The sequence below is a fragment of the Euleptes europaea genome, chromosome 9, assembly GCF_029931775.1.
Source record: "Euleptes europaea isolate rEulEur1 chromosome 9, rEulEur1.hap1, whole genome shotgun sequence".
In the NCBI taxonomy this organism is placed as follows: domain Eukaryota; kingdom Metazoa; phylum Chordata; class Lepidosauria; order Squamata; family Sphaerodactylidae; genus Euleptes; species Euleptes europaea.
The window spans coordinates 58,439,892-58,511,980 of record NC_079320.1 but is presented as its reverse complement, the minus strand read 5'-3'; the positions used below and the strand labels follow the sequence as shown (position 1 = coordinate 58,511,980).

The 72,089-nt window shown below is 42.0% G+C and overlaps 1 pseudogene; it reads right to left on the bottom strand.

Moving 5' to 3' along the window:
- Positions 1-32,751: 32,751 nt before the first annotated feature.
- Positions 32,752-34,275, bottom strand: LOC130482357 (adaptin ear-binding coat-associated protein 1-like; annotated as a pseudogene).
- Positions 34,276-72,089: the final 37,814 nt, after the last annotated feature.

Genomic DNA, 72,089 nt, shown 5'->3' with positions numbered 1-72,089 from the left:
TTATCAGATATAACCAATTTTGATCCCCTCCCACAAATCCTTTCTTTGGAAGCTATTCAATGAAGTCTCTTAACTGATAAAAAGCACCTCAAATCCATTATTGCTGACAAGCTCAAATAGGTACAAGCTACAAAGGTACAATTAAGCTTACGAACTTTTCTTCTTTAATCAGGTCCAATCAAGCAACAGAATAAATGTAGCCCCAGGTGAACACTCAATGTCCTTGGCTATCATTAATATCATCAAGATTATCAAGATCTTAATGCTTTCTAAAATATACAAGTTTTCAAAACTGAGCTCTCATAATCATTACTGAAATAACACCTCTATTGTACTTTTCTATTAACAGTGGCTAAGAAAATCTAATTACGTATTTTTGCAAATTAATTAACTATACAGTTGCTTTTGTAGAATACAAATTTACAACACATTCTACTGCTGGACCCTGCGATCTTTCTTCCCGTTTCCTGATTAATACATGCTAAATCAAAGTCAAAATAAACTGCACGGTTAGGTCTTAGTCAATTGTACTATTGAAAGGTTCGGATTGCCTCAAATTTTTGATTTTTTAACCAATTACGAATGGAAGAAAATCAAAACCGAAGCCTCACCTGACCTGTTACCAGCTTCATTCTTCAGCATGCCATAACAAGAAGTGCTCTTAACAGTGGAAGCAGTCTTTTACAATGGCCCCACTTTTCTAAACTAGTGGGGTTACTTACTTGCTTTATCAACCAAGAAACAAACAGCAGGATGCTCGCAATGTGGTTGGCTGGTCACCGAACAATGGGGCTGCAATACCATTTTCTCCTCCTCCCCTCCCCCTCCCATTATTCCTTGTTCATTTGCTGCACTAGTTCTACTACAAAGCATGACTAGATAACTAATACTGATAATTCTTTACCAGTTCCACTTCAAGTGATACTACTGAGCATGAAAAGCAATCTACAAGAGACTAACAGCATTCAATGGTATGAAGAAATTTCGTATTATATACATACACTGATATAACAAAATTGAATTTGTCAAATTTTGTTTCAAGAGCTATACAAACTTTTGTTTGTGAAGGCACACCCACATAAAACAAAATGTAGGCAATGTCTTTATCAACTGAGGAATGTATGAAGGCAATTTTGCCCTTTTCATATGTTAAAGAGGCAAGCAAGGCTTTATTAAAAGCAAGAATTGTCTCATTTACACCACTTCCGGGTATATATTAATTTTGGATGGCACCGAGAATGTCAAATTATACTGAATTGTTCCTGAAGTTAAATGTTACTCATTGGCCTCAGTAATTACTCAAACACTGTTCAAAAAACATCACAGATATCTCGTTGGACCTGCAAACTGAATTTTTGGCAAGTTATAATACCCCGAGAAAGAACTCTAGCAATAGAATCTGCATTGCAAAATGCATTGTGTCAACATTTTCAGACTTGTAATAATTTTTAAGCCTCAAAACCATTAGTGATATAATTCATATGTGAAAATGTTTCAGTGTATACCATGTGTGATGGTAAATGCATCTATTTGGAGAATTAGTGACACAGGCTCTTGTTTTGTTTTTCCAGTGTTTAAACCTACTCTCATTAGTTAATATACTCAAGGAAAAACAGTTACTGCTGAAGTCTGTGTCATTAGTTTTGTCAGTTACTTCAGATTAACTAGAATATACTAACATCTGTAGATAAAGTCCAGTCAATTTCATTGAAAAAGCAAAATACAGTTTTCCATGGTGCATAACACAAAGACAATTATTGTATTGATTTTAAAAAGCAAGTATTAGACCTCAACCCAAAACATTTTTGGTTCAAAAATTTGAATAAAAGCGGTTACTTATGGTGAAGTTATCTTACACTCTTTTAAGCACTAGTCAGGACACTTCATACGTATTCCCCTCAATCAGGACCTGCACACAGCCCTTTGGCTTCGGAGGCAGAAAATCCAAACAATACCCTCCCCAACAAAACACAGCTAACTTGCTGTCGCCCTGACCTGGATGGCCCAGGCTAGCTCAAACTCAGCTGATCTTAACTAAGCAGGGTTGACCCTTGCTAGTATTTAGATGGGAGACCACCAAGGAAGTTAAGAGCAAGGCAGAGTCGCTATGCAGAGACCTCTGAATGTCTCTTGCCTTGAAAACCCTACAGGGTTGTCATAAGTCAACTGCGATTTGACGGCACTTCCCACCACCAACTTGCTGGCTTTTTCCATTTATTCCAATGCCCCTTTTACGCCCGCTTTGACTACTGAAGGCAAATAGATTTTCTAATGCTAAAGGGCAACAACAACAATACACTGGGATCAAAACAGGTTTTGGAAAACCTAGATTAATGTTTTGTTAACATTGGAGGACAGCATTTTATCCTTAAGGTGTATGAAACTTCAAGAAGTCAAAGTATGTTTTACCGTCTGGATATATGAAACCATACAAAAAATCTGTTTGCCTTCAGAAACCAAACCAGGTTAAAGAACTCATATGAAAGTCTGAGGGGACCACCCTGCCGGCGTTAGTAGGCTCTGCTAGAAAGTACTGGCTTCCCAGTGCCAATGCACCATTCCTGTAGTACAGTAACTGGCTAAGCTCAGTGTTGAACCAAGAACTTGATAACCCACCACTCATTGTTAACCACCATGTTACACTAACTTTCAGTTTTAGGCCCCCAAATAATTCCCATCTGAATTATTTTACAAAATTTTGATCAGAAGAATTTTTACTTTTTACTATCAGAAGATAACCAACTTGTAAAAACTATTGACAGGTACAGGCCATGGCAGTTTTCTCAAGGGGAAAGGACATGTCAAACCTGGAATGAAATGCAATGCTCCTTTCTTTAAAAGAATTTGTGATTGTCAGACACAACTTTATTGTACAAAGCAAAACAATGATTTGTTACATTCCAGCTGTGCCATAACAGTCTATTTCTAGTCACATGTGGCTACGGTCCTACACAGTTTACCATTCTCAATTCCCGTTTTTAAAAAATCAATGGGAATTTAAACACTTTATTGCATTCACTATGTGGGAATTCCATCAATTGTGATTGAACTTACTTGCAAAATCCCAAACAACAACACTCATTAAATTCAGTGGGGCTTATTTTCTATAAAGCTTGTTTACGCTATCGGCCCTAAAAACAACAATGGTTATCTCACCCCCAATAATTTTTGGGGAAATATACCTGTGAGTACTGTATATTCATATTTTAGTATGGCTATTTGTTAATCTACAATAAAACAGAAAACGGTAGTAGTTTACACACACAGCTTTGAGTACGTGTGCACAAAACACTTTCACCCCAATGAACTAACATGGGCATCTTAGAGTAATTTTAATTGAACACTGAGTTACTGTATGGTATCCTGTTCTTTTTTTTTTTGGTAGCCTTAAAATATTCAGAAATGTTATAGCACAATCAACCACTGTTATGTCACTAGCCTAGACCTATTGCATCCAATGGGAACTATGCCAGTGCAACTCTTCCCTCCATCTGTGCTAACAGAATATGATTCATATAACTTTCCCCATAAAATATCAGAATAATGCATGTTTGCTTCCAGGAGTTAAAATTTTCTCTTCAGATTCAAGCATAGAAGGATGGAAGTGGGGGGGATACTGTACAGACTGCAAATTGTGCAAGAATAGGTATGTCATAGCTAAGAAAGAGCACTCTGTTGCTTTACAAAATAGCATTGTTAAAGGGAACCTTTTAAAACTGATGTTTTTGCCTTGGGTCTATCACAGAAGGGAACGGTTTTGACTTGGAACGTGAACTTTCTATATAGTGCTTTCTTTCTCATTTATGGAAGCAAGTTTAGCGTGCCACATTATATCGATCAAAATATGCTACAACATGTAGTAATATTTTCAAATATATACACTGTAATCCAAAGAAATTCAAAAATTTATTATATCTGGTCCTTCGATGATCAAGGCGGCTGGATAGGAAGTTCATAGTATTTAGTCCAAGCTCTTCCAATCACTTGCCTTTTTTTTATTTCAAGCTCAGCTTGAAAATTAATACCTACAAATTCTTCAAACTAAAAGTATATTAGCACTGATGAACTGTATTACATGAAAGTAGTTCACAATATTTTAAACTAAGCCATCAACCTGCCTTGTCTGCAGAGTTCATAACAAATATACATAATAGTAATAAATATTCCTTACTCCTTTACCTTAGCATGAACTCACTCAGCAACTAAGCACTATCATAATTCTGTTCTGAATCAATTTAAATTTACATGAGAGAAAGAGAGATTAAAAGATAAAGGTTTTCTACTAATATTAATGTTTTGTGTAAAGAAAATCATTCTCATACTGAGAGTTTTGTTTACAGAAAGACTAAATATTTTCATGCACATTTAAAGAAAGAACCATAAGGGATTCAAGTGCACCCACTCCAGTAACAATGTACAGTATAAACACAGACAGAAACAAAGCAATGCTACAGATCTATAGAACACACTCCTCTTTTATAAAGTTGGACAGAATGCTACGTTCTTCAGCAAGAATTGTACAACTTAGGAATTTTCATGATTGAGTCAAACGACACTTCTGAAAATATCTGTACTCAGTTGACATTACCAAATTAAAGCGCAGTTTTATGCCCCTTGTTCTACTTGGAAGTGAAATATTTTACTTAAAAAATACTTATGAGTTTCAGTTCTTCTTGCAAAAATAGTACTTTTAATTAAGTGTGTTTATGTATTACACCCACGGTAAAATATGAACATTTACTTTTTGTCTAGAAAAAAATACTGACAGAGCTAAGACAGGGAAAGACAGAAGACAGTATGCAAATTTCACAGCAGGAGTTTAGCACATCCACTATCCGTACTGTGTTTAGAAAATTAAAAAAAATACCTGCATCTAAGTTAACCTTCCATTTTCAAAGTAATTTGTAATACCATGCAATGAAGTGCTACTGCAATTATCAACTTACGTATGGAAATCAAGGTAATTAAACTCTTAAGATAGCTTTTTATAAAAAAAAATAATTATTGGAAATGCAAACCGGAAATTTTTGAAAATGCAAACTGGAAAAATATGTTCAGAAATTTCTCCTAAGTCTATTATTTCTGGGTTCAAATAAAGGAACAACTCTCTCTTATTCTGTAGGTTAAATACAAATGTTAAACATATACATGTGTTAACTTTTTCAAAGAGAGTCTTGTTTCCTCTCTAGCTCTTCCAGCAAGCTTCATTCAGGCCACAGGGAGGTCGGGGTTGTGTGACCCAGCTCTCTGAAAAAACTTAGAACCCCTAACACTTGTTTTGAAACAAATGACTTCTCAAGAAGCAGCACTGCTGCTATCAATCATCAACAAGTTAATTCTACATAATAAGGCAGGTTTGGATGCAGACTGATACATTGTGAAATGCTGTATCTAAAATTGATTAGAACAGCACTCAAAATGAATGCAGACCTCCAAACCACTACTTTGCTCAGAAACATTAATCTCAATTATCAGAAAAGCTTCATAGTGGTAACGTCTGCTATGAAGAAAGTATGAAATAAATCAAGTTTTATAAGACATAATCAAGTAACAAAAACAAAAACAAAAAAGGTTGCAGGCTTCTATTGTGTAGTGATTTTTTTAATGTAACTTTCAAAAACCATTTGCTTAAATACTGATAACTGACAATACCAAGTTCATACGAACAGGTAACTGGAGAAAATAACATAAAATGATAATTTTTACACCAAAATGGTGTAGCTTTATATTGATAAAGCTAAAATTCTGGCACTGTAAGTATGTCACTTGCCACTTTCAAGCTAAAAGAATGAGAAATATAACTGCAGCCTCCCATTTACAGCAGTTATTTGGAAAAGAGAGAGCATGTCTCTTTCAGTATATCAAACACATGACATGGTAGAGCTCTCTTCAAACAAACAGCTTCAACACAATCAAGTAGCAGAAGGTCTGTGTTCTGCATAACAAATGTTAAGATCCTCAATATAGCTATACCTGTTAAAACAACAACCCACATACATAAACACATAACCATTTAAAAAAAAAACCACCTTTAAACACAGTTCTATGAAAATTATTCATTTTCCATCTCATTTAAATTAAGTCTTAACATATAGCTACCAATCTACCTACTTCCAAAAACAGATGTAATGGTTGGTTGCAGAAAGACCTTAAAAAAGATCTTGATATTATTCCGCCATAATATGAAAAGGACCTATTCCATTACAGTTCTGCTTAAATCAATGGGATTACTTGATATTAAGAGATTTAAAGACAGCATCTTCACTCAGTTTTTTTGAAGTGTAATTTTATACCTTAGTGATGGATGCAAGAAACATAACTTTGGTACAAACCACCGCCATAATTTTCCTCCGTGAACTACCTACTCCTCTTATATAAGGCCTGATGCTTCCAGGAATGGTGAGCTCTCTACATTTATCATATTTAATCCAAAGGTCATTTAAACCACTATAAGTAGTTCATTGACACTACTGGGATTTTGGTTTGGGCTAAGAGCAGGAAAAATAATGCGATGCATAAGGGTGCTAAATTTTGACGCATTTATTTCCCAATATTTTTTCAAGGATATGAAACTTCACTATACATCAATTCTGTCAGAGATGGTACTACATCTAGTGTCCAGAAATCCAGTTGATACTTGTACTATTTCTTTTAATGTGTATATTGTTAAAAAATACATAGTGGTTTCATGCTTTAGTTTCATTTTGTTCAAAGTGGTACTATGTTATTGGTCTTTGAGCTACAAGTAACTGTTATTTGCATAAAAGAGCTTAGATGAAGTAATAGTGTGAAACTAGTAACTGAATTAGACTGTGATTGCAGCATTCTCCCTGGCGCATAGAAGACTTTCTTCAGGACATTCACATCCAACTTCTTCTATCACTAGCTCCAGAGTACCCCACTTATTCCATTCCTTCAGATGCAAGGAAATATTTATTCCCTTCCCAAGGAAATTTAACATAGCACCTAGAAGACACTTTCATTTTGATAATTTATGAAAGCTACAACTTAATCTACCCCGTAATTAAGCCTATTTAAGCCAACTGCCATTCCATTGGGTCTCCATTGTCGTAGATCCAGTAGCCACAGTCTCCCGAAGGAGTGGATGTGGACTATCAAATATATCACCTAGGATGTCTGCTATAACAGAAATAGCAGTGTTCGTAACAGTATTCATAAAATTACCTAGGTAATTACATAGGCTCTGAGCATGTGGTCAAGAGTTCCTATGGTAACCTAACACTATTTTTGTGCTTACTATGGGGTGTAAATACAGTGATGTACCTCAAGAACACAATAATGTAAGAATCTATAAGTCTTTAAATAAATAAATAATATAGTGTCAACAATTATAAAAATATTTCAGGGAAACAAGTTCCATATAAATCAATAGGATATGCTTCCAGTAAGATGCCTAGTATCTCAGCAGATACAAACACACAAAAATTCTATGTCTCAAAAAAAAAATGCCTCATCACAGTGTGACCACAGCATTGGCATTATGTCTACACTGGTAACACAAAACCTTGATTCTTTTGTTTTGTATTAATTTTAAAGTTATTATAACACTGTTTAGATTGCATAATGCAAAAAAAGGAATAACTTTCTGCACACAATGTATGCATTTTTGCTGAGAAATAAAAAAATCCACTAACATCTAGTCTTTCAGTCAACATGCATTTGTTTTCTACAGTTTTTAGCATAAATCAAAAACAGTGGTTCAGATGTGTTCTTTCCTTTCTTTTGCAGAGTAACAGAAAAACTAGGCAAAGTCTGGAGGTCTACTTCCACAGTGAACAGACCACCCAGTGGATTCTCTCACTGCCTACAAAGGTTTGTGAAATACACTGTCAGAAGTACAGAAAAGAAAGGGCCTTAACATATCACAGCACACTTAACACAAACCGTACAGAAGTCTACCAGGTTATGCCGGGACAGACTTTTACAGTCCTTCAGCTTCCATTAAACTTACAAATTAGGGTCCTATGTCTTCAAAAGAAGAAGAAGAAATAAATTTCTGTTATTGCAATTAGCCCCCCCCCCCCAAAAAAAAATGTTTAACCAGAGGGAAGGACTGGACATTTGCTATAGGAGGCAAATCTTTCGGTGAAGCAATGCCTCCGTACACTTTGCGTGGCCGCAAAAGGTCGATAAATCAGCCAAGCGCAACCTGCTGAATCTGAAGAGGCCAGCCCAGCGAACGGAAGGGATGCCGGCACAAGCAAACGACACCGCGCCTGCCAACCTGCGAGGCTCTGCGGTCGCGCCGCACTCCAAGAGTTGGGGATCTCAAGTTGGAGAACTACGCACAAACACGCACCTGCCCCCCGCGCCCCCCTCGCTCGCCCTCCTCTCCTTTCCTCGGCTCAGGCTATCCTTAGCAGCGGAGACAGCATCGTTTCCACAGGACACGCTTGGTACCATCACCGGGGAGGGAGGGAGGGAGGAAGGGAGGCATCCCCCCCTCCCCCGGCTCCCCCAACCCGCCCCTGCTTCTCTCCCCTCTCCCCTCTGGGAGCCAGGCACCAGCGGCTGCCGGCACAAAGAGCGAGAGAGGGCGAAAGCGGAGAAGAGCACGCACGCACGCCCCGAAAAGTTTCCAATCGACTGAAAGGACAGAAAGAGCGGAGGAAGGTCGGGGTTTGAAGCCAAAGACTTTTCTCAGCAGACAGTCGGGGGAAAGGGGGGGGGGAGAGAAACATGAACCACCCCCGTCCAGGTTCAACCCCCCCCCCCAAAAAAGAAACAGCAACCCTCCGCCACTTTCAGTCTCAGCCGCAGGCGCTAGGACCGGCCACAGAGCGCGAAACGAAGCCACTTACCCTGGGCGCCTCAGCTTCGGACTCTCTTCCTCCTCCTCCTCCTCCTCAGTTAGCCCAGCAGCGCCGAGAAGAGCAGCAGCAGCTCCGGGCGCCGCGCACTTGGCCGACAACAACAACAACCAAAATCGCTGGGGGGGGGGGTGGGACAGGAGGAGGAGAGGGGGGGGAAGTGTTACAAGCTCCTTTCCTGGTCGAGGGGGGGGGGGGGAGAGAGAAGAGAGAGGAGGCGGCCAGCCCCGAGGAGTTCACTTTCTTGGCTGCTGCGCTCTCTCCTTGGCGAGGAGCGCGCGCGGGGAGTTTATTATTAATTTTCGGGCACCCTTTCTGCAGCAGAGCAAAGCGGGAGAGAGGACCCCACCATAAAATGCCAAGGGATGGGGGGGGGGAGAGGAGGAGGGGCAAAGGCAGCCGGGAGGGTCTAATTGTAGAAAGTGGGGGGGGAGAACCCCAAAGGACGAGTCGGCTCGGCGGCGGCGAGCAGAAGCCGCTTTAGCTCCTGCCTCCTCTTGCCAGGGATGGGAGGGGAGACGAGAGAGAGGCGCCTACCATAAAGCGCGGGGAGAACCACCCGGCCGGCACCGGGGGACGGGTCTGGCCATTTATAATCCCCGGCTCCTTTGCTCCGGCATCGGGCGAGCTGGCGGCCGCTCTCCTCCGCCGCGCTCTCGCCACCCAGGCGTCCCTTTCGCCGCCTTCCGTTGTCAGATGGACTGAACCACCTTCGCCTCGCCCCCCTTTTCCCCCCTCTCTCTCCCTCTTCCTCACCGCCTCTGTTGGTTAATGCAACGTGCCGAGGCTCCCATGCTGCGTCCAATCAGTGCATCTACCACTAGTGCCATGATTTAGGGGTCAGCCGTGAAACAACACTTCACTGCTGATGAATGGCTCTTCGCGGCTTTCTGCCCTGATGAGGGTTGTCTGCGCGCCGCTGATTGCAAACACTAATGAACTTGCACGGGGCTCATTATGCATGCGCCCAGAGGCGCCGGCGAGCGAGGGAAAGGAGCGGGGCCCCGGCGCACCGCACCGCTCGCCGCCGGGACACACCGGACGGCTCGGTTTCGATCCGTATTCCTCCAGGGGCGGAGAGATGATCAATACATTCAATGCGGGCGCGTGACTCTTAGGGGCGCCTTAGCAATACGACGGGGGAGGGGGGCAGCCCAGCTAGGGAAGGACGTCGTGTTTTTCAGGTCCGGGGTGCTTTTTTTTCTTTTTAAGGATTTATTTGGCTCCTCGTCGTCGTTGGCGCGTTAGGTCAGCTGAGTCACTTGAAGCGAGGGGGTGGGCTGCGGGAGAGAGTGACGACGAAGCTGAGCCGAGGGCTGTAATTAAACCCGCCTAATAATCGGGATTACGTGAGAGTAAACCCTCGCCAGCTCGGCGGAAGTCCCTGCCCAGTTTAGGATCTGGATGGGTAGCGTCGTAAACCTGGCAGTCACCCACCCACTTACTCACCCCCTCTTTCCCCGAGTAACTCGAGGGTTTGGGGGCCAATCCGAAACTTCGGCGAGAGGCCGCTTGGGCGCCGCGGACGCTCTTCCATTGGACCATTGATGCACGGAGGTTTCGCCTTGGACTGGCCGCTCTCTTGGTGCACGTTTCCCCCATCCGAAATCTCAAAACTCAACCATAAGCCCCCCCCCCCAATCCCATGCAGAGTTTAGAGAATTCGGATGGGGGAAATGTGCGCCTAGAGAGCGGCCGATCCAAGGCGAAACCTCCCGTGCATCAATGCACGCCCCCGCGCCAGGTGTTTTGGCCCCGGGCAAACAGCCCGCTCCAAACTAAGCAAGGGGGGCAGCCCTTGGCGGAGCACAGATCATGGAAGGTTTGGCATTGGATTTACCACTCTGGATGCACATTTCCCCCATCCGAATTCTCAGGACTCTGCAGGGGGGGCTTATTGTTGAGTTTTGAGAATATAGAGAGGGGGGAGTGCATCTAAAGAGTGGCAAACCCAAGGCAAAACCTCCCATGTGTATCAATAGCAGGAGACGCCCTTCGCGGCGAGCAGGAAACCTCGTGTAAACATGCCACCTGTACTCCAATGGTGCGCGCACTTCTCTGTTTTCTCTCTTCCGTCCCAGTAGTTGCAATGCTTAGACTTTGGTCTCCTTTTCTCTCTAGCCTTTACTAGGGAGTATCAGTGCAAGCCCAAGCACACTTTCCTGAGAGTAAGCCCCATTGCGTGGCACTGAATGTGGAACTTACTGCGGCGTGAGCCTGCCAAAAGTTGCCTCCCGTGCCACACAGGGCGGGATTTTCTCCCTGACGTCCTTCTACCTTTCCTGCTTTTCTTTCCCAATTTAATAACGCAGAAAGTCGACCCTGGCCTTGGCTTTCTTCGGACTTCCCAGACTTGAAAACCAACTTGGGAAGAGCCCGCGACTCAAGCGCTAAGGAGAACAGAGTCTCCATCTACCTTGTTAGGACCAGGCGAGAATTACGAGGCACTGCAACGGGCTTTCGAGTTCCACAGAACTCTTCGTCTGGCCGGACGTTGCCGAGAAAAGTAGGAGGCGGCGGGAAACTGTGCCGATGAAGAAGCCCCCCCCCCCCCCAATGCAAAACGTTAGAGCTCATCGTTGGTGGCTTAGCGAACCGATCTTCTCAGAATCCGACTCAGGGCTATTGAGTGGGGGCTTACTTCCAGGAAAGTGTTCTTGGGATTTTCCTGCCTGGCTCGGTTAGTTCTTACCAGAAGAATGGCTGTTCCTTCCAGTCGCTCTGCTACCCCTCCGGTTCCAGAAGCCTTGTTCAAACCATGTAAACACCCTCTGTCTTAAAGGAAAGGCGCCCCCCCCCCAAGCCTCCACAGTAGCCCTACTCGAGAAGCCCAAACAGCCACGGCCCGGGTGTAGCTGCAGGGTTGCCTGTTGGTTGGGTGGGTATGGCTCTCCAAGCTAGGACTGGGCAAGAGCGGCGCAACTTGCAGGGGAAGAAACTTGGCGAGAGCTCCTGGCGGCACCCTCGCTGCCTTCCTGGGTCTCTCCTTCCCAGCTTCGGCAGCAGCCGGGGCGCAAAGGGCTGGCCCGCAAGCCAGAAGCCCACCCCCCTTCCCACACACACACACACACACACACACAAACGCCTGCCCTTTGGTGGAGCCAAACCCTGGCCCCTGGCCTAAGGAAAGCTGGGTCCCAACGTGGGAAAGGGGGGGGGGACTGCCACGCAAGCACACGGGGCAGGGAAAGGTTCCCTTTAGATGGGAGGGGGAGAGACTACGGCCATTTATGCAGGGGAGGTTTTGCCTTGGGTTTGCCACTCTTTAGATGTACATTTTACCTATCCAAATTCTCAAAGCTCTGCATGGGGGCTTATTGTTGAGTTCTGAGAATTTGGATGGGGAAAATGTGCATCTAAAGAGTGGCAAACCCAAGGCAAAACCTCCCCTGCATAAAGGGCCAACGTTTGAACACATGGAGCTGCCATATACTGAATCAGACCCTTGGCCCATCAAAGTCAGTATTGTCGATTCAGACCGGCATGGTCTCAGGCAGGGGTCTTTCACATCACCTACCTGCCTAGTCCCTTAAGTGGAGATGATGGGTATTGAACCTGGGACCTTCTGCATGCCAAGCAAATGCTCACTGAGCCAAAGCCCCTCCCCAAATAACTGGAGGAGCAAGAAGACCAGAGGTCTTTTTATCACTTGTATGAAGAAGAACAGTTGGTTTAATCAAACCGGCTTACAATCTCCTTCCCCTCCCCACAACAGACACCCTGTGAGGTAGGTGGGACTGAGAGAGTGTGACTAGCCCAAGGTCACCCAGCTGGCTTCATGTGTAGGAGTGGGGAAACAAACCCAGTTCACCAGATTAGCCTCTGCCGCTTATGTGGAGGAGTGGGGAATCAAACCCAGTTCTCCAGATCAGAGTCTACTGCTCCAAACCACCGCTCTTAACCACTACACCATGCTGGCTCTCCACACCATGCTGGAGGTGGAAAAGACACAAAGGGCCAGACTTGCGGGGGAAGGGGGGGACGACGGACAGACAGGATGCAGCAACACTCAGGTGTGAAGGAACACTGTCCCTTCCAAGAGATCTGCCCTCTCCAGCCTCGTTGCTTCAAGTCCACAGGCTACATTTACGTCTTTAAAAAATACAGATTGAAACCCTAGATTGAAACCCTGCGGGGGCATCCCACCCGCCGACCTGCGGAAGCCTTCTTGGAACCAAAGGGGCTTGCTTTCAAGTAATGCCTTTAGGATCATAGGGGTAAGCTGAATCCTGGAGGATGAAGCTTACCGCAGTTTAATTACGCTTTAGCCTTTAAGCTAATTTGAAGTGCGTTAAGTCACGTCCCTTTCAAATCTGAGCTGGCTAATGTCCTCGTAGCTTTCCAAAGGCTGCCACAGGACGTGACTAAACTTAAAATAATAGTAATAGTAATAATAAAGAAGCCGTGCAGTCCAGCTTATACATTAAGACCCTCTTTTGCACTAATAAACTTTTATTTTGTAGTTCCAGATTGGTGTGTGTGGAGGGAGTTGCACATGTTAGAGTGCTCCAATGGCCATAAGCCTCCCAGCCCCCCCCCCCCATCCAAGGGGATAATGGAAAGCAAACGGCAGGATTGCGCCTTCGACAACAAGACATTCTGGCTCCTGCCTGCTGGCCGCGACTCATGAAATGGGGAGGTGAGGAAAATCCCCTGCACCGGCCTGCACTCGCCAGACTTGTAAAATTGCCCTAATGTGTCCTTTTTGATGTGCCTGTTAATGTTCCTTCCTCTGAGCGCACTTGAAAGTGGTGCAGCGCTGGGCTGGCTGCTGTGTGTGTGTTTCTAAAGGTACTGGAGTGCCTGCAACGAATCCCCATCGCTTGTCAAATGGCATTGAAATACAACTCTGGGTCGGAGGAAATTGTTTCTAACCACTAAGTTTGCTTTGGGGGTATGCGTCAAGATTGCGGTTGAGAACAGTTAGATAAGAGATGGCCTGGGTGGGGACGAGAAAGCAGGCGATGTGCATTACTGTGGATAAGGATAAAGCACAGCAAAAAAGGAGAAAGAGAGGGAGAGAAGGGGGAGCGAAAGCTTGTTTCAGTTGCTCCATCAATCTTATTGGCTAACCATAATGTGACAGTTACAATTCCCATTTGTTCTTGGTACAATTAGCTTCATGGTTTTCATCCCGAGCTGGATCAGAGTTAACAGCTATTTAGGACTTCCTTTGGAAAATATAGCAGAGTTGAGTCCCCCCCCCCAACTCGCCTTTTACCCTCTCCGTCTCTGGGCATGTTTGCCAGTCCTGTCTGAGAGCATTCCTGCAGATCAGCCTGGTATCAGGTTTCTCAAAGCCTCTCCAAACATAACCCCCCCCCAAACACACGCACACTTTCTAATTGTACTTTAGTGTTACTTTTTAAAAAAACGTGAGACAGTGTGGGTATCCGTTGATACCTAACGACAGGAAAGTTCCCAACAGCTGAAAAGTCAGGCTGCCAGAAGATCTTACAACGAGCAAAATAGGTGCTGTTGACGGGCCTCCCCCTCCTTTGCTTGGAGCTCAAATTCTAGGAAAACAATCAGAAAAGAAACCTAGATCCCTCTATCCGCTACTCAGAGGGTGTGTGTGTGTGTGGAGAGAGAGAATGGGGGGCCACTTGAATGTTCAACATTGAATGGGAAAGAATGTTTACAACCCCAGTCACAGCTGATAAGAGAAGAACCAACAAAGTGGACTAATCCATAAACTCCTGAAACCTAAGTACTTAGATTTAAGCTAGTTCAATTGGGGGAAAATTGCTTTAAATACAAACACTTCACTTAAAATGAATTCTAAAATGTGAGAAACTCATTAGTGAGCTAGACACATAGTTTGTAACCCTGCTCCAGTAAAATAGCAGAAGATTTTGCTGTTGACTTCAAGCAGAGCAGAATTGCCTTGGTAAATCTCAGGGTGCTGAGATGTTCCGCTTACTACAAACTGAACTTGATAAGCCAAACCATCATCAAAGTTAAAAAGTAACCAGCCAACCAGACATGAAAATATGTCTACACTCTGAAGAATTCAAGTTGTAATCCTAGGCATACTTGCTAGAGAATAAACCCATAAAGGAGGACTTACTTCTGATTAAATATGTTGAGAATTGGGCGGTTTGCTTGGCAGCTGAATTATGGTAAAACTGTACAACAAATATTCTGATCATTGACACAGCCATAAAATTCAATAGCTGTCTGCAGTGGGAAATATGTCTTAATTACCTTCATTAAGGCAAGCTAGGGTCCTACATATATCTATTCTGGAACCACTGAATGTACTGATGATCATACAAATCAACCTTTAAATGGGGGTCATGTATTTCTGCTACATTAGTTTGTGTTCCACAGCATAAACCAATGCTGTATAAGAGGTTAACCTCTGGTGGAAGTGAGGTACTTTAGTTTCACCCAGTCACTGACCCTCTTTACTATTGGCTCATAAAAGAGCCAACTTGACAGAGTCTTCACAGAGCTGGGAAGCGGGAAAGATCCCAAATGCTCCTCTTCGTCTCAGCCTGGCTGCTGTCAACCCAAACAACTTGCTAGATTTTGTACCACATAATCATTTATTGAGCAGGCTGCAGTAATTAGCAGTGATCACAGTGCGCTTTGAAAAAAGATTTAATTACCTCACATATGACATATCCCCCCTATAGGTTTGCACATTAATATGTGTATATGTGTGGGAAGATGCTGGCATTTCCGTGTTAGATGCTTCAAAGGTTGTATTGTTTTGTAATCTGGTAACACTTCATTCTTATACAATTGCTAACTTCAAAATAATAATTTCAAAATTAAAAATCACTAGTCAAATAAGGTTCCCAAGGACAGCAAGCAGGGTTTCAGACTGAGTAAAATAAAGTTGGGTGTTTCAATCTTACACAATGTCGATCTTTGAACCTGTCACCCTCCTCCTTTCATTCCTATTAACTGAAAATCTGAGCTCTCCTCAGAGGTTACTTTTGAAAACAAATTCAGAATGACACATTTCCACATCTACATTACTGTCATTACTCCGGCTGTTTAGAAGCATCTCAGTCACCTAACACTCCTCTACATGAAACGTTATTCGTGCTGATAATGAGGTAGTGGTTTAATGTCTGTGAAGTGCAAAAAATGTTTTGTCAGATAATGCAGCACTGGATAGATACAACCTGTCTGTTTTGGATGGACAAGAGCCACGCTCGACTCCATATGCCTAGAGGAGCACTTGAGTATCTGGCCCTTAAAATCCAAGTTACTTTAAATTAATAAAGTGACTTTAGAAATAATAGACATATTTGCACTACTGTTCTTTTTGAAACATTTCCCTCCCTAGAATATCTATACCTTTCCTTCATCATTAAATGTATGCATTCATAGGATGCCATGAATGGCAGCAGCTTCCAAATATATGAACCCATTGTAAAACAAGCATAGTACAGTGTCCTCAAAAAAGACGCATATAGCTACACACTTTTGGTTCGATCCAACCAACTCTTCTAGTGTTGAAAAAGGAAAGACCGCCAAAAAAGCTAACCTGGGAATCATGGGGCTTGCATGGACAAAAGAATATGGAATGTGGGCTGTAGTAAATAGGAGAATTAGGTAAGATTGAGTGAAAAAGCTGGCTGGCTCCACCCCTTCTAAAAATACTTGAGTTGAATACATATATTAAGGCAAAACCATACTAATAAATAATAAATTGGGTGCTTCAGTAGTCACATATACATTGGATCTGCGGAAGGTTTCCACTGATGGGGGAGGATTTTTTGGAGATTGCCAGTAGACCTCCAGTTTCCCCTTCATATTGTTCAATGGGGGGGGGGCTCCTATATCCCCAGGAGCAGCATTTAAAAGGGCATTCTGGGTTGTGGCAAGAAAAGGGAGGCAAGAAGGCTACACTCCATCAGTGGATCTTTTCAGTAGAATTTAAGACACAATTTAACTTAAATAGAATGGCATCTTCAAGCTGATCCACTTGTTGTCAGATCTTGTAAAGTTAGATAATTACTTGTAATCCCTATTATACGAAGATGGATAAACAAAGTTTGTAAAAATAAGTGAGGGAACCTAAGCACGTGTGGGGGGCCATCTATTTCCCCCTCCCCCATAATTTCCTCTTTCCTTTCTCTGAAAGCCCCCATAGCATCTCCCCTTTGCCTGCTTCCTTCTCTCATCTCCCCCACCAGCCAACCCACCTTTATCTGCCCCCCTGCCTTTAGAGCTTTCCTTCCCCTCAGCCTCTCCCTAGAATAATCTGTGCAGTCCTTGCTGTTTTATGATGCCCACCACAGGGCTGGACCCAGTTGCATGGTGCCAGCCAGTGGATTGGGCCCATATATGTGGTGGGGAACCTACAAGACATGCGGAGGGCACCTTACTTCCCCTTGCATCCCCTTCCCCACACTGTTTTTTTCTCCTTCCCACTCACCAACTCACCTTTTATCTACTCCCTGTCTTCAGCTATGCTTATTATTTGCTTAATTGATACTCTACCTTACTGCACAATCAGGACCCAAAACAGCTTACAGCATTCTTCTCTCGTCCATTTTATTTTCACAACAGCCTTGTGAGGTAGATAGGCTGAAAATGCGTAACTGGCCCAAGGTCACCCAGTGAATTTCCATGGCAGTACAGGGAATGGGAGCCGTGATGGAGAGTATCGTGTCTGGAGACAATGCTGAGGCAACCTAAGTTGGATCAACCCCCTTAGTCCAGAACTCTTAACTACTGCACAACACTGGATTTTTAAGGGCAGTAGCTGCCCTTGAACAGTAGGAAGCAGCTAGCCTTGTGCAAGTCAGATGGTAGCAAGCTTCCCAGTGGTTGTTGCGGCCCCTGGCCCCAATGAGTCCTCCATCAAAAGCTAAAACAACCCTGGAAAGGGTCCTCCTGCTGTCTTTTACTGATAGAAACTAAGGATGGCAGGCTGGCAATATTGTTGTGGTTGCCTATCAATGGCCACTGAGAGCATTTGTTTCTAAAAAGCTACAGGTGCTGCTTCTATTTGGGGGAGTTAACCCCAATTTTAAAAATATTTCATTTTTTCCTGCAAACCTTTGGCTTTTCTCAGGTTTGCAGAAAGATCCGTCTTGTCTATCTATGGCTCCAATGTTCAGATTTAAATATCTACAGATGGGACAGTGTTTAGAATTAGATATATTGATTCATATCCCCCTACTGTGGTTCAGTGGTTGTTGTAAACCCTATGACAGTGGGATGAAAAAATACAAGTTGTATCTGGGATGCATTCACTACCTCCAAAATCAAATCCAACATATGCAAAAAATGTCCCCACCACAACAAAATCTGTTTTTGGTGGCTAAAGCCAGGATGCTTTACAAATTTCAGAACCTTTGAACATCCAAAGCCTTTATACTTTTTTTGTTTAGATTCCTGCTCCCCCCCCATCCTTTTATACTGTATATTTCTGTATACTGAAGGAGAGACTATATATCTCTAGAGCGCTTAACAATGTTTCTCTGGATAAGTCTCCTCAGGAAAAATTAATGAGGAATTTTTAAATACCGGTATCCCTAATATACTCTCATTGTCTGGAGTTTAAAAACAAACTATCACAATTGCAAAAATCAGTTGATTTTTTTCTGTGTTTTTTTTAATCTACAGGGGAAAAACACAAAATCCTATACATTGTAAGAGATTGTACTTCAGAGAGATTTTTCACTAAGGTAGACATGACCATGACCTAAAAGGAAACATTGTATAGCCACTTCTCAATGCATTGTGCTTTTAAAAAGGTGTATCTGGGGTGGAATTTAATTTCAGAAAATTAACAGCAGTTTTCATACAACAATTATGAAAACATTTTCCAAGTTATGATGTAATATTAATGACAATTAATAACATACGTATTAGTATTGAATCAGTTTGGTATACATCTAATTAAAATACGTGTTATGATCTTTTAATTTTTACCTGATTTGTATTACAATTTAATTTTTACCTTGTTTATATTTTAAAAAATAGGGTTGAAGTTGTAGCCAGGAGATGCTTATAGAGCTGCTTAAAACTTCTTTTCTAAGGATGCTTTTTTTGGGGCGGGGGGAGGAATCTAATATTCATATCAACCCTTTATTCAGGCACCAGCACAATGCCTGAGGAACTACCAGAGCAATCTTATGCAGAGTTACACCATTCTAAGTAAACTGAAGTCAGTGGGCTTAGACAGGCATAACTCTATTTAGGATTGCTCTAGCAAGCATGTATAAAAACTGTGAAACACACCAGTTTCAACTTGCTGATTCCTACACAAAACATACCATTCTGACTAAACTTTTCTGATTATATAGCAGTTGGCTAAGTGCAAGATTAATACATATTTGTATTCCTAATTTCTTTGCAGATTTTATTGTAAAATAGGTAGGATGGTTAGTCTTGTTGCTTTCATGTCTATACTCTGTCAGTATAGTGGCAACACATACTGTTTCTGTCTGTCCAGGAGAACTGTTTCTAATTGATCTGACATGGAATTTAGTTGGAAATGTATATGTTGCAACCTAAGCACCATCCCTGTGTGCTTTGTAAAATGATCACCATATGGATGTTATTTGAAATATCTGAGGTTTCCAGCTATTAACCTTGGTTAAATTGAGCTGCAAATTCATTTCAAATTATATTTCCTGATGTTGCATAATTTTTCATGTGTTTGTTATGTCTGTACACTTTTAATAAGCAGAATTTTTCCTTAAAAGTTTGCATGAAGGAGAAAAATATTCAGAACAGTTGTCACTTATTTATACAATTAAAATATTCTGCTTGTATTATGGAGATTTAATAAAGGAACCTTAGCTAAATGGGATGTACCATATCTGAAGCTGCTAGCTGCAGACAAAAAATTCATTCAGTCCTCCTTATTTGGGTAAGGAGCAATTATGAATCCTAAAATTCTACAGATTGGCTCCTATTTTAAAATTTAAAAGGTATGGCAACTCTTTGTTATAGTTAATGGTACTAAGTTATGAATGCTGATGGCCTTCCACTGCAGCCTTAAATTGCCTTGAAAAAGATACAGTTTCTTTAATTAAAAAAGCTGCACTGAACTAATCCCTCTAGCTGAAAAAAGAAAAGTTTTAAGCAATCTCTTTCTGCTCTGGGAGAGAAAAGCAGACAATACCATAACAGATCAGAAACATAAGCTATAGTGTGCAGCCAGGAGCACAGCAGGGAACTGAATACTGCTCCGACTGTGTCATTTTTTAATCCCCCATCCCAGTTTTCCCCGTCTGACCTCATGCTGAGATGAAGTTATCACAGAAGACAGCTTTACTCTTACCAATGAATCCAACCCTGGATCTGTATTATCCTTAGCAGATCAAAACACCGCTTTCATCAAATAGCATTATCTGCATAAAAGGCATGCAATTGCCTGATAATTTCACCCAAACTATGCTATTCATTTAAAGGACAAGAAGAAAAATGTAATTCATTCCTTTTCTTTTTCCTGAAAAAAGCTAACTTATGCTACACCCATGGGAACTTTTCATTTTTTTTAACACAGGATCTCAGAAAGGGGTCCATTAAAAATGTCTCCCCACCCCGTTTACTATTAATTGTTGCAGTGTCTCAATGGAGCTTGAGTGACAAAAAATATAAGACATACAGAAAACTGGCAGTGACAAGTTACAAGACGTTCTATAGTCAGATGTTCTACAGTTTCCTTTAACTAGGGCTTCCATTAGGCAACAAATAATGAAATCATATGTGGCATATGACACAAACCTAATGTCACAAGAGCCAATGATATTATTCTCTCTACAACTCCAAATTGGATTTTTAAAATAATTTTGCATAGCTTGGCTAGGTTTTCTATAGAAATCAAAATACTAGTTGCAAAAACATAGTTTTTATTAATCTGTGTGGGTAAGAAAGTCAGGTTTTCTTGCATTTTAATGTGACACATAAGGTTGCATGTTAAGAAAACAAAATGAGCGTGATGCTGAGTATATGCTTCAATGGGTGGATTTCATTACAAGATCAAGATGGTCAATCAATGGATTAGAGCTGCAATCTTAAGCATTCTTAAATCCCTGTGAACACACAGTGACGAGAATCCAAAATGCTACTTTAGGCATGTCCAAGGCCTTGTGCATGCCCAGGAAAATGTTCTACTTCTTTTGCCTTTATGTGGCAGGCTTCCATCCATGCCCTCTTCTAAACTGTTTCAATGTTTCCCTCTTTCAAAATAAGTTCGCCCTGGGCCATGAGGGGTCCTCCTCCAAAAGACAAAACCAGAGCTCCCCTGGGAATGAATTGCTAGTTACAGAGCTCTTTGGATCCAGGCCAGAGAGACTTGCTTGTGACTAGGAATGTGTTGGGTTGTGGCTGCAGGCCAGAAGCCAACACCATGATCAGCATGTTTGGGTTTACAGCTTTCAGTCAGCATTCCAAAGTAGGGGTGCCTGGTTTTTCCAAAGTTGGAATCGACAGTTCTAATCCTAAACAGAGGCACACGCTTCTAAATCTACTGACTTCTGCAACATAGCTGCCCCTGCCATACAGAGAGGTCGTACTCAAAAAGCTGGCATGACACACACAATGCATTAGTTTTTTTATTATTATTATTACACTACTGCTGGCAGCACTCAAAAATCCACTCTTGTAGTGGGGTTATAAAAAGCTAATCACTCAGAGTTCTGCACAAGACATCAGCTTTCACACAGCCACTTCTGCATGAGACCCCAATGGCTGGAAGTCAGCATGCACAGCAGCCACCACACTGGAGGTGGTTAATAGAAGCAGACTTTTCTTTACACAGTAATTTGTTGAGGATATCAGTGCAAATTAGGTACATGGCTCAAAATCAAGGGTACTCTGGCATCCTCTGTTTAGACTGCAGTTTGATCACATACTACGACCTGCCTTCCACATTCCTGTCTCTCATCTGCCACATTTGTGTTAAAAAGTTAATGCAATAAAAACAGACGTTTCAGTCCCACTGGTGTATAGCTTGTCTTTCTGCCTTCTCAAAAGCTCTCTGTTCTAACGTTTGCCTTTATGTTTGGGTCTGGATTGCAAATACTTCGTGTTTTCACACTGCTCTCTTCTGGCTGTATCCTCTTACCATCCAGCTACCCAGCAGGAAAAAAATCCCAAAAACCTAACAAAAGAGACTGTCTTGATCCCACTGGGGTAGGATGAGGTGGAAAGGCAGAAGCTGCATGGGTTGTCTCTCTAGTGTTTCTATGGCCTTTTATGCATGGGAGGTTTTGCCTTGGATGTGCTGCTCTGTAGATGCACATTTTTCCCATCCGAATTTTCAAAACTCAAAAATAAATCCCCATGCAGAGTTTTGAGAATTCAGATGGGGAAACAGTGCGTATAGAAAGCAGCAAATCCAAGGCAAAACCTCCCATGCATAAATGGCCATAGGCCATTTGCCCATTTTGTCTCCCTGCCTCTCCCAAAGCCAAGCATATTAATTAGTTTGTATTCATGGTATTTCCACATTCTTGCACTGCCACCTAGGAACTGTAGTTCAAACCAGTAATTTCTAGCCAGCCCTAGCATGATGAATGATGCCAGCTGATGAATGTCATCAACTACAAAGATGGAAAAGTATAGCATACATAGTTTAGCTGATCTTAAATATGCTGTATTCCCAATTCATGGAGAAGTGGTGGCCAATATTTACTTTTACAGAAGAAAAAGCCGGTAGATGGGAAAAAATAAATATGAAATGATAAGTTCTGTATTGATATTACAACAAATATGTTGCTTTAATAAAGACTGGAGAGGGGAGATAGGTATTTACCTTCATTTTTATGGTTTGCAAAATGAAAATAAATTGTTTACAAAAATGTTGTATTCTCACACCTGAGAATTGTAGTTTGATCCAGTACAGTGTGAGTATATACCAGCCTAAGTAAATGTTGGCTAGATGCAACTAACTCTAGCATAGTTGATTTCATATGATGCACAACTACCTATAATGACTCTTGGACATACATAATCCAAGTGACCCATTACTTATGAGTGCGCACAAACAACATCGACTTGGGAAGCGGCCATGTTGAATGCCGCCACTTCACAGATGCCAAACAACTTTAAAAAGTTGTTCATTTTCAATTGTGTGCAAATCACTGAAGCAATCATAGGTAGGGTTGCCAGGTCCCTCTTTGCCACCAGTGGGAGGTTTTTGGGGTGGAGCCTGGGGAAGGCAGGGTTTGGGGAGGGGAGGGAGTTCAATGCCATAGAGTCCAATGGCCAAAGCAACCATTTTCTCCAGGGGAACTGATCTCTATCAGTTGGAGATCAGTTGTAATGGCAGGAGATCTCCAGCTAGTACCTGGAGGTTGGCAACCCTAATCATAGGATGTGCACACTGCAAGAGAAAACAAGCACTGTGAACAAGCTAAGTATATATTTCAAATACATTATTCAAAAATGACTAATTGTCCCTGCAAACCGAGTGTGAAACTTCTTTGTATTATTATTATGATACTTAAGTTATATATAATGGCATGGAGCATGCAGATTTTTAAAAAATGGTGCATGAAAAATCTATGTCCTGGTTACATGCCTGTGTAACAAAAAGCAAAAATACTTTAACCACATTACAAATTATTCACCATATCTGTGATATCTAAGAATAGGTCAATATTCAATATTGAAAAAGAGGTTCCTGTTAACGGAGCTAGGAAGAAATCTCTCTGCTGCATTAGAGAGACATGAACTGTCCTACTTCCTAAGACACAAAGTTCATATTAACTCATGAGGTAATGTGCCTTAATGCTCCTGTAGGACTGAAAGTCCTTTGCTGAATATTGCCCATCCAGTTCTTGGGTCAGCTGAATTATTTAACAAACTCTTTCATAAGGCACTGGGAACATGAAGGATTTGCAAGGAAGAACAGAAAACCTCGTGTTATTTCAGAATCATTCGTCCATTCTTCTGATCTTCAAAGTCTGGCAAATATATAATATTTTCATGAATCCAAAGATTGGCTTCAAAGTTGCAGGAAAGCAAAGTGAAGTACAGAGTAAACTACTTATTCAAAAGCAGTTCCAAAGACATCTTCTTTCAATCTTTAGTCATACTATGCTATGCTAAGTTACAGTGTTAAATAAGCTTAGACTGGAATTACTCTGCATAGGATTCAGGACAAGATTATTTATTGCATATTCATCTTGCCCTTCTTTCAGGGTGATGTACAAGGACCCCCTCCTCAGTTTTAACCTCACAACAACTCTGCAAGGTAGGTTAGGCTGATAAAGACTGCCTGGCCAAAGGTCAACCAACAGTTTTTATGGCAAGCGTTGATTTGAACCAGGGTCACCCTGGTACTAGCCCAACACTCTACCAACATACAACACTATTTTAGAACTGTTCTGCAAGTAAGCAGTTTCTGGACTGCAGCTTTAGAATAACCCGGAACTACTTCAACGTGCTTCAGTGCCCATTCATAAGACATCTTCAGTGCCCATTCATAAGACATCTTTTCCAGTTAGCGTGTGATCCATTCCAAGCAAGCAGCACAGACACAAAGGTCACTAGGCAACATAAGTCAAGGGATGCTGCTGTGAAACTCATTCTTTTAAATCGCTCCACACTCTTCAGTTAATAAGTAGGGCTGCCAACCTCCAGGTGGTGGCTGGAGATCTCCTGCTATTACAACTGATCTCCAGCTGATAGAGATCAATTCACCTGGGGAAAATGGCCGCTTTGGCAATTGGACTCTATGGCATTGAAGCGCCTCCCCAAACCCTGCTCTCCTCAGGCTCCACCCCAAAAATATCCAGTTATTTCCCAACCCGGAGCTGGCAACCCTACTAATAAGCCATAAACATTGTGGTTGGAGGACATATGCACTGAAACACAGTTGTGGATGCTGTACTAACTTTAGATTGGATCCAGACTAATGTTTCCAAGTGCGATTTTCCTGCTTCTTCCCACCCAGAATGCTCCTCACGCTTGGAAAATGGTGCTCTGTGAGTGGAAGTCCTTGTGCCCACAGACACATCTGCCTGGATCTAACCCCCTTATATTTTTAGAATATTGGGCCTACAGCAATGTACACGAAGGTATACAGGTATACGATCAGCTTCATTATTCTAGAGATGGGCTCAGTTTTCAGAAGTCTGAGAAGAAGAAATGCTTTAGGTGATTTAATGGAAGGGATTTCTTTTCTACATCTAAAGTTTAAGACAAGAACCATTTCTCAGACAAGGTTTTACTATATTTTTAAATGGCAGTTCTTTGATGTTGCTCAGAGGTTTGCAATTCCAGCAGGAGTCTCTGAAAGGCTAAATTAGCGGGCATAGCACAGGTGAGTTACTCAAAGGAGCCTTACAAATTTATCATGTATAGATACATTCAGATTTTTTTTAAAAAAACTCTTATTTAATGCAAAACACTTATTCCCCCCAAATAGCTGTAGAATGTAATCAATCTGTTTGTCTGTCTACCTTCCTGCTTACCTCCAGACAAACGTTAATTTCTGAATTTTAAAACGGAAATCTTCTCCATGGAGCCTTAATTGTATGACAGGAAAATTCATGTGAATGCGGTCAGCAAAACTTGGACCTGCATCTCTAAATACTATTCCTCATTTGAATGGTAGACTGTGCAATTATAATGGGTTTTATTCTAATGGAAGACAGCTCCTTACTGAGTGACATCATTTGTTTTGCAGAAGATATACTGTTAGACTGGGGCAATCAGACCAAGTTCTTTTTGTCAACATAATGGCATTACTAATTCCCCAGTGTGTGACCTATTATGTACATGTTGATGTAGTGATGTGTGGTTCTCATGATTCTGTTAAAGATTTAGGGCCTTGTGCATATTTCTTTGCCGAAAGTGGAACAGACTGATATGCAGGACGTGGATGAAGATGTGTGTCCGCTATTTTATCCCAACACTTAAAAATGTTTTAGTTCCCCAACCAATACACCCAAACTCCTCACACAGCACTGCATAGGGATAGAATGCCACAGGAAAAAAATGGAGTAATGCTGTCTTGGAATGAAGAACACATTTTCTCTCCATAATAGTAGGAAACATTTCTTACAAGAATCTGTAAGAAACATGTGCATCTGTCAATTAACATGATCCATGGAAACATGAACACAGATCTACAAGCAGGGGAACTGCAGGAATATGTAGGGGCATCTCATTTCCCCCTGTATCCCCCCCCCTTTCCCACTATTTCCTCTTTCCCTTCCCTGTCTCTCCCCTTTTGCTACTTCCTTTTCTCCCTTCCAATACACTAGCCAACGCTACCTTTATCTGTCTCCCCATTTTCAACTTTCCCTCCTTCCCTCCCATACACAGCCTCTCCCAAAGAAAAGTCTGGCCAAGTTGCACTGTGTGGCTGCTGCCACTGGGCCAGGCTCAGCCAATTTGAGCAGTGGCAACCACTGCTAGGCCAAGTTGCATGGTGGCTATTGCTGCCCAACTGGGCCAGGCCAAGTTGCACAGTGGCCACCACTGGGCTGAGTTGTCTGGTTGCTGCCACTGCCAGGCTGAGCCAAATTGTGTGGTGTGCACCGCCATCTGCCCAGGCCAAATTGCATGGTGGTTGCCAGCACTGGGTTGTATGGGTAGTGGGTCTCTCTGGTGGTTGCTGCTGGGCCTGACCCTGGTGAGTCCTCCTCCACCTAAGGACATGAGAGGAATGGACCTTTTTCAGGGATGCTTTGGTCTCCAAGTCCACCTCTGCTTCCCCCCCACCCAGCTTTTCTGCAAAAAAACCAAGGCTTGGAAGGCTGAAGAATATTGTTGTGTGGTTGCCTAGCAACCCCCAAGACAGCCCTGAGATGTCAGAACACAGTCTCAGTGGGCACTATTTTCTTAAAACTATTGCTGTTGTCCGTATTATTTTGGGGGACTATGTATATTTATATCAGATTTTTCAGCAAACCAGGAGCTTCCTTCAGGTTTGTAGAGAAATCTCCCCTATCTGTCCCTGACTCTATTTTTTAATGTACACTCTATGGCCTGGTTTGGAATTAGGTATGTGCCGAGACCAAACCTGTAACTATTTCATATAGCCTGTTATTACAAAATAGTCCGTTTGATTGTGATAAACAAGGCTGTATTAATCAAACCTATTGTTAGTGGCTACCTCGGACATAACCCTGTTGTATATAATGCAAAAAGAATAAAAGGACACAAATCTGACATCACACAATATTCAGAAACATTTGGCAGTACGATCCTAAACAAAGTTGTACCCTTCTAAACCCATCAGTTCAGAAGGGTGTAATTCTGTTTAGGGTTACACTGCTAATCTTCCAGGACATTCTGTTGCTGATCTAAAAGTCACAATTCTCATACAAGAGAACTTGAAAAGGATAATCCAATTCATGATTGCCGAATTCATTAATAAATTCAAAACTATTTCTCCTCCAGGTTTTAAAAAGGACCTGGGATTCCTCACTTACTATAGGTGCCAACACGTTGCACATCACACCTCTTACAGATGGGGTAAGTGTCTTTTGGAACTTTGTATTGTATCTGCTTAACTTATTTCATTGTGCAGTAGATTTTATATTGATCTTACTTTGCTGGTCTAAAAGCTGTAAGTGCCCCCCTAACCATTCTGAGTGAATTGATTACTCTTTTGACTGGATCTTTGTTTTAACCTGTCCTCCCTTTGTAACATCTACCTTCGCCTTTCTGGTGTGAATATAAGTGCTTTGGCCTAATCAATATACACTTCTGATGAAGTGAGCTCTGACTCACAAAAGCTGAATGAAATTCTATTAGCCACTCAGGTTCCACTGAATGGTTCAGCATCTACGTAGACAGGAAATTTTGCAATGTTGGGATTTCCATTCTGGAACTGGATAAGGAAAACATCACAACTGGGATGCGATTGGAAGAGTACCTATTTCTGGAAGAGAGCCCTTCAACAAATTCAAAGGATCATCTTCGGTGCTTGATACATATGATGGAAAGAAGAAGATGTTGGAAAACCCGTATTAAGGAACTATACTAAATAATTTTAATGGCTTCTTTGGTGAAGACTGATAAACGGAATTGCCAAAAGGACAAGATTTAAATGGATAGTGATCTTATTTGATAATAAATCTATTAGAAATAAGTTACTGGGGATTAACCTAAATGGCTTTAGGTTTTGTTGGGAGGAATGGAGAATTTAAAACAAATTAAATTTTTTAATGGAAGTAATTAATGCTACTTTGTTTTACTAATCCTTTTATTATTATTGTTTTTATTTTTTATTTTTATTCTATTATAAGATAGAATTAATTATTAACCCCTTTTTTCTTATTTCTTTTTGTTTCCTTATATGTTATAATAAGGGATAGGTAAATAATGGAAATAAATATCAGGATTAGAAATTTTATGCAAAAGAATATACAAATTTATTTTGAGATGGAGGAGGGTGTAGGGGAAGTTAACTTAAGATTAAATGTAATAATCTGGATAAACGTTTTTTATCTATTTTGATGTTTATTGATTATTAGTATATGTTGTAATATGTGTTTAATATTTTAAAAAATAAAAAAAATATTTAAAAAATTTAACTCCACTCTTTTATCTACCTTTTATTCTGTCTCACTAGCATCTTTCGTTGCGCTAGTTTTTATGGTGAATATGTGTTGGATACAACTAGCTTACCCACTCTAGAAAAACCACCAAAACGTCTAGGGTTGGGTCATGGTACCTGCATGGACAACAGCCATCTGGGATGAGATTTGTAGTGAGTAGCTGAACTGGGTGAAATTTTGTGAAAAAGCTGGCTGGATCCAACCCATTGCTTTTAGAGAGGTTTTTTTAAGGATGTTATTTTATTGTTCTTACATATGGGTTTTTAATGTTTGTCTTCTAGATCTCGGGTAAGTTTTTTTTTAAATAATTATCTTTTACAAGCAGGAACCTGCAAGGACTTGCAGGAGGCATCTCATTTCAACCTCCCGCCTTATTTCCTCTTTCCTTTTCCTGAAAGCCCCATAGCCTCTCTGTTGGGAATACAATGTTGGTTCCATCTCTGTCAGACAGTTAACAATTAATTTGTTTGTGTTGACAGTTTAGTTAGTCTCAAGAAAGTGATGTAATGACATATGTCAGTATTCTATTGGTCAGCAAATCGCCATTGACAATCACGATTCATCGACTCTGATTTCTAACACTCTCCCCTCTTCCTGCTTTGTTCTTTCTTTCTAGGGTTGCCAACCTCTGGTTGGGACCTGGAGATCTCCCAATTTCAAAGATCAGTTCCCCTTAGGGTTGCCAGCTCCAGGTTGGGAAATTCCTGGGGATTTAGGGGTGGAGCCTTGGGAGGGTGAGGTCTGGGAAGGGAAGTGACCTCAGCAGGGTATAATGCCATGGAGTCCACCTTCCAAAGCAACTATTTGCTCCAGGGGAACTGATCTCTTTTATCTGGAGAACAGTTGCAATTCTGGGTGATCTCCAGCCCCCACCTGGGGGTTGGCAACCCTAATTACCCTGGAGGAAATGGCTGCTTTGAAGGGTGGAGCCTGAGACATTATACCCCTCTGAAATTTTTCCCATCCTCAGACCCCTCCTCCCCAGGCTTCACTCCCAAAGTTCTAGGAATTTCCTAACCTGGAGTTGGCAACCCTATCTCTTTTCCACCCAACAGCCAACCTACCTTTATCTGCCCTTCTGTCTTATGATCCCCCCCAGCAGCCTCTACCTAGAAAAACTGTGGCCCTGCTGTGTCCTGCCCATTCACAACTCCAGTCACTGGATCTCCGTATACTCAGATTTGGCCAACTTCACTATTAGTATATAGACAAGTGTGGGCCCACGATATGTGTGGGGGAACTCCCTCCCCCTATTTTCTTGCCAGGCCCAGGGCAGCACCTGGGCTGCCCTGCCGCCAGGCCCAGCATGGCTCCTGGACTCCTCTGACAACCGCCATAGGTAGGTGCGTTCTCTGTACCTGCACAGAGAATGCTATTTTACTTTTGGGGGAAATTACCCCCCTCCTTGTGTGTTTTTTTTTTTTTTTGAGATTTCAGATTTTTCTGCAAACATGGGGGGGGGAGTCACCCAAGTTTGCAGAAAAATCTGTTTTGGGTAAGTGTGGCCCCAGTCTGCCAATTTAGGTATCCACAGAGGGGGGCCACACTTGACAGCTCTTACAAGCTTTCTCTGCTAGCACTCACTGAATGAGTGAGGGATATCAATGTTTTAAATAAATTAATAAATGCCCAATAGAACTGAATGTGCACAAGAAGTCAGAGTCCAGGGGCCGGGGCCGGTACCTCCTACTTCTCTGTATTGTAGATGTCATAGGGTTAGTTTCTAATAGTGCCTTCCCTAAGCAGAACGACACCCTTCCAAGTCCATTGAAATCAATGAAATCCATTGAAATCAATGGACTTAGAAAGGTGTAACTCTGCTCAGGCTGGCACCGTAAAGATAATTTCTTTCCACCACACTGAATGACAAAGAACAAAAGTACTGCTCTGACGCTAGCTTTTCCACGAAGCACAGCTCAAATGCAGGACCCAATTCTTGTTTTGGAGATGACACTTAAGATTCAGTGGGTTGCTTAAATGCTTAAGAGAATGAGTCCTAACAGAAGAGAGTAGTCCCTGTGGAAAATGTAAGTGAATAAGAGACAAAGCAGAAGCAGCAGCGATCCCAAAGCAACACTGCTACTAAGTCTGTGGTACTACTGATTTAAACAATTACTTAATGTACAGTTGTCAGAGAGGAGTCTCTGGGATTTGTTTTCAGTTGTTCATATCATTAGCCCATTCCCGCCCAAAAGTAAAGTGTTTGTTCCCTTATAATTTTCAGTTCTGTAAGTATGATGTTCTAACTACAGGCTCTTCTGTCTTATATATATATATATATGCACTTCAAGTACTTCATTATGTCACTGAACAAATGATGCAACGGAGCAAAACAAACTAAGAATAAATGATACAGAAGGATCTGTCCATATATCAACATGCGATACTAAATACTGTCAGGTAATAACAGCAAGAAAATGGCTTAAAGAAATACCAAATGTCCCATAACCTATTATTTAAACAATTTTCACTACTAATATAATATTGAGAATGGAAAGCTGCCAACCCTTGGCAATCAGAAATCTCACTGGCATAATAAAAGCATGCCCTCACATTGGAGCAGCAGAAAATCAACGCAGTCGCTTTCTCTCCACAGTGTACTTAGCGTTTTTGCATGGGAAAGGTACCAATAGGAAAACTATAGCAGCTAACGCAAATCAAGTTGCTTCCTAATACCTGCAAGCTACAATGGGACTCTGCTGAACCCCTTAATAATCTTTGGAAGTCCAAATGGGAAACCAGAGACTGACAGGATCAATGCAAGGATGAACAACTCCCCATGTTAATTCACCCCTTGCATTTTTATCTCACCATTCCTCCAAGGAGGCAGGCATGGTTCTCTGCCTTTGTTTTATCTCCACAACCTTGTAATACAGTTAAGGCTGAAAGACAGTGACGGACAAAGTGAAGGCCAAACTATTTCTTTGTGCAGAGCTCCCAGTAATTTTCCAAACTTAAGGTGTGCAAAGGCCTCATTCTGATTGGGACCACGGCAAACAGGGAGGGGAGGGTTGAGCAGTTTTCCTGGTGTGAAATGGATCTGGATAGCTGCTGGTTCCTTTGTTTGGCTAAACTTCAGTGTTAAAAATCTCACTCCTATTAATTCCCATGATGATTCTGATATTATTCCTGTTTCCCTTTTACAAACCAGGTTTTCCCCTAAATAAGTTATTTTGACTGTATTAACTTGTCAAATCATGCTGCAGATGACAAACCTGTAAATGTGAATCTGCACACCGATTACAGTGGTGAATTCTCCATTCTGGTTTTGACATGGCCATGGACATCTTCATTGTATCTTTCTTACAGCAACCCAGGTATAAACGTAATTAACCAGAATTAGCAGTCTAATCAATATTTGTAACAGTAACTATTTTTACCCTTTCCATATGAATAACGTTTCTCATTGAAAATCGTATGTGCAAAATTCTGTAGGGGGGGGTGGGAAATAAATGAAATATCACATGGATGCTCTCAAGGAAGAGTCACCACTTAATTAACTATAAGACAAGTTTAAATATTCTTTTTAATAAAATCAAGTTGCCCCACATGATAAAATTAATGTAAAAAACAGACCGGGGTTTTTTTTCTCTTAAACTTCTAATCCAATCCAAAATACAGGAACTTAATTGTTTAACGGGTTCAGAATATTTTAATGAGCAAACAGCAGAATGCTTCAATTCTTTCTTTGTGTAGCAATGCAGCAGGAGCATTTCGATGGTATGGGGGGCAACATTGCAACCAGCCTGAACCAGAAGGTGGAATGGCACTTTTACTGTCCCTAAGAATTAACAGACACCATGATATGAAAAGGAGCCTTATTTTTATTTTACAGATTTATATTTTATTCCATCATCCAAATGGTTTACTTGCAAGAATGTATCCAACTCCTTTATCCAAAGTTACCACCAGGCAGAATTCTGAAATATTCCCCACAGGTTTTCTCAGAAGACGAAAGTTGGTTTTTATACCCTGATTTTCTCTATCTTTTAAGGATAATCAAACTGGCTTACAATTTCCTTCCCTTCCTCTCCCCACAACAGGCACCTTGTGAGGTAGGTGGGGCTGAGAGAGTTCTGAGAGAACTGTGACTAGCCCAACGTCACCCAGTAGAAACCATGTGTAGGAGTGGGGAAACCAATGCAGTTCACCAGATTAGAGTCCGCCGCTCATATGAGGAGTGGGGAAACAAACCCAGTTCTCCAGATTAAAGTCCACCACTCTTAACCACTATACCACGCTGGCTCACAGGTTCACTGGATAACCAAAACTATCAATGTGAAATGCAAATGGAAATGTTAAAAAAGCAGGATTTTCTGGAACTACATTTTCACTGAAGACCTCATGACATCAGATAATTCCCATCCCCTATGGAGTTCCTGTGTGCCTTGGTCACCAGTCCATTTCCACTTCATACTTCACAGGCCTTCAGAAGTGCACCAATTGGATGGCTGGGGAGATTGGCTGGGAGCGCTGCTGGATGTAGAACTGAAGTCTCCACAGAGATCTGTGGTTAGCCGGAACTGCAGCAGGTTCATTGACCTTAGGAACAGGAGGAGGCAAATCCAAATCCAGCAACATATCTGTGTTGCCCACGTTTCAGCACCAAGGGTGGTTTGACATGATTGGAAATGGCAGTCAAGGGAGGAGGCGGGGCAGAAGGGAGGGCAATTTTGCCCCCAGGAGCAAAAGTGGGAGCAGGCCTGGCTCTCCTGATCCTGCTGGATGTGGCTTGGACATCCTACTTTTCTTTGTTAGCATGTTCCCAATATTCAATTTAATGGTCTGTCCTTCCTTAAACCCTAGGTCCAGCTTGAGATGACTGTCAGTTTCCTGGGATACCATGGAGATTTCGGTCTCTTGTCTCACCCACTTGAAATGGTCCTGCAGAGCAACACTGAAGTCAAAGGCATCACCCCAGTCTCCAAAGCCCATGCCAGTGAATGCACTACCTGTTCTTGTCCTGAATCTGGATGAAAAAGTAACGGCTGGAATCCATCAACATCTCCATAGCAATGCCAGGATATTGATCTATTGGGGCCTGAGCAAAAAGCCCCCCTGAAACTTTGTCCTCAAGTTTTATATATGCAGTTTTGCCCTTAGAAATAATGTGAAGTTGTCCAATCCAATCTGGCTGACCCAGCATCCAATCAGAGGCTCTGTACCCCTGGTTGGAGGCCCACGGCAGGATGCGGAAGACGCTGACCCAACTCGTTTAACAAAATAGGGGAGGGGACAACTCCCAATGTATAAATCAATGTATATGTGAAAATGTCATTTGCAATAGCTCTCACTTCTGAAATAACAAGATACATAGGACATCTGAACAATGATCCCAAAAACATGGTGTTGCCAGTCGTTTTACAAAATGAATATATCTGTCATGTTGTGGGCTTCTTTGATTTTTTGGCAACAACTCCTGTGTTTGCCCAGGTTCCCCATCACACAACTTGGCCAACAGGGATTACAGCATAAGTGGAGAAAGAACAGCATTCTGTTCCTTGGTTATAGGAAAAGGCAGGGGAAATAAATCATACCGATGTAAAGGAGAACAAATATTATTTGGTTATGCCAAATCAGAGTTACAAGGGGGGGACCTGCAAGAACTTGCACAGGGCATCTCATTTAACCCTCCTCCACTATTTCCTCTTTCCCTTCCCTAGCAACCTCATAGCCTCTCCTCTTTGCCTTCTTCCTTTTCTCCTTCCCACCCACCAGCCAACTTACCTTTATCTGCCCTACTGTGTGCAGCTCTCCTGCCTTTCCTCCGCCTGGCAGTCTCTCCCCAGAAACATTCAGGCTCAGTGGCATAGTAATGGCTTTACTTTCCCCTGTATCCTCTCCCCACATTATTTCTTCTTTCTTTCCAGCTGGCAACCTCCACAACCTCATCTTTCCCTTCTCTTCCACCCACCAACTACCTACCTTTTAGCTACCTCCATCTTCAGATATATTTATTATTTATTTTCTTCATTTATACCTCACCTTTCACTGTAATAGGGACCCAAAGCAACTTTCATCATTCTCCTCTCCTCCATTTTATCCTCACAACAACCCTGTGAGGGAGGTTAGTCTGAGAGTGTGTAACTGGCTCAAAGTCACCCAGTGAGCTTCTATACCAGAGTGGGGATCCAAACCTGGGTCCCCCAGAAGTTACTCTGAAACTCTAACAACTTAATCACACTGGCTTTTGTGGGGTGGCTGCTGTTAAACAGAAGCAAGTAGCCAGGCCAGGGTGAGTCATGCAAGTCATGTGGTATCAAATTGCTGGTGGTGGCTGGCAGACATGGCCCCAATGAATCCTCCCTCAAATGCCAAAACAGCTATGAAAAAGGCCCTCCCTTTTACTGACAGAAACTAAGGCTTGAAAGCTGGCAATACTGTTGTGGTTGCCTAAGCAACAGCCACTGAGGGCATCAGTATCTTAAAGCTATAGGTGTCCCTTTCCTCATTTTGAAAGGTTTTAACCCTTTTTTTTTTTAAGATTTCAGATTTTTTTGTTATTGTTGCAAGTCCAGGGCTTTTCTCAGGTTTGTAAAGTTCTGTCGTTTCTCTCCATGGGCACAATTTAAGCATCCACAGATACTTAAATCCAGTTTAATATTTAAGTATCCACAGATGAGGCCATGTTGAGAATTAAATATATTGATGATGTAGTGTGGCCAGGCAGTGGGATCTCCTAATGAATCACTGGAATGATCTCTTTCCATGGACAGAGGCAACCTCAATAAGCCATGTCCTATAGCCACTGGCTCTGTGCTGTCTGTTTTGTGCTAAACAATAGGTGGTGTGAAGTGTGACTTGGTCACGGCTCACTGAATGGAGGGTAGGAGACTCTTATCCCTTAAGGGAAGCCATGATCAGACTTCTCAGGATTGCCTGCCTCAGCAGGTATGTCCTCCAGGAAGGTAACATGGATGCAGTTAGAGCTCAATCATAGCTCATTGTGAACAGAATGGGATAGCTTTGATGGAGTTTCACTTGCACCCATGCCAGCTCACTTTTTCCTAAGCCCTGTCTCTTCATCACAGTGGTCACTCATACATGTATTGGTGAAGTTGGTTCAAATGAAGAGCTACGAGAGTGGACAGCACTGTCTCCAATTCTTTTAACTGAGGTTGCCATCAAAACTGCAGCGTAAAGAGTAGGTGGTACCTTATCCAGAATGAAAAGTGGTAAGGCCAAAATGTTTCCGAAATGGAGAGCTAGGGGACTGTTGTGCACTCTTTGCCACTCCTTCTCAACTCTGGAAGAGGGGGGAGAGGAAGAGAGAGGCAGGCGGAGCTCTTCCCCCATGCCCATCTAATTGATGGGCACTTTAGCTAGTTCTTAATAATTCAGAAGTCTTTTAGATAGTGGGTGGATTGTTAAAATGTTTACTTCTAATATCTACTGCATATGTCAGCATCTACATTCTTATTTTTCTTTTTCATCACCAACATATGCAACCCCTGGACTATCAATATAAATATATGCTGTGTATAAACCATAACTAAATACATTGGCAGTGTGTACCTGAATTTTACTCCAAGTGTTAGCCTGACTCTCTAATACCTAGTGCCCACACTGATGTTTCCCAAAGAAAAGGCCTACTAGTACATGACATTGTATTAGCCACACTGTTGTGTCCAGGCAGTTGCACTAATTTGTCACAGATTGTCTTGAATTCCTCATCCTCAAAGAAACTCTCTTGTGAAGTGTGAAGCCCTCACATGACGTATTGTATGAAGACTCCAGATTTTTATTCCTACTAGCAAAATTGAATCATAATAAATAAAAGTAAAAAACCATTTTATTTAACCTTGTAGTATGCAATATTACAGAAATGTCCTCTCAAACCAATACAGAATTTACATGGTTTGAATATTTTATACACATGCAGGTTCACTGATTGTTTAGGCTAGCAACTGAAGATGTCTAACCCCACAGATAACGTAAATAGGCCTAGCACCTATACAGATTGTTTTCCTGGATACAGAGCTGGAAGCCCCTATATTGAAAGGGAATACCCACGTGACACTGTGCTCATTTTGAACATGATGTGAACAGGACTTTGTTTTAATTTCCATGCCAAGCTGTACTTTACCACCACAGTGCAGTGCAGCTCAGGACTCAACGAGCTCATCCACCATGGGGCTGCCACCATCTTTTTAGGGATAAAATTCCTTGTGTTTACAAATGCCAGGAATTTTGACTCTCGAAAACAGCAGGACGGGAGCCCCTCCCGCCATGCTACAGTCCCAATTAGAACCAGGCCCTCAAAATGCTTGTACAGTAGACACAAGGAATTTCATCTCATTGAGAGCCAGCGTGGTGTAGTGCTTAAGATCAGCGGACTCTAATCTGCTGAACCGGGTTGGTTTCCCCACTCCTACACATGAAGCCTGCTGGGTGACCTTGGGCTAGTCACAGTTCTCTCAGAACTCTCTCAGCCCCACCTACCTCACAAGGTGTCTGTTGTGGGGAGAGGAAGGGAAGGTATTGTAAGCTGGTTTGAGACTCCTTAAAGGTAGAGATTGACTCTATAAAGGAAGCCACAGCCCTCAATTTGCAAGACCTGAGCAAGGCTGTCAAAGATAGGACATTTTGGAGGACGTTGATTCATAGGGTCGCCATGAGTCGGAAGCGACTTGACAGCACTTAACGCACACACACAACGGTAGAAAAAATCAGGTATGTGTGATCACCATTTTGTCTGAAAAGGACAATGTGTCTATTCTGAAGCTTCAGTATGCACAACCTGAAAAATAGATGTTTGAGGTTTTCTGTATTTGTCCTTGCCCAAGAAGAATTATTTGCAGTGCATATCTGTGCAGTGGGTAAACATGCCTAGGGCAGGATTTCATGCCCAGAAACTACCACATCCTCTGCATGATTGAAGAGAGAAACTGGTCTACAACAAGTCATTTTTTAAGGATTACAAGTCACATTTCCTTGTAGAAGCAAACTACAAACACTAAGTAATGCTATTTTCTTCAAATTTAGTCAATTATTGCTAAAGCTGAATATTTATGCTCTATATCACTGGTATTTCCTTAAAAAAAAATAAAGTGATCCACTAAACATGAGTGGATTTAAAAAATAAATAAAGTGATCCACTGAACACTAAAAATATTTTATTTTTTTAAAAAAATAAAGTGATCCACTAAACATTAAAAATAAAGTGATCCCATGAGGGCAACAGCTCCCAAACTCAGGATTGGGTGACTTTCACTCAGCTAGGGCAGGAAAGGTTAAAGGATCTGAACACCCTGGTATCGATGTTCACACATTTGTTCAAGCTATGCGCTTATCTCCCCCCCCCCCGGATGCTGAGGTAACAACTGTGATTCTTAAGTTAGACTAGTGGATGTGTTTTATCTCCTTTCTTAGATCTGCAATAGTCCTTGTGTATGCAGGACCCTAACTAGGAGCGGGGCCAAGGAGGGCAGCCCCCCCATGGCATGTAGAGGAGGAGTGGGAATTTCTGTGCCGGATAGTTCTGTCGCCCTCTCTGTATGCCACAGGGGCAGCGGCTGCCCTCCTCCTAACCCCCCCCCCCAGTTACGGCCCTGTGTATGGTATCTATTTTCCCTGTGTAATGTGCTCCAGAATGTTAAATTGTAGTGACTAAAATCTTTTCCCTTTTAAATAAAGCAGGCTGTGTTCAAAGTGTCTCCCTATGTGCCTAGCACACACAAAGAGAAGAGTGGGAGTTGAGGACCTCTGCATATGCACAGAAAGCCTTTTACCGGCACCCAAACTGCTGGTAAACAAGACAGGCTAAGCAGTTTGGTGGTGGCAGATACGAAGACCAGTGGGCCAGGTAAAACATACACACATGCCCCTACAAGCCCCTGAACTAACATGTTCATATCATGGCAGATGCAAATGCACAAAGTCTGAAGAGAGATTCTAATCCAGCCAGCCACATCAGACCTCCAAGTCAACAGGAGACAAGGAAGGAAAGCACAAACAACCATTTGATCCACAGCATTGAGTTATTTATCCAAAAGAAAGCTTGGGTAACTTCTGCATTTTTTTTTATTTTGGGGGGTGGCTATGTATGTATGTATGTAGTTGAATTAATAAATACATGAGTATCGGGATGGTTTAACATTTAAATAAAATATGTATATATGCTTTTTAGCTCGACACTTGTTTGCATTCAGAAAGTTGTTTATGAATGAACTTAACTAATCCCACATATTATTTCATTGCCAAATTTATGGAGGCATAGAGAATTAATCTCAACATTGCCTGGACTTCAACTATCCTGCTAGTAAAAGGCAGGAAAAAGGTAAAATAGTTCAAGGAATTAGAGACGTATTCTTTTGCTTATGGTTCATGCCACCATACAATTACCCATACTGTACCATAATTCAGTCTTCAGTGAGCACTAAAATTGTTTTAAGGCATAAATATTTGGAATACATTATTTAGACACAAACGTTCAGTATTTTTCTCTCTGTTTGACAACAAATGCCTGCAAGTTAATAAGACATATGATATACTTTAGTGTGGTCTTTTCATGATGTTTTATTTAAAATGTTAATGGAGCTTTTCCACGATTCTGATAATTTATTTTCGAATCACTTTTCTTTGGAATGATTCATTGTGTGTATGTACAGTAATATACGGTCAAGTCCCCTTAAAGAACATGCATCAATCCAGTTTCCTTTTTGAAGCCTACAGTAAATGCCCTCTAACAGAGCAAAGCAACATTACATAAATCATCTTATATGAAAAATTAACATGACATCAAATATTTATAAATATTAATGTGTATGTTAATATAACCAAAGCTGTAACAAACAATCATAATCTTGCCAAGTTTCCTAGGACAGGCGCCGTTGATAATGATATCCATTATCTCTGGAGGAATGTACAATTATGGAAGAATATGTGGGATGCTATATTTCTTATCTGCTCTTAAATTCCTCCATTAAACATTCTACTTTAGGTTTTATATTAATCCTTGATTCATGTATGGCTCTAATTATTCTTCGAGGCAACCACATTTGCTCTTTAGGAAATATAATTACGATTCCAAATTGCTGGAAGCCTCAATTAGTTTTGGATATAGGAATAGGGAATAAACTCCTTTTCTTCTTCATGAAATATCACAGTTATCAAATGTTTATGATTTCTTTTATCTTTGCCACAAACAATAATCCATTGCAAATTTAAAAACAAAATTTAAATGCTTTTTTTAAAATGATCTTTCTTTAGGTATCCCTTCTTTAATAATTGGTCCTTAAAAATCATGACACATGCCATCATCCTGTCCAAAATGTAATTATTTAGATTTATTTAACACCTTCTGTACTTATGTTTTACTTCAGAGGCACAGAAGCTCTCTTGCCTCTCTCATCTTGTATCTAAATCCTTTGTAAAAAGAAAGATGTTAGTGATTTTCCCTCTGGCTTATGGACAGGTCTTCAGTTTATATGCCTAGCTTAATCAGCTGGATCTTCTTACCTGGATTCCTACAGAAAGTGTTATCATTGTTGCAGGCTGAAAGTCAAGAGCTGGACATAGTGCAGCTTCTATTCCTCCTGTAGCAATAAACTGAAATGTTCAGAAAGAAGCTGGGTAAGAGGTCTATTAGCTTCTCACCTGCTAATGGTGATGGGATGCAATGCAAGTCTCCCTTCCTATGGACTGTTAAACGAATTCCATCTCCCTTCTTCCAGGTTCCCTTGCAAGTACGCCCCTAAATCTCCTCCCAGAACTCTGGAACCTGGCAAACTATTTAAGAGCAGACAGACCTTCATCCAGTTTCGGATGGAAACCATTATTAACCTTTACATATTAATATTCTGTACATTGTGGGCACTGTAATTTCCACTTATTTTATCCATACTTTTGTGAAGTCTGTAGAAGTATACTTTAGTACATCACACTATCACATATTACTTTGTACAAGTGTACCGAAGTAATGTAAAACATAACACAAAACAATAATAATAATAAGTTAAAATTATTTAATGAAATCATACATTCGAAAATAAAAGGAATCTGTTAAAACAATAGAAACTTTATATAAGTTCTTACACACTGATTCTAACATATGCACTATGTGTGTGTATGTTTATATGTATGCATGCGTGTGTGTGTGTGTGTATGCACACATTTGTAGCTTTAATTTGTAGCGTGTGAATTTTTCACTCAAAACAAAATGTTGAGGCAGTGGTAGAATGTGCTGTCAAGTCGCAGGTGACTTATAGCAACCCCACAGAAGGAAAACTAACAGTGCAATCCCATTGACTTTAATGGGCGTACCTCTGTTTAGGATTACAATGCAAGCCTCATAAAGCCACTTAATATATTCAAGGTAAAGAATTCAAACATAGGATATATAGTCTAATTGAAAAAAGTCCCCTATTTACACAGAAAAACAGGATGCAGCCATATTAGACACAATTAAGCATCACGAGGGAAAGGGTGGGTGCACTTAGCTAACCTAAAATGTTGCTGTCAGGCTTTGCTGATCATTCTGAGACCAATGTTCATACAAGCATGAATAAAAAGGGGGGAAATAGCCATAGTATATGAATGAAGGAGGGCAGCTTGATACAGAAATAAATGTTTCTTTGCACTATTATGAGAACTTTTTTCTTACATAAATGAAAGGTCAGCTTAGTTTGCCAGGATTTGGGAATGAATAAAGACCCTTTCTGGTATAAGTCAAGCATGTTTATCAAGGTGATGGTCTATTTTTGTGGGCATCTCTGTGACACTGTATTAAGCACTCCATGGTATAGCAGTCATGGGGGTATGAAAGAGCCATACTTCTCTTTTGATAGATGTTGCATGCCATGATTTGCTATCAGAAATTAGAAGAGTAAAGCAGACTACAGAAGACAAAAATAAGATGGATGGATGAAGAAAAAAAAAAACCAGGTCAATTTGCAATAAATATACAGGATTAAGAGAAACCACTCTGCAGATACTCTTTCCCATTTCCACTAATACAGATGTTTAGCTAGTCAATTACTATTATATTCTCACAGACCTATTGTTCTAATTGTACTATAATGCCTAAAGAGTCCTTAACAGTAAGGAGCAATGTTCAAGAGAGTGAGTTTTCCCAAAGTTATATGAAGGGGCCTCTTTCCCTTGGTGTGACTGACAGAAGACAGAAGGGACCGCTGCAGGCTGGAGAGAGGAACACACTTTCTGGAAGGCAAGGGCTTTTCTTCAAGAGGAGATAGGAGGCTCTGCATAAACAGTGGGAGATCTCTGTTCAAAGTAAGAGAGTCAAGAGCTCTGTTCTCACTGATTAACATGTATAATAACGATTCTCTGCTCTTTCATTTATAATTATATTTTTAATTTTTTAACTGTGGCATCTCATTAGCAGAAGTACCGTATTAGACAAAAAGATGCAGAGTCAAGTCGTGGGGATTACCTTTCATCTATCTCTGGCAATGATATTCCTGTGTAGGGTGAGAACAAAACTGATTTTGACTTTTTTGTTTCTTTCCCCCCTCCCCTCCTTCTTTGCAATTGTTTAGGCAAATAAGCTGACTATACAAAAAGTGGTTCCATTAATTCTCTCTTTAGGATGAGTAAATATTTAGAGGTCGTATGCAACACAGGATGTTTTGTGCAGCAATTTCATTTAAGGTACAGGGGACAGCTCTTTGCACACATATTCTTAACATGAATTATGGAACATAAACAGAAGATATTACTTGGATGTGATCATACAATTAGGTGGCTGTAATTCATCTCGAACATTATTAAGATGGCACCGTGCCAGGCAAAGAAAAGAAAGTGAGCTCTAATGGGCTGTACAATATTTTGGGCACATATGTGCATACAATTATTAAGATTATTATTAGAATCGCAATTTTCAAAATTTATACCTATTTACCCTACTGCAAATCAAGTCAAGGAGCTTTTGTGGCTTTAAAAAGGCAACTAGAAAAATTCACAGAGAACACATCTATCTATTATCAATAGCTACAATAGGTTAATGGAACTTTCATGTACTCAATACAAAAAACAAGATATAACTGTGACAATCATGTCCTTCTTGGAGGTCTCCCAAGACATTTGGCTGAGACTCAGCATTATATTAGATAGACTTCTGGTCTGATTCAGCATACAGCATACTTACAACTGTAAAGGAACTGTAACAATTGCTGTTTTCTCAGTTATTTCTATTCACACATGGTGTAATTTTTTTGTCCCAGGATATCTGCCCCCATTTATCTATTAAACATACATAGATTAATTCATGACCAAAGCATGTTTGGTGGAGACTCAAGCCTCCCAGAGAAAATAATAACTGCTAAAGGGTAGCCTTTGGTATAATAAACATTCGGGGGAGTAATGCCCTTGTATAGAGCTATAGCGTGGCCTCATTTGCAATACTATGTTCAGTTCTGGTTGCCATATCTCAAAAATGATATTATAGAGCTGGGAAAAGTGCAGAAGAGGGCAACCAAGATTCAGAGGTTGGAGCACCTTTCCTATGAGGAAAAGCTGAAAACTCTGGGACTTTTCCATCTAGAAAAAAGATGAGTAAGGGGAGACATGAGGAAAGTTTATATAATTATGCATTGGATGTGTGTGTGTGTTAAGTGCCATCAAGTCGCTTCCGACTCATGGCGACCCTATGGATCAGTGTCCTCCAAAATGTCCTATCCTTAACAGCCTTGCTCAGATCTTGCAAATTGAGGGCAGTGGCTTCCTTTATAGAGTCAATCCATCTCTTGTTGTGTCTTCCTCTTTTCCTGCTGCCTTCAACTTTTCCTAGCAATGCATAGGGTTGCCAACCTCCAGGTGGTGGCAGGAGATCTCCTGCTGTTACAACTGCTTTCCAGCCGACAGAGATCAGTTCACCTGGAGAAAATGGCCGCTTTGGCAATTAGACTCTATGGAATTGAAGTCCCTCCCCTCCTCAAACCTTACTCTCCTCAGGCTCTACCTCAAAAATCTTCCACCGGTGAAGAAGAGGGACCTGGCAACCCTAGCAATGCATTGGATAGAGAGAGCTTTCCCCCCCTCTCTCATAATACTAGAACTCTGTGGCACCCAACGAAGTTGTGGGACAGTAAGTCCAGGACAGACACTTTACTCGAAGTCTCATTTGAATGGCTATGGCATGAGCTGCGGGGGATGAGGTTTGCTCCCTGCTCTCTCCCACCCCTACATAGCACACCATTCTCTGCCCCCTTCTGTGGTTTCTCTGTGGTTCCTCCTGGAAGTTTCTCCTTCTCACACATCTGAGGGAATGTGCTCTGACTCATGGAAGTTCATGCTGGAATTGATGGTACCACTGGACTCTGTTTCATGTTGCTGTAAATATAACAAATGCCAGTGGCACTTTAAAGACTGATGACATGCAGTTCACTATGAGCTTCCATGCACTGCAGAACACCAGTGTGGTGTAGTGGTTGAGAGTGGTGAACTCTAATCTGGAGAACCAGGTTTGATTTCCCACTCCTCCACATGAGCGGCAGACTCTAATCTGGTGAACTGGGTTGCTTTCCCCACTCCTACACATGAAGCAAGCTGGATAGTCACAGTTCTCTCTGAACTCTCTCAGCCTCACCTACCTCACAAGGTCTCTGTTGTGGGGAGAGGAAGGGAAGGCAACTGTAAGCCGGTTTGATTCTCCTTAAAAGGTAAGAGAAAATCAGCATATAAAAACCAACTCCTTCTACTCCTTCTTCTTTTCAAGACTGATACAGCCACTCTTCTACAGTCCCCACTCTGTTCCCACTCACACACTCGGCTAGCTGTTGTGCGCAGCTTCTACAGAGAGCAGGATGGGAGTGGTCTGAGGGGAGATTTCCCTACTCTAGATTTTGTTCACTCCCACAGCACTGCTAGCATCTAGTAAGCCATGCAGGTAGGTAGCATTGTGTGTGTGGGCTCAGGATAGATGGGCTAGAAGAATGTAGTACGTAGAAATTGTGAAGGGATGTCTCAGCCAAAATGATGGCTGGCCAGGGTGGCCCATCAGCTGGGCTGTCCTGTTCCCCCTTTAGCGGTTTGTGGGGGTAAAATGTCAGCTCCAAAGTATTTGCCTGCCTCTGACCTTTCCCCACGTGGGGATTGAACCAGAAGCCTGGACATGCTGTCCCAGTGCTTTTCCACTGAGCTATGTCTGTCTGTACAATACTGTCTGCCTAGTTTTATATTGCTGGTGATAATGTCAGAGCTGCAGTGGACTTCTTAATTTTGCATCTGCCTTATTGGCCCAGTGGTTAGGTTGCTGGTCCTAGATGCGGGGGCTGAAGGTTCAAGCCTTGCTTTTGTTTTCCCTTTTTCTTTCTTTTTTTGGGGAAGGAGGTATGTGTAGGGTTGCCAACTTCCAGGTAGTAGCTGGAGATCTCCTGCTATTACAACTGATCTCCAGCTGATTGAGATCACCTGGAGAAAATGGCCACTTTGGTGATTGGACTCTGTGGCATTAAAGTCCCTCCCCTCCCCAAATCCCGCCCTCCTCAGGCTCCGCCCCAAAAATCTCCAGGTATTTCCCAACCCAGAGCTGGCAACCCTAGGTATGTGGCTTGGAGCAGGGATGGTTGCATGTGGGCAGCACTTTTACTGCCAGTCAGACCCTTGCCAGGGGGATGGGAGGGCATCCTGTTGTCTGCATGGATGCCCTTCCCCTGTGGACTATGGGGCAGACACTCAGGCTATGTCCCTCTGTTGGGGTTGCACAGTCACTGGGTCTTTCCTCTTTGTCCTGTGGTGCTCCATGGGGGGAGGGAGCTGGCATCAAGAGGCAGTGGCTGCATCAGCAAGCAGAGATTGGTTATGCCTGTGTGTACCACTCAGAGGAACATCATTGGGTACCGCTGCCTGATTGGTTGATGCTGCTGGGGTTAGACTCCAGCGAGCTCGCTATACAGTCTGTACCTTGTGGAGGGACATGTGTTGTCCCTCCTACACACTGCAGAACGTCCACAGGGATCCAACCAGCACTGCCTTACATTAGCAGCTGGTCACAAGCACCACAGTGCCCCTCAGAATTGGGCTTCCCATGGTGGAATTCACTGCCAGTGGATATAGTGATGGCCAAAGTATAGAAAGCTTAAAAAGAGTGTCAGTCAGATTCATGGAGGATGTCTAGTATGGTGAGTTAAGGGAACCCCATATACACAGGCCACAAATCTCTGAATACCAATGCTGGTGGGCGGCATCAGGGGAAGACCTTAGCCCCTGTGCCATGTTTATTGGCTCTCCAAAGCAACTGGCTGGTTGCTGTGTGACACAGTATGTTGGTCTAGATAGACCATTGGTCTGATCCAGTAGGGCTCTTCTTATGTTCTTACTGCAAATACAAATAGTTAGCACAATTAAGGTTTATATAAATGAGATGTGATCCACCTAAATCCACCTCTTTTGATTGCAACAGGATAGAGTTAAGCACGTGCTTAACTGTCTTACTGAAGTCACCGAGTGCTTTAGTTGGATCATTATATGGTATGATAGATACAACAACAGGAAGCTTCATGAAATGTGATTGATCAGCCTCCAGTTACAGTTGATAAATTCAGGGCCAACACTACATGTTGTGTGCAGATTCATGTAGCATTCTCCTGATTTTTTTTAAAGGTCTCAGCAGGGCCGTTCGTAAATCCTGCTTACTAGGTTGGGCTGCCACTCAGGTAACGCTTACAATAAATTAATAGAAAACCACTGTTGCCACACCCAGTACGCACGCATTGTTTTTGTGTCTACTAATAGTTAGCATCAGAAATGTATGAGTTGAATAAGAACAGATGTTTTTAAGTTCACCTAACCCACTTCTCTTGGAAAAAACTGCAGTGTTTTAAAACTTAGTGTTTTCAAGGCCAAGCATAAAGTGTTAATACAATGCATTGGGCCATTTAAGGGGAAAACCCTTCCTAAAATATGGTTCCCCAAACCACAGGTAGCTCTAGCCTTAAGTAGACTACATCTGTATGTGACACAGTTTCAAAAACCCAATAAGAACCTACCAGGAGCAATACCCATGCAGCCACCTGAGATCTATATATGAGAACATATTACACTAGATACTAATCTGAAGATTAAAACACTGGTGCCTTGAAAAGTGGCAAAAATAAATTGAAACTAGTCTGTAACATCATAGTGGGCACATAAATCATAAGGAAAAGTAATTCTTCTGAACAAGAAAACTTTGCAGTTAGACTATGTGGGCTTTAGATGTTAAAATTCATGTCCTTGATGATCTAATCAAGTTCCCCTGACACTATGGTCTTTTCTAGCAGCTTCACAATGAAATTCAGATTTTGACACTGATCAAAATTCAGTTGTCCCCTACAATAATTTACTCTCTTTAACTGATTGGAATTGCTTTGTAAACTCCAGGAATGGTTTTAAGCAAATTTTGACAAGAATACACAAGCTGGAGTCTTGTCACTCTCTCTTTGTTTTATGCGTGGTATGAATTGTATAGATTCTGCAACAAGTTTCATTAGTCCACTTTGCCACAAATGTATTTACATTTCCTTTCTTGCTCCTTGTTTTTCACATATTTTCCGCATAGTCTGGTAGTCATCTTAAAGGTTTTCCAAATTTAAGACCCCTTGTTTTGTTGTTTCCATTTTGTAATTAATAACCTTCCTTTTTAACGGGTTTCCTCTGTATAATTCATGAAAAGGAAACATTTATTTATTGGCTGCATTTACTGCCCATTCCTCACCTTTAGGCGGCTGGGGATGGCGAGATTGAGGTGCTGCAGCGGCACCTCCAAAGCAGTTTCACAGCCACTGAAAGGTTAAAAAAAGTCTTTTAAAGGCTTTTTTGGGGGGTAAAAATAGGGCTTTTCGCCCCATAGAGAACAGCGATGCTGAGCCTGCTAAAAAGCAGTTGCAGCAACGCCATTCTCAATGCCGGCGTTCTGGGCCGAATGGGGACAGGAAGCTGCTTACAAGCAGCTCTGCCCCCTGGCATGCCCCAGGAACGCCCCCAGGTTGCCGGCATGCCCCCCGGAACACTAGCACGGGGATTTGCGCCGGTGGGATGCCAGCGAAAGGCCCAGCTGGCATCCCTGCGCAGCAGTGCCAGGAGATTGGCATCCGGGCTTTCCCGCCGGAGCTGGGGCCACTCACGGTGGCATAAGTAGCCTGGGAGCTGGTGCGGGGGGGGGGCAATGCCGGCGCAGCCCATTCCTGGCCTCCTGAGGATTTTCATCCTTGAAAGTCAGGAAGGGGCTGTTATAATCTATATTTCTCCCCCTTAGTGGGGACCCAAAACAGTTTATATTGTTCTCCTCCATTTTATCTTCACAATAACCCTGTGAGGTAGGTTAAACTGAGAGAGTGTATGACTGACTCAAAGTCACCCAGCAAGTTTCCATGGTAGAGTGGGCATTCAAACCTGGGTCTCACAGATCCTGGTCCAACATTGTAATGACTACATCACCCTGGTTCTCTCTCATTCAGAAGCTATACAGCAAGACTTATTTTGTATAAATATTTTAAAACATTTAAAGAGAACGTGGACTTACTTTCGCATTGATCAAAATATAAGAATAAAGTAGGCACTTACCCTTTAAAATATTTAATCTCAAGGCAGTTTTTATGAGTCCAAAAGTACAACCCTGATTGCAATAAGTATAATACTATACAAAATTAAGTCTACTGGGATTATTATGTCCCTTAATAATTAAAAATAATTCTTACAGTAGTTGTCCAGGAACTAGCTGAATCCTGAATCAATATTGTATTTATGAATTGCACAGTATATTAAAAGTACTAATTTTTAATACGGAGCAATAAACAGGATCATTTCCCTGATGACTCTGACAAATAAATTTATATAGATTTACATATGGGAGCCCCCTCATCGAATCCCATTAGTAATCATCACATTCACAAAAAAGCTTGACACAGCTGTACCATTTTTGATACTTTTATAACCCCCTTCCCCGGAAAAAACAATCGTTTCAATCACAGGAATTTCTTATGAGAAAAATAAAGATTCTCAGTGGTTACATTTGAGACAACTTGAATGTGCAGAGGTCAACTTCACAGTGGTCATATGAAGATGTAGTATAGCAGAGGTCAGGTAAATCTGTCCGTAAATGGAGAGCCATTTTGTATTTTTTTAATAATATAAATGTGCATTTGTTTCTGCTAATGGATTTAGCATAAAAGAAACGTAGGGAGGGAACCTCAGACTACCATTCCCCATTAATATTAACATTGGCTTCAGTCACAGTGTAACAGTACTGTACCAGCTAAGAAGTTATTATGGAACAAGCTACTTGTGCTCTGTTGGCAAGTGGTTTTGCTTAAAATATCTGCGTTGTACCATGCTGTTATTTAAACTGCTAAGAATGTACAGAAACTTTGCATCAGGAGTCTTTGACTATGGGAAGCTGTGAACTTGACATGCAAGGAATACATTTATTTTAGCTACAACAGAACGCACAAAATTAAATCAGTGATCCTTGACCTGAAAGTACTTATATTGTCCCTGGAACATTCATACAAGGAGGAATCAGATGCAATCTCTTCAAAATCTGATTTACAAAAAACAGATGAAAGTATCCGTGTGTTAAGTAGGGACACTACGATAAATAGAATCCTAAACAGAGTTGTACCCATTTAATCCCAATTCGGGTCCAGTAACACTGTAAAGGCCAAGAAAATTTATTTCAATTGACTTAGGACTTTCCTACATGTTTTTTCCAGGCGTTTCTGGCCCCACACGGCTTTGGTTTATGCCCTGATTTACATACGCATTTTTGTGCCTTTAGTTGTTGCTCCAGCTTTTTTGTCTCTTCCCCCCCTCCACCCCACTCCGTTTTTGTTTCCAGTTGAGAACACTTTTATGCTGATCTTCTTCTGGAAGCCAATTTGGAGTCATCTTTTTCCTTGTGCATAATATTTCTGTTGGTCTTCTTTGTTCTGCTCACTCCCACCCACCTCTAGCCCACCTTTTCAATGATTGGACTGTCACCGTCATCAAACCACTCCTTCTCCTCTCCCCTGCTCTGAAAGTGAGTGGTTTCATCTATTTTTAAAAGGCACTAAAACATTGGTATAGCGATATAATGTTGTAATGATACTTTAAGCAGGTTCGCTGAATTCCCAACTTTATTTTTTTTTAAGTCTCTATCCCCCTTGCAGAGATACAAGGAAAAAGGCATATCTCCATGAGGGAAGGGGTAGAAACTGACTAAAAAAGAAAAGAAAAGAAAGAAACCTGGGAATTCAGAGAATCTGCTTAAACTATCATTACAGTACTATATCTATATATCAATACTTTAGTGCCTTTAAAATATGCAGCCATGATATCGATATATTGATATAAGCATGCACAAAAAATAAAAGTTTTTTTTTTTTTTGCTGTGATGGCATTGATGATTATAGCACCCTCTCTTCTAAATCCTTATTATTTAAGATACATACAGGGAAAAAATAAACTGACTCCACAACTGAAAAGGCAGAGGGGAAAGCAGACGTGCAGAAGAACAATGCTCAAACCAATTTCAGTGTGTGTGGATCAACTGCTAAGAAAATCAGGAGTAAGTTGAGCGTGCGGAAAAGCCTTTAGAGGGATGTGACTCTGTTTAGGATTGCACTGTCAACGTATTCAATAGCATAGCTCTCAACATTGTAGCTCAGATACTGTATTCATCTCCACTATTTTTAAGTAAAGGAAAATCAAAAGACAGAAAATTATGCTCATATAGGTCCTGTTCATGGCACAATATTCATGCTTGTAATTTATCTAATGGTGGGATCATGTGTGCACTTACTGGTGAGTAAGTTCCACTGAACTCACTGACATTTATTTTCAACAATACATGCACAGGATCAGGCTATAAATTACAGATTGTACTAATACAATACTCCAACTCTTGAGACCTTGCACAGTTACAAAGCAAAACCTACCCAGGAGAGAGAAAGGACATAGAATTTCATTTATTTCATATCAAATACAGTATTAAAATGCCCCCAAAGGAAAGCATTTATTGACTTCTCATATGCTCTTGAGTAGGCAATGATTCAAATGAAATACCACCTGGCTCCTCCGGATTTCTTTAAACAGATACATATTTGCAACTCAACTTTAAATACTATTGCTTATTATGTATTAATTTATTTTAGTGACTAAATGAAAATTGGTGAATATAGGGTGGTATGTGTCATACACCTGTGAAAACATAAAGCCATAACTACTGTTAATGTAACTGTATTTAAATATCTGTGACTCTGTAAGAGAAGAAAATTACATCTTCAAATGTAGTGAAAAATTGTGTCAAATGTATTGGCTTGTTACGACTTGTATCTCAGTCATACTTCTTACTAAAGGATGATGAATGGTGTACAGTTTTAATATGATATAATTATTTTACAGTAGGAAACTATGATGATTCACCTAGATTTGCTACAGCAATTGTCTTTATCCCACCCAATCTTTTTTACTTTCCTTTATTCATAAAGACAGAATTCTTATTGTACTCATGTCAAACATATCAATAATATGAAATGGAAATTTTTAAATAGGTGAAACATTTCAAAATTTGGTAGACCCGTGATATCAAATGTAGATGAATGGCTAAGGAATGGTTAAAACGTTTTAGCATAGCAAGTTAGATATATAAGAAGAGTAATGGTTTTTAATACCACAGAAGAGGTTCCAATAGATATACAGAAAATAGATGTTTCATATCAATTAGCATTTACACATTTTGTAAGCTAAAGTAAAATATGATTTTCATTATTTCAGTAAAATTAAAGAATGAGTATTCAGTAATATCTTTAAAATTTCATATAGCCCCGGCTAGTTTAGGCATGCTAGACGATTTCAGCATAATTAATTTCTATGCATGCATCATAAGGATACTTACAGTCATAGCAATATTTTTCTTTTAAATGTGAATCTAAGGAAAATATTAATAGCGTGTTTTATTTTTATGTAAGCCATTATTACAATTTACTAATGAGAAACCTGACATGCTATTTCCTATGGCTTTAATATAAGCTACATATTCGAGTGTGTCTATATTACAATTACCTTACCTCTGATCTTACAAACAGCAAGTATAATGTTTACAAAAGCTCAGAGATTTGTAGGATGCCATATTCATGGCATCAAAGCAAAAGGGTAAAAGGTAATTTGACCTCTACTGGACCTGCTGTAGAGAAACCCTTTGCAGTCAAAGACCCATATGAATTCAGGCTAGGAGGAGCAAAATCAAAATAACATTCTTCAAAATATCTTTAGCAGTTGGAGGCTTTCAGCAAGACAGTTTCATGCTGTTTTAGGACCTGAATATTTCCCCTGGTTTTTATACCAGTGTAACAACATTAATTTCAATAGAATTCCTGCAGCTAAAAAGAGAATGGCTTTGAGGTGAATCAAACCCTGAGTTTGAAAGAGAATGCATACTCTGTTTAATCAAACAACTGTTTTCTAGAAAGTTGGGGGGGGGATTGTTGTGAGCAGCAGAGAGCCACAAAACACTGTAGAACCTGAACATAAAGTACATCTCTCTCATTCTTCATTGGCTTGGCTTGCAGCTCTCAATGTTAATCACTTTTAACCAGATTTTTAAAAACCTTAGAAATTAATGTTCTCTCAGATAATTCCTAGGTCTTTATATTGTATCGGTGATTTGTATGTTCTCTACACTTTGTCATCCTATTACGGCTGCTGATGGGCTTTCAGAGCTATTTTCTGTTTCCAGAGACTTTTATCTTCCACTCAGTTTTGATTTGAGGAATTTATGGGATTTTACCTGCCTTCAGAGGAAAGATGCACAAATGGTCCATGATTTTATATGAAAATCTTCAAACATTAACAAGTAAGCCTGTCTATATATTCCACATATTTCTAGGAAGCTACTTTCAGAGTGTTTCATTTACATAAACGTTTCTGAATACAGAAGAAATGTAGGAAGGGAATAATGTTCTTTGCTAAAAGGTACGCTATAAACATTTAGTGAGTCTGCATCATATGAAGGATCCCATCATAACCGTTAGTAAACCGTAAACTACGAGAGTGCATTTGTGCAACCCTCTTACTTATTAAAATCTTCTGGCTTCATCAAGATTGTTATTTGTGTGCACAAAAATATTTTCTAAGTAATGTTGCCAGCAGTCTAGTTTCTTGGGAGATATGAGAAATATTCTCGAAGTCTCTTCTAGTAGTAAGATAAGATTTCATGTACTTTCATGCACACAAAGACACATGTATGCACACACATACGCTAAAGCCAATGAACATCTAAGAATCTAATACACACAAGAGACTGACATCTAATGCTGCAGTCCTATTTGGAAGTGAGAACTGAGAACCATTGAACCTGGTGGATTTGGCCTCTGAGTAAACATGCACCAGATTGGACTGCAGGAGTGACTATTACAAAGGTCACACACGACACATTTGATCAAAGCCAAATGGAAACTGCTCTATACAGGCTTTGCAAAGATTATTATTTAAAGACAATCATTAGCCCTCTGCTGGCAACAATGAACAATCAAATAATGCCTTTCCTTTTTGGTACAGTCAAGCACTCAAAGCTACTGTGAAACAGGATTGGACAGACCATTTCATCTCTTATGAGAATTAAGTCTCTACTGGTAGATACAAAAAGGCTTTTCTTTTCCCTTTTTCTAACAAGCCACTAGAAACAACTCTCTCTCTCTCTCTCTCTCTCACACACACACACACACACACACTCTCAATCACACAGACAATCCACTTAAAAACAAGTCTGTGGGAGGTCATACCTCTTTATAAAACACATCTACATTTCTAAGTAAAGGGTTAGGTTTTTTTTTTTTAAAGCATTCTTATGATAAAACCTCTTGTGGAACTCATCCAGTTTTCAGTATGGCCAAAAAACGTTGCAAAGCTATTTTATTACAAATATATCTCAGATTGCTTTCCAGAACTGAATAAGGTCATTCTCTGCTGCTCTCTAAAATAACTTCATTTAAACTTTAAAACGTTAGTCGAAAGGGGAGGACTTTTTTTTTTTTTTCTTACTTAGATCTTTCTCAGGAATGAAACGTTCATATATAATTTCACTCTTTGACACAGTAGGGTTGTTACTGTACTGGTGGGAATCACAGCGCTTTACTGCTAGTTACAGAATTGCTATGCTGACTATAGAAAATAAGAATGTCACATGCTTGTTCTGTACTATAAAATCATGTCCACAACAAGATATTTATTTATTCCATGGACATCAAACAGAATCGCAGAATATATTATTAAACATGTACCAGGCTACTGCAGATCACAGGCATTTGAAAGGATCTTCCTGGTTTAGAGTAATTGGGGGTTCAGTGGTATATTATTTCAAAAGCATATAAACAGGTACCTATTGAGGGTGTTTGTTTCCTTATTTCTGTTTTTACAGAATAAATTTTAATATTAATATTATCCTGTTGAAGTGCGAATGATCTTGTATTAGTATCTGTGATCTCATAAGTTAAGAGAAATTGGGCAAACCAATTTCCCCCACTTATTGTTGTTGTTGTTGTTGTTGTAAGGATCACTCTTTTTGCTGTGGTAGTTAATGTCTCCTACTTTGCAATATCTGTACCATTCCTTTATTGATACTGTAAACAGTAAAATAAACATTCAACGTTCTTGTCTTATCCCACTTCATCACAAAATTGCTGCCTTAAAACAGTGTATCTTTATTCACAAAGATACAGGAGTTTAAAATTCAGTCCAGTATTGAGCTGGGCCTATCAGGGGAGGCAGTTAGGCCATTTGGCCTGGGTCTCACATTCATGGAGGGCCTCAAATTTAGTCTGCAGTACTTGCTAAATAAAAAGGAGCATTTATTACAAATTATTGCACTGTATTTTTTGTGTTAAGTAATAATTTGTTTTTGTTTTTTTTAATGTGGAGAGCCAGCATGGTGTAGTGGTTAAAGTGTTGGATTAAGATCGGGGACACCCAGGTTTGAATCACCACTCTGCCATGGAAACTCACTGGATGACCTGGGCCAGTCACACACTCTCAGCCTCAACCCTTGCAGGTATTTGGATGGGAGACCTCCAAGGAATACCAGGGGCATGAAGCAGAGGAAGGCAATGACAAACTACCTCTGAACGTCTCTTGCCTTGAAAACCCTATGCGGTCACCATATGCCAGTTGTGAATTGATGGCAAAATGCACAAACACACATTTAAAATGTGCAAAAAAACTGTAACCCTGTTTTGGCATTTCTTCATTTTTTTTTACTATCCCGGGAGTCTCCAAAAAAAACAAAAAACAAAAAAAAACAAAGTCACCTAGGCCTTTCTAGACCTTTGAGAAGCCCTGATTCTGAGAGACTTTTTCAAAGACAGCGTATCCCTTAACTTCTTAAAGATCCTCAAATGTCTACAGAGTTCCTGTATTGTTTTGATTTTTTCCAATAACATTTTTTTCCAAGAACTTCATGGATAACAATGAAACCTAGGACAACTTTAACATTACAAGGTCAGACAAGACTCCAGTTATACTTTTCATCAGCCTTCATATACTTCCACAATTCTATTAAGTAGTATATTTTTTACAGTTCAGGTGCAATGATTGTATGCCTTAAAAAAAACAAGAGGATCTTCCTTTATATCTCAGTAATGCAATGTCAGCTTTTGTATCATCATACTGGAAATGTGGGGCCAGTAAGTTTGTGTGTGTGTGTGTGTGTGTGTGTGTGTGTGTGTTGGAGCACTACTAGAAGGTGTGCCAACATTGCACAGCTATTACTGGATGAGCTGGGGACACACAAGGGCCTTTTATGCGTGGCTGTTTCCCTTGTGATCACCCTCCGACTACTTCGGGACTTTGTTTTGATTATGCATGCATTTCCTGAACTTCAGAGGTCTCCTTGTTCCCTCCACACATTTCCCCTGCGTTTTCTGGATGCTGTTTTGCCAGCATCCAGAAACTGCCAGGAAAATGCAGCCCTGAACTAGTCGGGGGCGGGGGGCAGGGAGACAACCAGGGCAAGTTCTCACAATAAATCATAAATACACACAGGACCCCCCTGTGTGACTTTTAAATCTGTGCATAATGTGCCCTTGGATTGCCAGCAACTGTTCACCTCTATCATTTCCATTTCTGTGAAGCCTCTCTAAGAAGCTCTTTGCCTTCATGTACCTTAGGGTTTCCAACCTCCAGGTAGTAGCTGGAGATCTCATGCTATCATAACTGATCTCCTATGCTATCATATGCGATCATAGAGATCAGTTCACCCAGTGAAAATGGCCGCTTTGGCAATTGGAGTCTATGGCATTGAAGTCCCTCCCCAAACTCCATCCTCCTTAGGCTCTGCCCCCAAAACCTCCCACCAATGGCGAGGAAGGACCTGGCAGCCCTAATGTACCCTAATAAAGATTTCATTTTCTTTTTTAAAAGAACCATATTTCGTTTCATACTTAACCATATTTGGCTCTAGGGCTGTAGGTTGGAGACAGGGCAGATTGGCTGATAAATCTGCCAGGAAAAATCAAGGTAAACTGATGGCCTGGAGGGTTGCCCCGCTATACCACTCAGCCCCAAATAAGAGGCAGCTTTCACTCCATGTGAGGTGTGCAGCTGCAGCCGCTGTGAGCTAGCAGCCCTTATCAGCAAGCTGGCCGCTGGTTGGTTCTCCCTCCCTACTTTGGGGGTGGGGCCCTTGTACTGTGCAGGTTATAAGGAAGAAGGGTTAATGGCCCAACCAAGCTGTGGGCATGGGCGGAGGAGGGCACCCAACACAGCTGTGCATGGAGGAAGACACTCAGCCTGGCCCAGCCACACATGGAGGATGGCCTCCAGCCCAATGAAACTATGTGTAGTTTGTGGAACAGCCTGGCAAAGGCCAGATGGTTCTCCCTCTCTCTATACGAGATAGATTAGTACACTCTGATTTATACCAAGACATGAACACACAAAGGAGTTTAAAAGGACATTACCGTTGTCATAAATGCTTGGCTTGTAGCTTAGCATTGGAGGTTAAAGAATTTAAAAGGACCGATTCAGATTTTATTTTCCGACTTCTAGATTTCTCAAATTGCGACACTAAATATTGTGTTTACTGCTTGGTTTGCCCCTGCCAACGTATTTACGTGGGTTCGAGCACACGGCCGATCAAAACCCGTATCCTAGAACATAAATCCAGAATACGTGCGGGCATTTGCTCAGCACCAGTAGTGGAGCACTTTCAAAAAGCGCGCCATAACGAAAATGAACTCCGTTACTTTGTAGTTTGGCGCCTAAGAGGAAAAAGATTTGATAGAAGAAATGAGGAGCGCCTACTTAGGCAGAAGGAGGCATATTTCATCCACCTTTTCAAATCTTTAGAACCTATTGGGTTGAATTTGGAAAATGACCTATCTTGCTTTATTTAGATCTGCCCCTTTAAGAAAATGAGTATATGCCTGCAGTTCCAAGCTCCACCTGAAACTATTTAGTGATTCAGTAGTACCGTCTCAGCAGTTAACATTTGTATCCCTTTGGGAACGTCTAGAATCGTCTGTGCAACTATGTATGTGAATTGATGTATCCCTTGTGGAACTGAAGACTTTTAATATACTTAAGTTGCTTTTTTCATCCCAACGGGAGAATTGAAAATATCTTTAATGCCTGCATAAGGAACCATGCATGTGAAGTGATTCTCAATGTACCGTATATACTCGCGTATAAGCCGAGTTTTTCAGCCCCAAAAAAGGGCTGAAAAAGCCGAACTCGGCTTATACGCGGGTCAATACGGTAGGGGAGGGGAGGGGGGAGGAGGGAACTTACTGCCGCCGCCGCAGGTCCCACGCCGCTTCCTGCTGCCAAGAGCGGCCTGGGGCGGCCTCCTGCAGCTGCAGGGAGGCTGCCCCGGCCCTCGCCAGGCCTCGCCGCCGCTGCTGGCGGCCGAGGGCGGCCTGGGGCGGCTGCCCCGGCCCTTGCCCGCCCTCGCCGCCGCTGCTGGCGGCCGAGGGCGGCCTGGGGCGGCTGCCCCGGCCCTCGCCAGGCCTCGCCGCCGCTGCTGCCGGCCGAGGGCGGCCTGGGGCGGCTGCCCCGGCCCTCGCCCGCCCTCGCCGCCGCTGCTGGCGGCCGAGGGCAGCCTGGGGCGACTGCCCCGGCCCTCGCCCGCCTTCGCCGCCGCTGCTGACGGCCGAGGGCGGCCTGGGGCGGCTGCCCCGGCCCTCGCCCGCCCTCGCCGCCGCCGCTGCTGGCGGCCGAGGGCGGCCTGGGGCGGCTGCAGGGAGGCTGCCCCGGCCCTCGCCCGGTTGTGTCGCCGCCGCCGCCAGGCCTGCGCCGCTTGCTGCCGGGAGCCCAGGTAAGCCTGCGGGGGGGAGGGGTTATAAGCCGACCCTCGGCTTATACGCGGGTGCCTAATTTTTCCCCATTTTTGGGGAGAAATTAGGCACCTCGGCTTATACGTGGGTCGGCTTATACACGGGTATATACGGTAAGTTTGAAAAAAAAAATCATATAGTATCTCCTATACATGTGAATATTGTTATATACATATATGTGTGTACATTTTATATGTAGGAAATGGGGCTGAGGAAGAAATGAAACGATCATCCCCCTGCAACAACAAATATACATGAAGACATCGTTCCAGCTTCTACTTATGAACTTTGATACTTGTACCTTTTGGACTGTTTAGTGAAATTGTATATATGTATTTATTTATTTATTTATAGTCACCTCATGCACTTTAATACACTTTGCTTCATATAGTGATTGTAAGTTTCTTCAGCCATACTCTGTGCTTATTTCCTAACCTTTGGTAACAGTACAGTGGTGTTTATTTTGGTTGCTCAACCACCAGGTACTAGCTGGAGATCTCCTGCTATTACAACTGATCTCCAGCCGATAGAGATCAGTTCACCTGGAGAAAATGGCCGCTTTGGCAATTGGACTCTATGGCATTGAAATCCCTCCCCTCCCCAAACCTCACGCTCCTCAGGCTATGCCCCAAAAACCTCCCGCCAGTGGTGAAAAGGGACCTAGCAACCCTATTTCCAGGGCTATTTCTCTCTCCTAGTCTGCCTTGGTTGCAGACCCATTCTACACTGTGCAATGATTTAGACTATTTGGAAAACTTTCTAAAAAGCATTTGTCTTATTTTTTGCAACTGAGCAATAATTAGGCTGAGAGATGACAAGCCCATGTGAGTCACTGCAGAACAATCTCCCCTGCATACAACCGCCTTTCTCTCTTCCAACTATAGAAAAAGAAAGGGCACAAATAATAGGTCTGGGGTAGAGAAAGATATACAAAAGAAGCAACGAATGTATATTGGGAGACACATGCCCACACACAGAGGATACAGGGAAAGAAGGAACACAGAAACACCTGACAGAGGACGTGGCGCATGAAGGTGCAAAGGAGAGATACACAGAAAGAGAAATACACACAGGACATGGAGAACATTATGGACACATACACTTGTGCACACCGAGCTCAGAAAGATACAAACACAGAGAAGTCAAAAGGGACAAAGAAAGAGATGCACAGACGGAGCTTGCAGTTCAGACGGCCTTCCGAATCAATGGAAAGCAGTGCATTCTGCCTGGAGAGGTGGGAATGGCCATCTCCTTGCCAAGCAGAGTTGCCAACCTCTAGGTACTAGCTGGAGATCTCCTGCTATTACAACTGATCTCCAGCTGATAGAGATCAGTTCACTGGGAGAAAATGGCCACTTTGGCAATTGGACTCTAGGGCGTTCAAGTCCCTCCCCTCCCCAAACCCCACCCTCCTCAGGCTCTGCCCCAAAAACCTTCTGCCGGTGGCGAAGAGGGACCTGGCAACCCTATTGCTAATCTCCAACTTAGCCTGCATTTTCCTCAGGTGAGAAGGAACAAATGCGGGGGGGGGGGAGGAGTTGCATCAGCCTGAGTACCTGGCTTGGGGTTGTCATGGGGTTACAGGATGAAAGCACCCCAAACTTACCCTTCCCTGAGAAGCTGGTTGGGTGACACTTTCCCCTCTTTCTTTTACCTGCTTCCTTTCAGGCAGAGGCAGGGCAGTCAAGCTACTCCATGCAGTTTTCACTCCAGCTCGGGCAGGAAAGAAGAAAGAGATGAAAAGCCAGTGGTGCATTTGCAGCCACACTCAGAACCTGACACAGACCTGGTTGGTGTGTGTGTGTGTGTGTGTGGGGGAGTGATTGGCTAAACCAACCTTTTCCCACTTGCTGGGCAGAAAGCAGCAAGCTGTCAATGTGTGGCCTGCAGATAGCAATGATGGGATGGGAACTGAACATGCAGCATGGTGAGTTCATGATTTGGGACTATCCAGGCCACAATCACCAGCATATCCATAAAGGCCCCTAGCCAAGGAGAGGGAATGAGGCACAGGTGATACAGTGTGAGGGCAGGACATAGAGAAGGTTGGTAGTGGCTGCTGATCCTAGCTGGTGCTGCATGTACAGCTTTTAAGCTCTTGGATTGCAGATTAAAAATGCTTTGCTTGTGCTCACCTGCCACACATGTAGGGTGCATATGAAGCATATTAAGGATCTGCAGCAGGAAGGGGGAATCAGCAGACATTGCCTGTTTAGTCTGGATCCAACCCAATAACCAGCCTTATTGATATAAAGTTATAAAAATGGCATATTTCCAGTTATTCAGAGAATATCTCTTCCAAATTTAAGATGAGCATTCACAAAATCGAGATTCCAATATTTGGAGGACAAGTATTATACACAGTCTGACTTTAGTATGGATACAGTAATACCTAATCATACAATGGGCAATACAATAAGCAATAGGCTAGATCTTCAATACAACCACTTTGACATATACAGTCTGTCTTTAGTATGGATTCACTACGACAAAGTAGTTGTATTGAAGATCTAGCCTATTACTTATTGTATTGTCCATTGTGTGATTCTCCAACGGGAAATTTTTTTGTCTTTTCATCTTTTCCAATGTATTGGTCGGTCATCACAGGATATAACTGTTTAAAGATAAACTTATATCTTAAGAAGCTGCACTATTTGCAGCTGTATCAAAGCAAATTCAAGCAAAGTATGTGGATAAACAGAGGTTTAAAACCACTGTTTTTTATTTTAATGCATCTAACTAATAGGGATGCATGTACATGATTTCTGCATTTTATTAATGAGCTTCTCATCTGTATGGCAAACAGATGTTTGATGGATTGATTGCATGCAGAAGTTGCCAGGTTCAGTCACCAGCATCCCATGTTCTACAGGGTCAGGTATTAGGTCACATGAAAGACCTCTTCCTGAGATAATGGACAGACATTGCCAGTCAGAGTAGACAGAACTGATCGTGATAGACCAATGGTCTGACTCAGGTGTCTTCCACATAGGAACAGGATTGTGGAGTGTCTTGGTTGTTGGAACCGCTGATACAGCGTAGTATCAGCAGCCCCAACAGAGGCCGATACAGCGTAGTATCAGCGGCCCCAACAGCAGCCCAGCAGCGGCCACCCCCTTCCCCCCACATCACCAGTTTTTTTTAAATCAGCAATTGAATATCTTTATAGAAACTTGTGTATCAGGTTCTCTGAATTCCCAGCTTTATTTTTTGAAGTATCTAGTTCCTTTAATTGTAGAGATATGTGTGGAAGGAAATGGTTGTGACAGGGATAGGTAAAATGGTAGCTATGTGGGTGGGACCATGAACATCCACTTTCCTGTCCACATGGAAGTAATCCAGGCTCTGCTGTGATCTTTCAAAAAACTTCGAAGCAAAGCAGGTTTAAGAAAGAGTGGAGAAAAGCTTGGAAGCCCCAGAAGGTGGATGAATGTACCATAGTGATGTGGGAAAGGAAGAAAAACATTGTTTCCCAACAGCATCAAACCCAGGGCAAATAACTTGAGTGGAAGAAGTCAACTCCGTGTGGTCAGATGTCCAAATGCCTACTGCCGAAGTTTCGTTGACTAGGAGGCCCAGAGAAGAGGCTTAAAATCTGGAAACTCTAGGAAGAGCCCAGGGACATGGTAACCTCTTTGACTGCCTTCTGCTAAACCCATGACTTCCACCCTGAAGCCTTGCTATAACAATACCAGCACCTTCAGATTCCCATCTAGGTACAGGCTAGGTACATACTAGCTTTGCTTTAGAAATGCAACTACATGGGTTATCGTTATCTTCAGATCATTTCCTTGATTGCAAATAAAATATAGTTACCCAGTGCGGCAATCCTATACATCTTGTACTACTTAGAAAAGCAGAAAGCAAAGAACAATTGCTACAGTAAGATAAAGGAGAGCCAGGAAACAGACATAATAGCCCACTGGAAATAGGAGGGAACAGATGACAGGGTTATGTTGTTCTGGCTCAAGTGTGAATGATTGAGAGTAACTCAATAAAGGGAGTAGCAGAGCTCACTGAAAAAAGGGGAATTCATGAGTATGAATGAAGAGGGGACAAGAAGTTCTAGAGCCCACTAATCTGAAAAAAGACAATGATTTAATTTTTTTCTTAGGTGCCAGAATTCCTAGAATGTTGTTTCTTGGATGCAATTAAGGCTCAAAATTATGATGCATACTTAAATTGAATGAAATAATGACAGTAAATATCCAGAAGAATGCTCAGTAATTGAGTAAATGCTCTATTCTTACTATATGCAAGTCTACCACCTATCATGTATCTTACAAATGCACTGTTACTACAGAAGTGAAACCTGCAGTTTCGGATAATTAAATTAAGCTATGGGTCTTCTAATATAATTCAGTAAGAATTTGAACTTTTAACTTGTGTTAATTCAATTTCCTTATGCTTTCATTTACCATTTGTTGGGGACATTACAGTGATTAGCCAAAGTCCTTCCAGCTTTTAATGTTCTCAATAAATTCTGATTGAAATTGACTGTCATTTTCTTGCTATAATAAAGTAGATATCTGACATCTCAAAAGGAACTAGATATAGTATATTACAGTCTTTTGAGGCACACCTTTGCATCAATCACAATGCATCAACACAAAACTAGCTTTAGTAAGGTCTGCCAAGAGAACCCCAAGTAAGTTTGTGGGTGGAAAACTGCTGGGGATTTTTTCAAAGAGTTGCAGTAGTAATGCGTGTCTATAGTATCACAAGTTAAATGACACTACATTCACATTTGATTGTTATACGACTGAAGTTACTACCAGTGTCTCAGCACCGTGGGTGAAAACAAGTTGTTCAGCTTGTCAGTGCTAGAAACCTACTGTGAAGAGCTACAAAAGCAACAGCTGTGTTACATTCCAGTTGAGTTCAAAGGCAATAGTGACTCCAGTGGTTTGGCTGCAAATCTAATTCCAACACTTTTTTTTCAGTTCAGATAACATAAGACAGAAAAATCACACAATCCAAAGCTGAAAAACCCTGGAGGTCCATGTTTATTTTCTAAAGTGTCTCTAAATCATGTTAATTCTTATCTAGCACAAAGGAAGTACCCTCATTTTTTTTTAAACCAGAGCTATGCTGCAGCCACCCAAATTAATTTAACCAGTTATTGAGATGCTGAAAATGTGGTAACCTGAGGTTGGATCCAACCATCTTTTTTGCTAGTGAAAAGGCTATGCTGGATATCATGAGACCTCTGTGAACAAAAGCCATGTGGGATGAGGACCGTAGCAAACAGCAGAATTGGGAATGATTGAGCGAAAAAAGAAGCTGGCAGAATCTGATCCCTTGTGTTGCTCTAAGCTGACAAGTGTTTATTTCATATCCAAATTGCAGTAGCCTAAGTATCAAAGTTACAGGGATACTCATAGCATTTATACCACACTCACCATCTCAAATATGCAAAGATGCTTTGCTATCTGTTCAAAGGCTGGGAGATTGCTCAGTCAAGGGACTGCACTTTCTCTACCACACACAGCCCAAGATGCTTTGATATATGTGGCAGAAAGTCTAACAGTGCAATCCTAAGGAGGGGAGTTGCGGGGTGTCCGGGGACAGCGCAGCCGTGCCGCCTCCTGGAACAGCTTGCTGGCCCGAAAATGCAACCCCAAAAAGGGAATTGTTTCAAAACCCCGTGAAACTGCTCCATCGAGTTTCACAGGGCTATGCCTCCCTTTTTTTTTGCAGGTGCAAGTTCATACCATCAAAAGGGGACGTTCCCAGGCCGAAAGGCCTCAGGGAGATGACTAAAGTCAGTCCCTCTCCTGGTAACACCTCCTTTAGCTTTTCTTGTTCTAGCAGGGGAGCGCAGCTATCGTATACCCTTGACCGAAGAACGGTACAATCCTTCTATCTGGGATGGTCGTCCTCTTCCACCAAGCACACAGCTTCGGGAGGGACGCACATGGAGCGGTGAGGGAGGTAGGGGACACCCGCCTAGCTAGCCAGATCAGCCGAATCAACCCTGGCGATCAATGGGGTGACCGATGTTGCAGCCAGATTGAACTCACATCCAAACACCTCCTTTAGCACCAGCATGAGCTCTTACACCGGGGAAACAGTGCCAGGGAAACAGTGCACTAACACCAGCGCAGGGGTCACGCTGGCTCCAAAGACCTTTTGCCCCCTCCTTCAGGATTGCTTTGTAAATAGCACCACCAACACCAGTCATTTGTCTTAGTTCCTTCTTTATACCAGCTTTATGCCAGCTTTTGACTATACAAAGAGATTGTATAGGCTACAATCCTAAGAACACTTTCCTGGGCATAAGCCCCACTGAATAACATGAGTCTTACTTCTGAGTAAGAGCCCCGTGGCACAGAGTGGTAAGCTGCAGTACTGCAGTCAAAAGCTCTGCTCACGACCTGAATTCAATCCCAACGGAAGCTGGTTTCAGGTAGCCGGCTCAAGGTTGACTCAGCCTTCCATCCTTCCGAGGTCGGTAAAATGAGTACCCAGCTTGTGGGGGGTAAAGGGAAAGATGACTGGGGAAGGCACTGGCAAACCACCCTATAAACAAAGTCTGCCTAGTAAATGTGACGTCACCCCATGGGTCAGGAATGACCCGGTGCTTGCACAGGGGACCTTTACCTTTTTTAAAAAAAACTTCTGAGTAGACTTGCTTAAATTGCTCTCTGAATTAGCTATATTTCTTATGTCCATGGATCTCCAGGAAAAAGTTGCCTTACATTTTCCCTTTAATTACTTTTCTTTCTTTCTTGATCTAGAACCTTATATAACCCTAAAGTCAAATCAACAGCCCTGCACACACCTCTGTTTCTTTTATTCCCTTAAAAGCCCATCATAATTATATGCTCCAAAATTTTCCTCTTTAAAGCACATAAATGTTAAGTCCCCTGAGTTACCTGGATATTGGATAGGAGAAAGAGATCTGAATTTCAGTAAAGTAAGACTGCATAATCACTGCACTAGTCCATTGGTTTGCTTCTAAAGCTAGTTATGGTATGCACCCTTAAAACAACTATGACAAACTACACACGAATGCTCTGCTTTAAACTGTTTTGCTGCCACAAAACAAATCAAAATTAACAATTCTGTGCTTATTTCATATTAAACGTGCAAAACAAATTTGAAATATCAATTCAACTAACTGGAAGGCTTCTGTATACAGAATATTACAGAATCATTGACTTTTGCTTGTCTGTTGCAATAATAAACTGGAGACAAATGCTCAGCACACCTTGGCAATGGCAAATTCATAAAGCTAATTGCTCACAGGAGCAAAGGCGATGAGATGAGAAAGAGGATTTTATTCATGCTCATCAATACACACACACACACACACACACACAGAGAGAGAGATAGCTCCTAACGAAGGACTGGCGTTCATGTGAGTTGGTCATCCAGCCAAGACTATCTGTGCACTGCATTGTTATTTTTGAGAAGCTGATGGGATTTTGTTGTTGTTGCTCAGAACACAAATAAAGAAATTAGAGTCTTAGAGTGCAATCCTGAAGGGGGGAGCTGAGCCACACAGGAACTGTCGTGACCCCTACGCCTGTGTCCGTGCCACTTGTGCTGTGCAAACTGGCATGGATGCCGGCGTAGGGCGACTTACGTTGGTCCCCCTGGACGCCGGTGGCAGCAAGGCAATTGGGAGCCGCCATAGCCTCTTGGCGCCGTTTCAATGATGCAATTCCCCGTGTCGGCATCCTGGGAGGCATTCCTGGGGGCAGAGCTGCCTTTTGGCAGCTTCTTATCCCCTTTTGCCCCAGGAATGCAGTGGCATTGCTACACCACCTTTTTGGTGGTGCAGCCTTGCTGCAGTCAATGGGGGCATTTTCCTTTTCCTAATTTTTAAATGGCTCAATCCCTAGCAACTCCAGCTAAAAGGAACAGTTGGAGGTGATGTGAAAGACATGTACCTGAGACCTTGAGAGCTGCTGCCAGTCTGAGTAGTCAGTACTGACATTGATGGACGAATGGTTTGATTCAGTATAAGACAGTTTCACCTAGTACACTATTTTTATTGGCTAAATAAAAAGAGCCAGTACCGTGTAGTGGTTCAAGGCGGCAGACTCTAATCTGGAGAACCAGGTTTGATTCCCCACTCCTCCACATGAGCAGTGGGCACATTTCTCTGGAACTCTCTCAGTTCCACCTACCTCTAACAAACTCCATCTACCTCTAACAAACCTCAGCTCCATCTACCTCTAACAAACTCTGCTGATTCAAGACTCCTTTTGGTAGAGAAAAGCAGGGTATAAAAATAAACTCTTCCTCCTCCTCCTCTTCTTCTTGTACGTTCCAAGCAGTAGTGCTTCCAGGTCTCAGTCCAACTATGTCACTACTGAATGCATGCCTGGGAGACACTTCCCTTCTAATATTTTTCATTTACGATTGTGACTTGGTCCTCACCTGGAGCATTGTACAATGATTAAATCTACTAGAAACATGTCTTCCTTTCCTGTTTAAGGACTTTCAATGAAGGGCTTAGGGTTGAGGCTGGAGTAAACAATTATCTCAGGTTTCCCTGATCTACACCATCACATGCCATCCAATCACAGATTACATAGTGGGAATGACTTCTACTGTTACCACATGCCACTTCCCCACACACATCAGGGACCACCCAGTAACCATATTTCATGAACATTTTTTTCTTATTATCGTATTTAAGAAATCCTTTAAATGAGACAGCTTCTTGTATTTTACATAAAAAAGAAATTACCCTTAAGCTTTACTATCATGAGAAAGATACTTGTCAAAAGGCGTGTATTGTTTAAGTATAATAAAAGCTTTTTTATTTCCATAGTAAATATTGGGTGGTCTTTGCCAACAGCTTACATCTGAACTTTGCCAAGAGTGCAAAACTTTGCAAAAATATACTTCCGTTAAGATCAGATTGGATGATCTTCTTGATGGAACTCATCTCAAAATCTCTTGGAGCCCAAGGTGTCTATGTAGAAGCATTAATCTCAGAATGTGTCTAAACACCATCCTGGAGACAGGCGGCAATTTACAGGTCTCTGTGACAGACAAATAGCTAGCAGAGTGCTGTCATTTAACCCCAGCGATTTCTTTGGTACTTATGGAAAGAAAGGATTTATACGGCTGTCACAGAAGAGCTATAGGAACTGTCAACACCGTATAACTTTACATACAGAAGTGATAGTATGCATAGGCATTTCAGTCATCATGAAGGAGATCAACGAGAACGGGTTTTGATCAGTGCTACTGACACTCATTTAGTAGAGGGAAATATAGTGCTGGAAAATATATGGGGCTTAATATATCAAGGGTAGGTCAGGATTTTATTCATTGTACTTTAAATGAAAGGTGGCACATTACAAGTGCACATTGTAGCTTTGCTCTTAGAGTCATCTGATAGTTTTACTCTGAAGACATCACATGATTCACAGCAGTAGTATACTATACAATATGGCAATCACCGTATGCTTGTCAAATAGACCTAGCTATTGCCCCAAGTATAAAATATTTTGCATGCTACCTATTTCAGAGCAGGTGTACCAATTGTATCCTGTGATGTTCCTGTTATGCAGGTAAATTACTATGCTCTGATCCCTTGGTGTGCATGTAGAACTATTCTTCTGGTCTGAGCATCAGTTATCCACCTACCCTTTAATTTAATTGAGTGGATGAACATTTCAGAATTGTGGTACAAAGAAGACAACCAAGAACTCCTACTCTCTGTTAGGTCAAAGCAAGGGAGGAACCTGCATCTAATTACTAATCCTGGAAGCCAGATGGAGAAACGCAATCAATCCAGTTCATAGTTTACATGATTTGGAACTGACATTATTTTGAATACCTTGTTTTCTTTCCCTAAATTAAGGCTGATTTGGATCATTGTAGAGCAGGTTTCCACACTGCCCATCGGTATATATATGCCATCCTTGTTCATAAATAAATAAATACATTTTATTTAATACTGTCCAAGAGCAATAAAAATAGAATCAATATAATAATTCAAATGAATAACTTCCAGTATATCAAAATGAAGTAGTAAACTTTCGGTTTACACATCCTTACTGCCACTTGTATACCATGTAATGAAAATTGGCTTCATGTACACATGAAGGTTATATTTGTATCCCTAGTTCTCATTATAGATTATGTGTATGGTGATGGCAATGATCGTATGAGTTTAAGGTTTAATACAAGCCTAAAATTGCCAGCCTAGGTCTAAATAAGGTATGAGGGGAGGCTAGAAAACCCCAGCACATTAATACACATACAATAACTGGAATCAAACAATCTTTTGGATGAAATGGCCAAGTTTATTTGCAACAGTTGAAGATGAATTGACGTAGCATGGTAACTGGTTCAGGAACATCGATCGCCCCCACTGCGGTCGATGGCACCACACAATTCCCAGCGAGCCTGCTGGGAGACACCTGGGATGGTGGTCCTGGGATTTACCTGGGCGTGAGTCACTACATTGTTCCCCCACCACTTGGAAGGAGGTAACTGGACTGCCCCCGAGCTGGGCATGTCCTACCCAAGCCTCCCCAAACGTCCCTTATTGGGATCCCCAAAATGAAGAAAGGGGGGCATGCAGGCCACCTTTCTCAAAACTGAACCAGTCCCATGCTAACACCACTTAACAACATACAAATTAAATTAACAATAACCAACCAACACAGGGGAGGGAGGGAAAATGCCAAAGGCAGGATGACGGAGACGTCGAGGCTGGCCCCAATCCCTCCCATCCTCTTCCCAGCAAAGGCACTTCCAACCAGGCCAGCCAACAGGTGATTTAAACCTAACAGCTGGTCCATTAGGTGGGAAGCCCACAGCCCACCCAACAGCTGATCATCAGGCCAAATGCTCAGCTGCGCCCACGCACACCGCCGAGAACAGGCGTCCACCTGCTCTGAAAAGCCTCCTTGCCTCCCTCCCCAGTCCAGGCAGCCAGAATGGGCTCCAGGGTAATTCCCAGCTTGTATGAAACTATAAGAATATCCTGGCTATCAGAATTATAGAGGTAAGAATCAAGTATGCTTCCCAATTACTGTTTCACTATGGTAAGGGGTCTGTGTAGCAACAATGCAAGAAATTTTAAGCATTACTTGTGATAATTCCATTTAATTTGTAAAAATATATTTGAAGCATCTGCTTGGCCCTCAAGTGTATTGAAATTTTTCATAGATTTTGGCAAAGTCATGTCACTTGCTGTGATCCCAAGATATTTCAGAATGGCTTTCCAGAATTTCCTGCCAGGGGATACTCAAAATATCAGCAGACAGTGTGCTTACCAATGACAAGCAAGGGTTTGAAATTTAAAGGGGCAAGCCACTGAGCCAGCACTGTTAACAGCTGTGTCTCAGAAGGAAATTAAGCACATGAACCTTGTGTGATCACTGCACCTGCTTAAATTCTTTCACAAAACTGTCAGAGGCTTATCTACTCTGTTTAAAAAAACAACCTGGCAAGTCTATGACAAGCTTCAAATCACATTTGTATTGTACATGTGGAAAGAAAGTGCAAAAATCCACATTGTAACTTTTATTATTAGGGTTACCAGACAGTTGTTGGCATATGATGGGAGTCTGAAGGTGCAAGGGACATGGGGTGGATGCCATCAGTGCAATGGTGTTGCATCACTTTCCGAAAAACCATAGAATTTCTGATGATTCCTAGGGCGGTATGACATTACTTCTGGGTTTTTCCTGGAAGGGATGTAATGCTGTTGTGCTGATGGTGATTTTTACTTTATTTTCCTCCCACTGGGAGCCAGAGTAGTGAGAGCTGGGGCAGGAGTTCTCCCTTCCCCAACATGCCTCAGTTTTGCTTGGGTGGAAAGAAGGAAGGGGATAATAAAAGGAAGGAAGCAGTCTGCCTTTACTTTTCTATTTCCCCAACAACCACCATGTTAAAGCTGTGACTGGGGAACTGTTTCTGCCCACCGCCTTCATTTCACCTCCCGTTTACTGGGAAGAAGTGTCTTTCTGTGAGCTTGACAGCAATGTTTTTCCCCATGAAAACACCTTGTAGACAATAATATGACAGTGAAGAAATTACCCATTGACACATCAGCATGTTTTCTGATGTGTTGATGGGCAGCTGCAACAACTGAATGTGATGTGGGGCTTTAAAAGCTGCAACAATGCCTAAAATCCCCAACTGGTACATTGTCAAAACGTAGATCCCCCCCAAAGAGAAATACACAACATTGAAGGCATATAGAATCATTTGTGAAAAGCCAGATCTATATACTAACTCATTAGTGAATCTAGTCTATAGTTGAAGCTCCATTTCTTTTACAATTCACCTAATGCGTAGTGTGTATATATAAAATTGTGTTTCAGGACACTCAACTTGAGATGCCTCTTCCTATTAACAATGTTTAATAATGTAGCGCTTTAACATCCTTGACGAAGTGCCTACCATCAGCTTATGTAGACTTCTTAAAAGGTTCTGAACGGTATGCAGGCTGATTGTTCTCTTATCCTGTTTCAGGTGCCTGTTTATGTAATACAATGTTTCTTGACTGCAATTGACACCCGTATAGGAAATTCACACAAAGATATTATGTCACAGCAGGCTCTGAAGTGGTAAATCAGAGAGCAAAAAATAAGAAAACCCCTTCAGAGAACATTGCAATGATTTATAAATGAAGCTGAGGCAGAGGTGTGATCTATGAGAAATATAAGCAATTAAATGTGGGATATTGCTGGGTGTTGACAACAGACCTTGTATCGTATACACAATTCAACACCTGCATGTTCCCAGGAGGCATCAAGATTCTCATCCTCACAACAGATACATTATTTCACTCCTCTAGCAGGAATGGCACCACTATCCATCCATGTTTTATTTGTTCTTTCACGTTGTTTCAAATGAAAATTTAAAGAATTCGGTTACGAAAAAGACAAAAACTTTGCCCACCTTGTCCGGAAAATCCGTGAGAGAACTTAATCCACAATTTATCAACATTGCCAGTCTTAACAATGTGCAAAACTGTAAGTTAATTGGTACCATAGTTTAGAACAAGAGCAAGCTGAACGACTGAGGAGTCAGGGGAAGGACAGTTTGGAAATCGTCTAAACTCAAGGGGAACTGCAGCAGGCCAATTTCTCCCCGTTCCTGGTTTTCCTTTAATGAATGCTGATCTCAACATTCTGTTCCTTCTAGAATATTTTCAATTTGCTGGAGCACCAGCCAGTTCAGCTCACATAGCAACTGCAAGCAACTGATTATAGTGCCCAAAGTTTGACGAGGAGCTTGAGTCTGCCCATCAGATCACTTTGCCTGTGAATGTGCAACCAGGAGCATCTATTTGTAAAGTGAACACCCTCCCCCAACTGCTGTCATGTATTGTTTAAAAGGCATTGTTTAAAGGAAGAATTCCAATCTCATAGAAATTAAGTCTGTCATAAGAAAACCCTCTCTCATACCATTTGTTGTTCATCTAAGTCTGACCAATAATGTTAATGGCTGCGAAGCCAGTGGGTCCCAGACGTACCTAGGACCTGTTTTGTGGTCCTGCGGGGGTGAGGAGGAAGTGATGTTGACTGGCCCAACTTGGGGCCTATCGGTGCGGCTGAATAATGGCCAGGGAGACCTTCACGTATGTGTGGGTTCCTTGGCCTTCCTGGTTCCATTGACCTTCTTCTGGCCACCAGGCCAATTAAGCAAGTCTTGGCCTGGCCAGGGGCTGGATCCTCGCTGGAGGACTTCACCGGAAGGGGTTCTCTCTCTGGCTCTGCCCAGCCAGGATATTCACTACTGCTGCACTGCCGTGGCCTCAGTTGGCCTCGTGGTTTTTCCCACCCATCCCACCTTTTTTTGCAGAACGTTTTGGGGAGTTTGTTGTGCTGGGTTGCTTATGAATTTTATGGCTTTTGATTTATTTTCTGTCTTATCACAACTGCATTTGTATCAACGTGGGGCCGGATCAATTTTGGAGGGAAAAGTGGCCTGCATGCCTGTTTCCCCCATCTTTGGGGATCCCCTTAAAGGATTTTGGGTGAAGGCTTATGGGAGACATGCCCAGCTCGGGGGCTGCCAAGGCACCCTAACTTTCAAGTGGTAGGGGAAACCACGAAGTGGCTGCTGCCCATATAGAATCCTGCAACCTACCATCCCACGGTATCATCCTAACCAGCAGGCAGGCTGGGCGGCGGGGGGAGTACATCAGCTGGCAGGCGGGTTGGCCGATGCATGGATTCATTGCCCCATGCTGTGCCAAGGCTCTGTCAGCTGTTGTACCAATAAAGTCATGGCCATTTTCACCCAGAAGGTTGTTGTGTCATTACAAGCATTTTGCTGTTGTGCGGGTGCCTCGCCAGGGTGGTGTAGTGGTTAACAGCGGTGGTTTGGAGCGGTGAACTCTGATCTGGAGAACCGGGTTTGATTCCCCACTCCTCCACATGAGTGGCAGACGCTAATATGGTGAACTGGATTCGTTTCCTCACTCTTAAACATGAAGCCAGCTGGGTGACCTTCGGCTAGTCACACTCTCTCAGTCCCACCTACCTCACAGGGTGTCCGTTGAAGGGAGGGGAAGGGAA